This window comes from Plecotus auritus, assembly GCF_963455305.1.
Source record: "Plecotus auritus genome assembly, chromosome: 3".
NCBI classification, from domain to species: domain Eukaryota; kingdom Metazoa; phylum Chordata; class Mammalia; order Chiroptera; family Vespertilionidae; genus Plecotus; species Plecotus auritus.
Window position 1 is genome coordinate 195,420,067 of NC_137772.1, and position 72,089 is coordinate 195,492,155.

Here is a 72,089-nt window from a genome sequence, read left to right on the forward strand (position 1 = left end):
ATTTGCTTTATGTAAACACTACAGGCCCAATGCATGAAATTCGTGCAAGGGGCTTGGCCCTCACGGCCCTGCCAACTGGTCCTTCCGGAAGGTCGTTCCACCATCCAGTCTAATTAGCATATTAGCTCTTTATTATATAGGATAAAGTGGTATTCCTTCCAGACTTTGAGGTAGCAGGCTTGCATCTCTATGATTTTTGAATATACCATTTCTTCATTGTTCTAATGCTTTGTTTGCACAATTATTTTGTATTTATACACAAACAAAAGTAAGACCCACTGTCTATCTTCAAGGAGGAAATGGGAAGATAGACATAAATACAAGCATTGGCAAGTATACTCTGGGGTCTGTTACTCTGGAGGGACTTGAAAGGTGAGCAATTATTCCAGGGGAGTGGAGACTCAGAAGACAGTTTATAAAAGAGCAAGATGCGCTGAAACCGGTTTGGCTCAGTGGATAGAGCGTCGGCCTGCGGACTGAAGGGTCCCGGGTTCGATTCCGGTCAAGGGCATGTACCTTGGTTGCGGGCACATCCCCAGTAGGGGGTGTGCAGGAGGCAGCTAATCGATGTTTCTAACTCTCTATCCCTCTCCCTTCCTCTCTGTAAAGAATCAATAAAATATATTTAAAAAAAAAAAAGAGCAAGATGCATGTGCTTACAGGACTAATAGGAATTATATGTAGAAAGATTTTTGTATTTGTGATTTAGAGAAGGTGTTAGAAGTGAGTGGTAGCATAGAAGAGTATTTCAAGCTGAGGAAACAGCATACACAGTTCTCATATTGCTTCATGTTTCAAAATGTGATTTTTCCTCTATAATGAATTAACATCTTAAGTGTTTCAACAGGTTTCAATGGGTGCCAAGAGGTAAAACCAACTATTATAATAAAATTAATGCATTCATTGCCTTTATAACCTACTACTAATTTTCTAAATTCATTTCACCAAGAGGGCCATTTAATTAAAAATGAATTCTATTTTATTTTTATGTGAAGGCACTCACTGGATTGCAAAAGTCATTGAGAATATTCCCAATGCTGAAATTACTCTAACATCTCCAATTGAATTGGGAGACATTTCTAAATTTGAAGAGCTAAAAATATGTTGTAAGAGAAGAGTCATTCCCACACATTTGAGCTATAACATGCTACCAGTGGATATTAAACAAAAGCAATGCAAGGTAAGTTCAATGGTGAAGGGCGGGAGCTCGGGAATACCACAAAACTGAGCTTGGGTTCTTGCTCTGCCACTTTCAAGATGTGTGTCCTTGGAAAACTGCTGATGCTCTCTGAGCCTTAGTTTCTTCATTTGATACAGGAATAATGGTATCAATCTCACACAGTATGGTAAAAATTAAATAAGATAATGCATGTGTAGGTCTGACCACAGCATCTAATTTATACAAATTATTTTAATAATCTGTGGGTAATGAAAGAAATGTGAACTATAGTTACACTAGACAATGTCTTATTCCATTATGAATTTGGTTTTGATCTTTTTACTTTAAATATTGATGTCTAGGAAAAGAAAAATTGCCTTAATGTTATTTTAATTACTTTACCATTTGTGCAAGGGATTATATAGGAAGGGAATTAAAAAAATTTGTATATAAAGAATAGTTACCTCAAGCTATTTTTAAAATAAAGTTACCACATTGTTATTATTTTGAAAGTTAACTATAATTTAAAAGAATATTTTGTATTTTCATATATTTCATATTCAAATTTATGTTTCCATGGAGAAATGCTTATGGAATAAGATTAAGTATAAAGCATGTTTTAAATACATGTATATTGAATAATCTCAATTTAATTAAAATATGCATCTACACTAATAAAAGAGAAACATGCAAATTGACCATTACTTCACAATGCCCACCAGCCAATCAGGAGTGAGTATGCAAATTAACCTGACAAAGATGGCAGCATCCCCACCCCCCCAGCCACTCCAGGCCTCTGGACAGCACACATGCAGGCGAGGAGGGCAGGACAGGACGCCTGCTATGAGGGGATGGGCAGGGGGTGGAGGGAGCTACAGGAGCGGCGCTCCGGCCAGAGCGAAGGCCTGGGTCCTGGGTGCCGGAGGAAACCGGTGCCAGCAGCCAGGGGAAGGAAGGCCTATTGCACGAATCTTCGTGCAACGGGCCTCTAGTATACACATAAAAAAAGATCTAGATGTAAATATAACAACATGCCAAGTGGTTTTCTATGGTATGACATTAGAGTTGGATTTTATTTTCTTTACAAATGTCTACATAAGGAGCATTTTAAAAATTCCATTTTTATCAGAAAAATAAATTTGAAAAACAAAGACAAGATATATGTGTTTATTGTAACAAGGTCCCAGTACTGAAGCCTCTTTAGACAATGTCAAAATATATTGCAAAAATAGCAAAAATTACCTAGCAGTCAAATGAGCACAAACCAAATAAGCTCTTCCTATGATTATAACTCTATGACCACAATGCGACTATGCACACCATCTATTCTTCTGCCCAAAGAAAAGTAAATACAGTCAACCAGAGGCAAATGTGATAGTTTTGTCTGTATCCTCAGCACATCTATCAGAACAGGTGAAGGTGTACCTAACTTGATTACACTTTCACTCAACGGAGCATTTTCATTTCAGACCGTCTCTGAAACAGAGAGAGAGAGAGATCTGGGGGGATAAAGAGCCTGGTGAGCCCAATAACCCTTACTCAGGGCAATGCAATAACGCTGATAACAGATACTTACTAGAGATTGAGCTGTGTTTTGTAAACACATTACAAAAATGAGAGGAGTGGGTATTTTACTCTTCATAAGCGAAGAAACTGAAGCTCAGAAAGGTTAGGGTGCTTCTTTAAACAACCACACTAAAGGTACAGGCTTTAGGTACAACCCTTTTCTTTTGACCTCTACCGGGGACTGAGACTCTGGTTGCCCCTGGTCTCCCAGGAGAATGAGCTGCCTCTGTTGCTGATGGCCTAGCCCAGTGGTCTGCAAACTGCGGCTCGTGAGCCACATTTGCCGCTCTGTTGACTAATGAGTTTGCCGACCACTGGCCTAGCCCTAAGGGACCAGCTGGACAACCTTCACCTGGTTGATGAGTTGGCGGCATCCCCTGCTGGATCAGATGCACATTAAGGGTTGAGAAACACTGCCCTGAATCTGTGTTTAATAATTAGCTGAGGCTGCCAAAAAATCGTGCCTGTCACGGGTAAGTTTAGCTTCTACTTTCTTTCTTTCTTTTTTTTAACGTTTTTATTTAAACATTTTTTTCAAATACGGTTTACATTTAATATTATTTTGTATTAGTTTCAGATGCACAGCATAGTAGTTAGACAATCATATACTTCACAAAGTGTCCCTCTGATATTTCCAATACCGGCTCTTACTTTCTTTTAGGAAATGTTTTGTGGTGGGGCTATTTTCACCCAAAAAATAAATTGATTTTTTTTTAACAGATTATCTACATTGTTAGGAATCCAAAAGACACAGCTGTTTCTCTATTCCATTACTACAGAGATAACCCTAATCTCCCCGGCGTTGAAACCTGGGCTGCATTTTTAGAGCTATTCCTGAAAGGAAATGGTAAATATGACAATGGTTTTTCACTCATAATATACAGTGAACTTTTCTGCTCAGAATGAAAGCACTTTCTAAAAGTTTAAATGGATTCCAATGTCTACTTTCAGAAGTACTCTATGAATAGATGATTTGTTTGTTTCCAAGCAATTCTTTCTCATTGTGCTTCTTCACAGTCTTTTTTATCACCCATGGATAGTACATATTAGCAATTTCTTATTAGCCTTAATCCTGGTCAAGAATCTCTCTCTTTTTATTTTATTTTTTTTAAATATATTTTATTGATATTTTACAGAGAGGAAGGGAGAGGGATAGAGAGCTAGAAACATCGATGAGAGAGAAACATCGATCAGCTGCCTCCTGCACACCTCCCACTGGGGATGTGCCCGCAACCAAGGTACATGCCCTTGACCGGAATCGAACCCGGGACCCTTCAGTCTGCAAGCCGACGCTCTATCCATTGAGCCAAACCGGTTTCGGCCTCTCTCTTTTTAAAAAATATATATGCTTGGTCATTTCAGTGAAATAATATGCACTAATGGGGGTACAGCTGAGACCTAGACAGGTTGCCCAAAACATCCTTACTGGTATACAGTATATACCTGCTGAATAATAAAGCAACACAAACAACGCAACCCCGAAAAGAACCCTCAGATTCCCCAAATAAAACAAATGTGAAAGAATTAGCCATCCTGGCCTTTGGTTTTATAAAAAGTAACAGGAAGTAATTTGTCCTGAAAATACCACAATGATACATCATTTGATTGAGCTGCGTAACATATGTTGGTCCTGCTAACTTTTGGGCCTGCATGACCTTTGAATTTATTCACTTTTTCTTGTGAATAAATTCAGTGGTGTCTGGAGCACTTAAAAAACAAAAACAAAACCCCTTCTAAATTCCCAAGGTATATTTAGCAAAAATAATATACCAAGACAACACAGAATTTAAAAGAGACATGATTCAGAAATGGTGTGTGTCTGGAAGTTTTTCTCTCTTATTGGGCTTAGCATAGATCTTGTTAATTTCACTATTTTATAGGGTAATTGTTATGCTCTTGCTTGTTAATTTGAAAGAGGCCACAGCAAGTGTAACCTTAACATAAGGACATTGGGAAGTCATCAGCAATAAATATATACATATATTCCCTTGGGAAGAATATACTATTCTCATACTATTTCAACTCTATGTCCTCATTTAATGGCACGAATCTCTTAGAATCATAAAGTTTCAGGGATGATAGGTACACTAAAGGTCATCTGTTTAAAACACCCACCCAGTGTTTGAATCACCTTTACAACATCTCCAAGAATTGTAGAGGCTAAGCTTGAACCACTTAACCTTGACAACAGGTTCACACTCCACACTCCTGTTCCAAAGGAACACTGTCATCTTGGTACTTCGAAAATGTTGGGAAAAAATTCTTACCATGTGATACAGACACTGAGCTAAGTGCTATGCAAACATGATCTCTTTTCATCCTCACTAGACCACATGAGGTAAATGTTATTATCCTCATTTTACAGGTGAGGAAAATGCAGACCTCAGGAGGCCAAATAACATGCCCAGAGATGCGTAACTAATAAGGAGTAGGGCCAAGATTTAAATTCAGATGTCAGCTCTAAAATCTGTGCTCTTACCACTGTTCCATAACTCATCCAGCCAAAAAATTGTGCCCCAATCATTAATTCCTCTTCCACATGTTAGTCTTCTAAATATTTGAAGATACTTAACATGCCTCACTCTGCCTCTTTTCCATTTTTGGAATAAGCAGAGTTTAAATACATAAATTAGTTTTTTAAAACAGATCTTGAGCCTGCTTTGTCTCAAGAAGAAAAAAAGTTGTGTTTGTCTCCCATTATTACACACTGTGGCTCACTCTTCCTCCCGCACCACTGCATGAGCTCTGATTTGGCCTTCTCTGTAATTTTTCAGTGCCTCAGGGTATGGTCTAACTTAGTGGTCGGCAAACTCATTAGTCAACAGAGCCAAATATCAACAGTACAACGATTGAAATTTCTTTTGAGAGCCAAATTTTTTAAACTTAAACTTCTTCTAACGCCACTTCTTCAAAATAGACTCGCCCAGGCCGTGGTATTTTGTGGAAGAGCCACACTCAAGGGGCCAAAGAGCCGCATGTGGCTCACGAGCTGCAGTTTGCCGACCACAGGGTTAGAGCATAGGCCCAGGCACCGAAGGGTCTCAGGTTCGATTCTGAGTCAACGGCACATACCTAGATTGCAGGTTTGATCCTGGTCCCAGTTGGGGTACATGCAGGAGGCAACCAATCAATGTGTCTCTTTCACATCTATGTTTCTCTCTCTGTGTCTCTCCCCTGCCCTTCCACTCTCTCTAAAAGTCAATGGAAAAATATCCTCAGGTGAGAATTAACAAACAAAAAGATAAAGATAGTGACACAGTTATCTAATCATCTAATTTGTCTTTCACACAGTTTAAAAATACACTTTAGGTTTTCAAATTAAACGATAACTATAAATTATATCCTGGAGATATCCTGGCAGATTAATATTTCAATGAAACATGTATTAGCATTTGCTCTTTATTCCCGGTAGCCCCCTCTCCAGTTTTATATTAGAACTCTATGTTTCCTAGGCCACTTCATCCCAGTGAGTTTTGTTTTCTGCATGATTATCATCAGAATGCTTTCTAGAAACTAAACACTAAAGTGATCATTATAACTGGTTGTAAGAGTGGGGCAGAGGGTTTGCAGAAATTGATGGGAGTTTTGAAACAGCTGAAGAATAGGAGAATGTGTTAATGCAGGACAAATCGGTTTGCCAGGCAGCCTTGGGGCCCTTGAGACTGGAAAATGAATCTGCAGTGGTGTAAATACAGAATGGTATGAATTTCTTCAGCAGAACTCAGCAGTAGTAGGTGAGATGGAAAGGAGGTGAAGTGTTTTGATCCAATACTGAGTGCTTCTTGGATGATTAAATAAGCTATAAGGGGGCAAGGAAATGCAGGTATTGATGAGAAAATTGTTGAGGGGATGTACAAAGGGAAGAAAGTAAAGGGAGAAAAATAGTCAAAGAAGAGTATTGCAGCAACTATCTAATAAAGTTGCTACAGTTGGTAGTAAGATCTGAGATGCCACAGAAGACTGTATGCAAAACCCAGAGTCTTCCGTGGCTATAATGGAGAGATCAGGTCAATTTCCGGCTGAAACCAGGATGGAAAGGTGCTAGAATCAAAGGACATGTTAAAGGAGCCTGGATTGTCTAGGAGGGAGGAATTCTGGAAGTCCCTAGAAAACAGAGACTGCCGACTCGCTCTCCAGATCCTAAGATACATGAATTGTTTGAGAAAGAGCAACTTGTATTCAAGGCGATTGAAGAGGAACGAGTAATTTGTGGATAGCAGAAGGAAGACCATCCAGGCATATGTTAATTAAGGCCAGGAGGTGGTGGAATAATTTTGTAATTAAGTGAAGGGTAAGGAGAAAAGCATTTCCCATAAAAGCAAGATTTCAAATCTCAATTTTGGAAGCTATATTTTCTTTAAAGCTATAGGTCTACTCATGACCTGGTCAATGAGGGTTCTGATTTAAATATCAACACAAACTGTAATTTCCTCCACTCGTGAGAAAGGCCCAGGCAGACAATTTCTTTAGATTCTTTTGGCTAGTTTGAGTCCTTTTGGAATAAGGGAGAGTATAAATGAATTAGTTAATAATATAACAGCTGGCTCTCAAATTATGATCAGGCTAGGATCCAAAGGTTTCTTCTTAAATCTATTTTGGATATATTGGAATACATTTTCTACTGAATAACCATAATGGGCAGGTCAATTACACTGCACCCCCATCCCCACCCTGCCCAGCCCACCCAGTGTGATTCTTAGTCTCTATCCCTGCCTAGCATTCAGCCATAGAAGCATGGGCTCCCCCAGACCCTATTGAGGGCTCCACATTATCAACTCTAGGCAGTGATATTACCCACAAGGGCTGGGCTGTGGCTGCTGGTGGGAGTCAGAGAGGTCAGTTAAGACTGTGAGGTAGTCTGGCAAACTAGGGACTAGTTAACTTCCTAAATTTGTGTGAGAGAAAAATCAGTTTCCCTCCTAATGAACACTAAAGTGATGATTATAACTGGATGTAAAAGCACATGTGTAAGTAAAAAAAAAAAAAAAAAAAAAAGGAATTCCTACCATTTCTACCATTTGCAACAACATGGATGGAACTGGAGAGCATTATGCTAAGTGAAATAAGCCAGTCAGAGAAAGATAAATATCACATGATCTCACTCATTTGTGGACTATAATGAACAACATAAACTGATGAACAAAAACAGTACCAGAGACAGAAACATCGATCAGACCATCAAACCTCGGAGGGAAGGTAAGGGAGGGTGGGGATAAGGGGGAGAGATCAACCAAAGGACTTAGAGGTATCCATATGGGCCTAACCAATGGACACAGACAACAGGGGGGTGAGGGCATGAGTGGGGGGGATGGATGGGGTAATGGGGGAATAAGGACACATAAGTAACACTTTAATCAATAAAGAAATTAAAAAAAAAGAAAAATAGGCAAAGACATGAATAGCATCTCTCGAAAGACACTCATGGCCAATAAGTACATGGGGAAATGCTTACCTTCGTAAGTAATCAGTAAAATGCAAATTGAGACCAAAATGAGATTCCATCTTACATCCAACTGAATGGCAAAAATTAAGTCTGACAATACCAAGTGTTGTAGAGGATATAGAGTGACAGGATCTCTTTTACATTACTGGGGAAAGTACTTATTGGTTCAACCACTGGAAAAAGTTTAAAATTCTTCCGTTTGACGTTGGACATTCATATACCCAACAAACCAGCAATTTCATTCCTTAATATATATCTAAGAGAAACTCATTCAAGAATGCTCATAGCAACGTCGAACAGCACGTCATACCTCAGGGAAGGTAGGGGAGGGTGGGGGTAAGGTGGAGAGATCAACCAAGGGACTTGTGTGCATGCATATGAGCCTAATCAATGGACACAGACAACAAGGGGGTGGGGCATAAGTGGGGGGTGGGGGGTTATGGGGGAATAAGGACACATATGTAAAAAATAACAATTTAAAAAAAATTTTAAATTATAAAAAAATAAAATAAAATATTAAATCTAATCCAAAAAAACAAAACAAAAAAAGAATGCTCATAGCAACACTTGTTAGTAATATAAAAACTTGGTAATTTCCCAAATACTCATTGATAGGAAAATAGATAAATTGTGGTAGTCACATAATGCAATGCTATTCAGGAATGAAAATGTCTAATCACTATATTATACATATGAAACTAATATAATATTTTATAACATCTGTAATTGGAAAATAAATTGTTTTTATTGATAAAAAAAAGAGCACATGTGTTTGGGAAAATGTTGGTAATTCTTAGAAGATAAACCCTTATGACTGTTACAGTAATTTGGGAAATTCTAAGACAAAGTATTAGGTAAGGCACTGAAATAGCAGTGAGACTGCTGATAACCAAAAACTGTATCTGAGCAGCTCTCCTAAGAACCAGTTCTGATTATACAGCCCTAGGGTCCTAACTCTAATGATAGCACTGTAGTCCCTTGTTTCAAAAATCTGTTCTAGTTATTTTCTTTCCCTTTGTTTCCTCGGGAGCCGAAGCCATGAAAAATTGCTCTTAGTTTGGAGTTAATTTTACTTTTAATTATTCAAAGCTTTAATGTTCAAACTGTACTAGTATATAGCACACTGTCTGGCTTAATAAATGTTGTTTATTAAAATGAATCAATAGTCAGCAGATCTTCAAGGAAATCACTAGTAGAGGAGTTCTTGTATGACTGGGGCACTAGCTAGTATTAAATCTTTGTATGATAAGGATTCCTGGAAAGATGTATATTAAATTATTGTTTTATGCTTTAGATTGTCAAGCTAGTCATTTTGTGTGTGTGTGTGTGCTGATAAGTTGCTCACTGTTTGCTTTTAATCATCACAACTAAAGAGGTTACTTTGGATGACAGTATTTTACTTTTAAGCCCTGGAGATTTTTAAGTCTGTCAAATTAACAAAACATTAAAGAGACAATATAAACTACTTACAAATCCCTAAGTCTATAATTCTCAACCTTGAACTAAGATACCTGATAGAATTATATTTTTGGGTGTTGGTGGGGGGAGTTTATAACTTTTTCTGCTAAGAACTTACAATTATGAAAAGCATGTCACATTACAGAAAGAAAATTACAAATTCTCAATGTTTCTCTATATCTCCCAAGATTTAGAGTAGTTATCAGAACACAATTATTGGGAAAATGTGTATCTGTATTTCTGTTGTCACTTTTCCTGATGATAAAAAAAAGTTATTAAAAATAAGGAAAAACCCCACACAGCTTTATTAAAAGGTGTCCCTACCCTGCTTCATTTCACAATATTGTATTTAGTTGAAACAATGGTGCAACTGAGCTCTTCTAAGGAAAACTTTTTCATTCCCATGTCTAAGATGTATGAGCCTTGCTTTGACAACTTTGCAGAAGTGGGAAGACCTTAGGTACCCAAAGCCATAATGTTTAATATTAACACAGCAATTCACTTTTCTTCTAGTTGTGTATGGATCCTGGTTTGATCACATTTTAAGCTGGGAAGACCGCAAAAATGATAAAAACGTTCTATTTATCTTCTATGAAGAAATGAAGAAAGTAAGTCTTTCCTAACATTTCAACAATCAAAATATAAGTCAAATTCAGCTAATACAGGATATCAATCTATGAATTCTGTTTTCAGGTTTGAGAGAATGAATTTAGTGTTTTGATGAATAACACTTATTTTTTTTTTTTTTTTTTTTTTGCTTATTGCTCAGGATCTTTCTAAAAGCATAAAGAAAATAACGACTTTCCTCGGTTTCAATGTGAGTGAAAGCAAAATTAATCACATTGCTTGGAAATCATCATTCAAGGAAATGAAAAATAATGCAGCTAAAGAAAACTGTGATCCAAATAAGACCATCTGTGCCCTCACATCGAATAAGAACCTGGTATTTAGGAAAGGTAAGTCAGAAAGGGCGGTGGTGCTTTGCCTGGGGCTTATGTTTGGAAGTGAAGTAGTTCTATTTTACCTTTTCAGCCCCCATTTCACCATCGTGCATCCCATTGTTTGCACAACAGCTTACACATTGTCATCCATTAGGGATGAAATTCTTGAATTGCATTCTTTCCAGACTTTGAGATGTTCATGCCCAATCAGGACCCAATTGAGAGAAAAACACAGGTGGCAAACAGAAACGATACAGTTATTTGAAGAATGTGTCTTCAGACCAATAAGTTGCCCTGAATTTTATAAACATGCTACTAATCACAGTGAATCAAATGCAGTCCTGTCCCCCCAATTGGAACAGGTCACTTTGAGCACGGTACATGACATGTTTTCTTCAGGAGAGAGGAAGGAACGGATGAGTGTGGACAGTGTGTCTTCCCAAACTCACCAATCAAATAACTTACCCTGCAGAAGTAAGTAAGGGGTGGAGAGAGAGCTGGGATTGTTAATTAAGGATGTGCTTCTGAATGGAAACACAAAGAGAAGGAAATAAATCTCTGCTAAGTCCTAATGTGTAACCTAGAAGCAGGTTGGGTAGTAAAAGCTAACAGCAAGAAAAGAAGCTCAGAACTAGCAGCACTAAAATGGTGTATGATGTGTGAAGCAGAACGAGGAAGATGAAGGGATGGGGGCCAGAGAGCAAAAGCTTTGATGGATTTCAGTGGTCTTTTTCTTTTTATTTCCTGGCCTGTTTGTTCTTTTAAGAAGGGAACTGATATGATCAGACATGTGTGGAAAATTGATTAGAAGAGATTGAAAGCTGGGGCAGAAAGTCCAGTAAAGAGGTTGTTGTAATAGTCCAGGTCTGAAACGATGGTGGTAATCTGGGCACTGGCAGTGAGCCTGTTGAGGGGAGCTCAGCTTAGAAGTCAGTTTAGGAGCCACTAGCAGATTGTGGAATTTGGTAAAATTGTTCAGGGTGAGTGGGAAGGCCTAGTGGAGAAAGGGACAGAAGGGGAAGCTCTAGGAACCCTGACATAAATGGGAATGAAACAGCCCAAGACAAGCCGAGAAAGGAGATCAGCCAGAATTGAAAAGAAAGACAGGGTCAAACATGACCATTTATCATTCGTGAATTCTGAGAGTGGGGATGGAAGCCAGGTTGAGGGGTTTGAAGAAATGAGAAATAAAGAAAGGAATAGCAAATAAGGGCCACTCTTTTAAGAAGTTTGATAGTGGAGGATGGTGGCAAGATGATATGGGAGTTTGAGAGAGACTCAGGGTCAAAAAAAAGTTAGGAGGGGTAGGAGAGAGAAGATAAAGGGAAGACAAAGAATTTAGAAAAGAATGCACGAAGGAAGGTGAAATGAGCAAAGGGGAGAGAAACAGAAAGAGATTGGGAGGGACCAGGGTAAAGAGGATGATGAGAAATGAAGTTCTGATGGCTACTGGAGTCCAGTGCTACTGCTGACATCTTTCATCACTGCCCTTTCATCACTGATCTGATTAGCTAATTCTCAGTATTCACATATCTTATCATGCAAACTTGAGAACTTTTACTCTAATGGTATTAGAGTTAATCTCTGACCTGCCATACGTGTGATCCTAGCAGGTATTTCCAGGTGAAATCATATCAACAAAATTGTGGCTGACAACATTCATTGGAATGCATTTAAGTTCTATCTAAAAGTGGTTTCTTTATCTTATACCTAACAAAGCACAGAAGGTTGATAGTAGAAAATCCTCACTGATACTAGTCATCCTGAGCACCAGTTGGTAAATTTGGACTGTGTGAGGAACTAAACAAAAGATGTTTGCTGGCTGAGGTTGCGGGGTGGGGTGGGCAGGGGATCCATTCTCTGAAAATAAGAGTTTCAAAGAAACTACTGAAGTCATTGATTCAGAATTGGTGGCACAGAGAGATAATCCTCACTTTACAGAGGAGAATTCGTGCCTGCAGCTGTCTTTACTTTAAACTCAGAAATAGAGCTGATATTCTAGGAAATGACTATGGGGCCAGGATAAGGTGGTAAGCAAGGATAGTCCTCATAAGTGTCAGAAGTTTGAGGGCTCTGACATACTAAAATCTAGGGGGAGAATTATAGGTATGGAAAGGCGTATGGCCAGGATGTATGTAGCAATGTTGCTTATAACAATGAAAACCTAGAATGTACTTAAAAGGTCACTAATCAGAAACTGTTAAACATATTAAGTCACACAAAAAATAAAAGAGGAAAAAATAAAATAAACATATTAAGTCACATCCATATAGGGGTTTCCTATGGAGTCATGAAAACTATAGAGTGAAACTAACTAGTATTTGCTGAGTGCTTTGCTATGTGCCAGGCATACTACTTGGTTTGTCTGGATTTTGACAGCAGACTTTTGAAAGTGGTATTCATATTATGCACACTTTACTGAGACACCAAACACCTGAATAATTTGTCCAAAGACACACAACTAATAGCTGGTAGAGTCAAGACTTGAATCCAAACAGTCTTACCCTACTCTCCCTAACTTTCATTGTTGGCATATAAATACTAATATGGAAGATGATAAAGTATAATAAGTGGGGGAAACTTAGGTTATAATTGTGTGACTTAAAATGTGGTTTATATGCATTTATATATTTGCAAAGAAGAACATCTGGAAGAATGCATGTCAGCCAATTTGTTAGCCATGTTAGCTGAGTACATTTCCTTGACTTGTTATCTTCTTTTGCTTATATGTAATTCCTCTAACCTACATATATAGCTACGATTTTATTTTTAAAAAGAATTTTTAAAAAAAGTAAAAAAAAGTCAGAGTGAAAGAATAAATCAGAAACGAGGCAAACAAAAGTCAGGTCAAAAGAAAGAAGGCAGCAGTGGGGTGCTTTAGAAGCAGTGTCATGATGTCATTTCCTGACTCTGGGATCTTCTCTCTGATTTCTTTTCTTTTCTTTCCTTTTCTTTTGTTTTCCTTTCTTTTCTTTCTTTCTTTTTTCAAACAGAAGAGTTCCACTTTACTTCTTTTTAAACTCAGTCTTTTGGATGAGGAATCAACACCAAACATTTCTTAAGTTGTAATATAAATAAATTTCTTTGCAGTACATGACATTGTCTGGCATTCAATCAAACCACAGGTTTTACTGAGCATCTACTCTATAGTTAGCACTGGATTCAGTACTGCAGGAATACACATGAACAGTACATCACAGACCATAACTCAAAAGAGTTTATAAACTAGTTGGAAAACATATATAATAGAGAATGACTTATGACTGTCTGCAATGGGAGGCAGTGCTCCAGGGCACCCAGACCCAGGGATGAAGTTTAAGGCCAGAAGTAACAAAAGACCAGTGTGGGCATGATATAGGGGATGGGTTTGGCCAGTGTGCCTAATGGATGTGAGAAGGGCAGTTCTGATGCTATGCCAAGGCTGAGAGGGTGACTTGAAAGAACAGGAGAGGCCGATGGACTGCGTGAAGTACAGTTGTCCCTTGAATAACATGGGTTCAACTGCGCAGGTCCCCTTATACACAGATTTTTTTTTCAATAAATACTGTAAATGTATTTTCTCTTCCTTATGATTTTCTTAATAACATTTTCTTTTCTCTACCTTACTTTATTGAAATAATACAGTATATAATGTATATAATATACAAAATATGTGTTAATCAATTGTTTATGTTATGAGTAAGGCTTCATCAGTAGACTATTATTGGTAGTTAAGTTTTGGGGACCCAAAAGTTATACATGGATTTTTGACTGGGGAGAGGGTGGATGCGAGTGCCCCACGTTGGGCTGCCAGTTGTGAGTGTCTCCCCCAGGTCACGCGTGGTTCAGGGTTCAGGTTCAGGGTTCGGGCTCTGGAGGAGGCTGCACACAAATGAAAGAGACTAGAAAATATTAATTTGGAAATATTGGGGGCCAGGCGGGAGCCCAACTCAAGGGGAAGGACTTCACCCCGCTCTGGCCTTGCTATCCCTTTTATTAAGACTATGGGATACACAGTCTTTAGGCAGGCAATTCCAGTAATAGCCAATCAGCAAGAATTTACATAAAACTAGAAGGTGGAAGTTGCTTTAGCTACCATTGTCTCAACTAGACAGTGGGTGGTTGGCTCTGACCTTTCAGAGCTTCAAGGTTGACCAGTCTTCCGGGTTCCTTGTCCACACCTCTCTGCTAGTGAAGGCAATGGGTGGCTTCCAACAGGTGGATGCTTCTAATCCTTGCAGTGTTCAAGAACCAACTGTATTTATCTTATTTCAGTTCTCTGTTATCAATACTATAAGATAAATTTCCTCAAAATGAGACCAATTACCCACCCCTGTGATGTGTTATCAGCACAGCTATTGCTCTGGATGTGCATAGACAGGGAAATAAATGAAGCATCATTCTATTATTGTGAGATAATTTTTGTCTGCTATCATAAAACTTAGGACATTTGTGTATTTTTTTAAAAATATGTTTTTTTAATTAATTTCAGAGAAGAAAGGAGAGGGAGAGAGAGATAGAAACATCAGTGATGATAGATAATCATTGATTAGGTGCCTCTGGCATGCCCTCCCCACTGGGGATCAAGCCCTGACCAGGAATCGAACTGCTCAACCACTGAGCTACACTGGCTAGGCACGTTTGTGTACTTTTAATCTTCCTTTTTTTTAAGAAATAAACTTTTTAAACTCTACAAATTGACATTCAACTATTACTAAAGAAATTAGAAACAATAGATAAGCAAATGAAAAGAATAATTTCCCCATCATCTTATCACCAAGAGGTGAAATTGTCCACATTTTATTATAAATCTGACATTTTTCTTTTGTGACTACTATACATTTAAATTGGTTCTTGTCTGATACATTTCCAATTTTTCCAGGAGCTGTGGGTGATTGGATAAACTACTTTACTTCAAAGCAGAAGAGAGTATTTGATGAACTATTCACAGAGAAAATGAGACACAGCGAACTAGCAAGACACTTTGAAGATTACTCTTAATATAAATGGAAAATAAAACCAATTTCCATTTTATTCGATACAGTGCTGGTGGAATACATAAATATTATTTTACCAATGTGGAAAGCAGATATTTTCTTCAATGAGAAGCAAACACTTTATGAATGTGTCAAAAGTGCCATGTGTGAGAGACTATTATTATCATATTTTATAGTAGCAGAGAATTATTAATAAAGGGAAGTATATACTTTTTGAATAGCTAAATTATATGTCTGCTTTCAGTATATTTATACAGCAAGGAGATTACTGTTATCCAGAGAGCATATTACTGTGGGTGTCCTATAAACTACATTATTGTACAACAAAAGAGGTGAGGGATTATCTAAAATAACCAGTGTCTGAGAAGAATCTGTTTTCTGGCTGTTTGGACCATCATGACCTCTAGACACACATTTTTATTTCAACACTCCCTGATGCCCATGTGGAAATATTTTCTAGTGTCAGAGCAATGACAAACATCATCTACTAAAGTGAAAACACCTAATAGGTCAATTATATCAGATGATCACAATCTGATATTTTGGTAAAAGGAAGAATGAAAAGATACCCTTTTATACTAAACTAGTGACCTGGTGCACAAAATTTGTGCACATTAAAGGGGGATTAATTAGAGGAAATAATTTAATATTGCTATTTGCCCTTTCTCTATAATAGAAGTGTCAGGGATGAAAGAAAATTAGTAAAATGTATATGAAAACCTTCCTCCTGTCAGAGTCTGGGGCTCACCAAGGGACCCAGAATCAAGTCCCCGCCCACCCACATGCACCTCAAAATTGTGAGAGACCCATACCCGTCCCCCCCCACCCCCCGAATTGGGCTAGGTCCAAACCTGGCCAGTCCCACCCTTGTCAAACCCTGCCGGGCGGGGGGGGGGGGGGGGGCGTGCAGTCTGAGGTCCCCCAGCCTGGTCCAAAGGCAGGAGGCATGCATGGCCTGAGGTCCCCTGTCAAGCCCCATGGGGGCAGGGGAGGGCATAGCCTCAGGTTCCCACTGATTGCTCGTTAAGACTCCTTAAGGGAACTTTTCCTCAGCTATGGGTGCAGCCATCTTTGTGATGGAGTGATGGTCAATTAGCATATTCCCTCTTTATTAGATAGGATTAACACTGGTGTGGCTTTCCAGTATGTCCCTTATCTTAAGTAAAGTCATTCAAATTACAAAATTTCTTATTTTCCAGTTTTGAAAAGTATAATTTTCCTGAAGTTATTATCTTTTTTACAATATTTTGAATATGTATTCTTTCTCCTAGTAGCATTTCTAGCATTAATCAAAACTCTCCTGTCATGACTATTATTCTGTAGCTTTAGCCTAGAGGACATTGTAATGGCATTTCAGTGAACTTATTTTAGGATTATTGCCTTAATTATAATACATTGGTTATGAACATCTATGTCATATTGTTTACATCTGTGCCATAGTATCTAACTCAAGGCTAATGGGAAATCAAAATGTATATTGTATATGACTTTGAGCTATGAAACCAAAACAATGGTTGAGTTAATTCAGCCAAACACCAATGTATTGTGAATCTTATTTTTAGTAACACATCTGTTGGAGGTTTTTGTACCAAGTTTATCACAATTCAGCCAGTATTAGATCTTCATGAATCTTCTATATATACATATTTGTTACAAATAAAATGTATTCCTGTTAACTTAATGCAATTTGTGTGTTTTTCTTTTTCTATTTTTAATAAAATTAACATATACAGAGATTTACTAAGACACCTACCTTCCCCAAATACATGAGGTTAGTGAGTGAGAAAGGCAACCAGATGAGATCTTGGTCAAGTCCTCATCTTCATGTTCGAGCTAAAATCACACTTAACCTTTCCTGAGGTTGATGTGCAGAGAATGAGAAAGCAGTCAGAGTCAGGTGAAGGGGATCTGATGAGACTGGCAAGTGCAGACAATGACTGTTGTGCTAAAGGCACCAAATCTCATGAGGCTCTATCACCTTCTCACAAGATTAAAGTGATCATTGAGATCAAAAGAAGGGAAACAGGACTTTATTTGATGGTATCTTGTATTTTAGATCTGTAAGGTACCTTTGGGGTCATTGTAATCCAATGTTGATAGGAAATTGCTTAAGGTCAACAATCTAAAGGTATAACTAAGAGACTTAGTTTCCAGACTATTATCAGTCAGTCAAAAAATATTGTATCTATATTTATAGCAGCATTACTCACACAATCCAAGTGTCCATCAATAAATTAATGAATAAACAAAATGTGGTATATACAAACAATGGAATATTATTCAGCCTTAAAAAGGAAGGAAATTCTGACACATGCTACAACATCTATAAACGTTGAGGACATTATGCTTAGTGAAGCCAATTACTAAAGGAAAAATACTATATGATTCCACATATAAGAGGTATCTAGAGTAGTCAAATCCATTGAAACAGAAAGTAGAATGGGGCTGGGGAAAGGGGATATAGGGAGCTGGTTAATAAGACTGGCATTTCAGTTTTGCAAGATGAAGTTCTGGAGACTGGTTACACAACAATGAATGTACTTGATGCTACTGAACTGTACAATGAAAATGAAAGGTGGTAATAAATGCATATATATATTTTTTTCAGCCTCTTCTATGCCAGGCGTTAGTGTAGATGATAGGGACACATTAATTTGAGAGAATCCCTTTTCTCAAGAAGCTTCCATCCTAGTGAGGGTAAGTATATAATTTTAATAACAATTTTTAATAAAGAAAACATTTGCGATATGGCAGGCACCATATGTGCTATAAAAAAAAGATAATAAGCCCAGCTGAGTATGGCTCAGTGGTTGAGCATTGACCTAAGAACCAAGACATCAGCTGTTCGATTTCTGGTTAGGGCACATGTCCAGGTTGAGGGCTCAATCTCCAGTGTGGGGTGTGCAGGAGGCAGCCGATCGATGATTCTTTCTCATCATTGATGTTTCTATCTCTTTCTCCTTCTCCCTTCCTCTCTGAAATCAATGATATATATATTTTAAGAAGATAGCATAAGGTAATGTGGTAGGCAGTGACTAAAAAGCTGCCTTAGCTGGGCCATTGGGCCGAGGACTCTGAGGAGGTGACATAGGAGTTCCAATGCCATTGATGAATCGGGCTCCTGGACTTGGAGACGTAACAAGGAGTTTGGCTTCCAGGCTAGTGGGGGAGATTTCCAATGAGTGAGACATTCTGACAGACATTTTCATAAGATCACTCTGACCACTAGATGGAGAATGGGTCTAATGTAGGAGAGGGGCATGAGAACTATACAAATCAACTAAAGTCAAACAAAGTTAAGGCAGGGGCTTGCTACGTGCTGTCTGACAGAACTTGGCTGACCTCTGAGATGCAAGACCACGAAGAGCCTCCAGACAAAGAAAATTCCTGCAAAGGTTCATTAATAGCTACTCACCCATACCTTATCTTTTATTCATACCATAAAGGGAAAACAGACCACAAGATATACCTTGTAAAGGTTAAAGTTAATCCCAATGGTTTTTGTTTCCTCATTCTATTTTCTGTAGAAACTACAAACAGATATAAACTTGACCTCTAGAGGTTAGGGTCTCTTCTTTCTCTCATGAGGAGAGTCAGCTACTCTGTCTATGGAGTGGCTTTTCCTGCTTGTCCTCTCTGCTTGATAAAACATGCTTTCCACTTTAACCTTTTGTCTTGAATTCTGTCCTGCGTGAAGCCAAGAGCCCTAGGCTTGAATGATCTTCCCCTAGGACTTGTCCCTCTGGCATCAGACCTAGGGATCATGGGAGAAGGAAGGGCTAAATGGCTGTTACAGTGTTGTAGGTGAGAGATGAGGGGCACGTGGACAGTGGTTGTAGCAGTGGAAATTCTGAGACATGGCCAATTTCAGGATATAATATGAATCTTGAGCCAGCTAACCTATCAGTACAGGAGTGAGAGACAGAAAGGAACAAATGAAACCTAGATTTTTGGCTAATCAATTGAACATCTGAAGGTACCATTTATTTAGATGTGAAGCTTGATAGAACGATTTTGGTGGTGGTGATGGGCAGGGGGCGGGGGCTATGGATCAAGACTTCTGCTATGGCCATGCTGTTTGAAATGTCTACCTAGACACTGGGTAATTGGTTGGATAGAAGAATCTCTCTGATGACTGCTGTGTTGTTCCCTGGGACCCCCTGAGAGGGTTCAAGAAGGTCGGGGTTCCCCGGTGAATGGGAGGTTGAGGCAGTTTGGATTTATAGAGCACTATGGAAATGAATATCCCCATGATGATGGGAATTGCTGAGGATGTGTTGCAGACTAATTGCCTGGATATCCATACTCAGCTGGGTTTTCCCCTTTCCAAAGGTAAGTTCTGTCTCTTACCTTAACTCTGACCTACCACATTGCTTTTGCACTTCCTTGAAGGTGCAAAACCACTGGCATGCATTTTCTCACCCAAATTGCCTCCCACTATTCCCCTGATGAGTTTTCTGTTTCTTATTTTTCACTCTTCTTCCTCTTTCATTTCTCTGGCCTAACCGGCCTCTCTATAGTCAATAAGTAACTGCTAAATCCTAATGATTCTTTTAAGGTTTGTGCCTTAAAAGCAATTCACCCTATAAGCAGTTTCGCTCCAGCTCAATGAAAACCTGCTCTGATGCTCCCATCTCTTGCCCCCATTATTTTTATTCCCACCCCCCCATTGACTATTCACTGACTCTTCACTTGTATTTTACTTCCCACACTTAACCATTAGAACCTTGTATTTCTATATAAATGCCTGTCTCCTATTCCAGTGTGTAAGGTATCCTTCACCACGTCTAGCCCGGGACAGCACTCATAACACTAGATGCTTTACAAATCCTGGGCGTGAATTGAGTTCATGGATCAGTTTAATTTCATGTCTTCCAGAAAACTCAGGTCTAATACTAATAACCCACCACCACCATGATCTTATTTTCGTATTCTCCTATTGTTTCATGTCTGCATTAATCAGTTATTTCTTAACCTAATCACTTACTCCCTCTATTATTACTCAACTGGTTCACATTACGCAAGTCTTTCCTTCCAATTTTATTGTAGACTTAAATGGAGAGCTTGTAGAAAGCTTCTTCAGTGACTGAGGCCGTGCATTGCCCTCAGAAATTGTTCCATGCGGGTGTGTTAAATGGATTAATGAATTAGTGAATCAATGATTTAAAGAATGAATGAACAGTCCTGGCAGGTGTGGCTCAGTTAGTTGAGGTTGATCCCATGTACAGAGAGGTTGTATGTGTGATTCCTGGTCAGGGAACATGCCCAGGTTTCAGTCTCGATCCTCAGTAGACGGATTGCAGGAAGCAGCTGATCGATGTTTCTCTATCTCTCTCTTCCTTCTTCTCTCTCTAAAATCAATAAAAAATTTTTTTGCACACCTTCCTATCTATCTACTAGCTCAGTTTTCTGGGCCTGTAGGCATAAATGCGTAGTTATGTTTAATTGTTTGTCCCCCGCCCCACTTTTCAAATCCAACCAGAGACAAAATACTATTGATTCTTACATTTCAATAACTTTTAATCCATTCTGTGTATAATGAAAGATGTTATCAATCTTCTTTCAGACATAAAGATATAAAAATCAATTATAACTAATAAGAATTGTCTGTAGCTACCACCTCTAGGGTAAATAATGTGGGTGTTCATCTTCTTTCAGACATAAAGATAAACAAAGATGAATTATAAATGATAAGAATAGCTTGTAGCTACCACCTGTAGGGTAAATAATGTAGTTCATCATATAATATGTATGTGCTTTTAACCTTTCCTTTTTAAAAATGTCTCCTTGTATTATATAAGACTATAAAATAGAAATACTTTTTGTCTTCAGCAGCATCAATGTAATAAACATTCAAACTGTAAAGAATTTTTGTGAGTCTATTTGAGCCAAACTGTTGACAATTGCCGGGAAAAAAATCTCAACAGATTGAGATAATGCTCCTGAGAATGGCAGTTTTGCACCTTATTTTATACATTACAATCAAAAGAGGAGATGTATGTGGGTTGCATGAAATCCATTGCTGATAGATTAGGGAGGCAGGAGAAAGCCAAGCGGGGAAACCTCTGGGATTGGATAAAAAGTAAAGTGATAGTCACACACTTCTTTTACTTAGGCGGTATAGGATAGTTAACTGTCAACAGTAAACTCAATGACAATGAGGGGATTTGTGGTCTCTGCAGAAAGGTGCTTTTTTCAGGGGTCTGGAAAAAGGAAAATTACTTTGACATTCCAATGATATGTTATCATAGATGCAACAGACAATAGACAGGCTCAATTAAGGTAAAGATTGACTTTTGTCAGGGAAGATACTGGCCTAGGATATGACTACCCACCATAAACTGCTTTTAGTTAAAAAAAGTTTTCATTTCAGACCATCCTTTGTGGTTACTTTAGGTCCTGAGTTTGCAAGGCCTCCATGCAGGCCTTCCCTGAGCTTGTCAGGTTAGCACGTGGCCCCTTTTCATCCACACAAGCTCATTCACACATTTATAAAACATTAATTAATGTTAGGTAATTGAAAATCAGTGTCAAAGAAGAATAATACAGCATTTCAATGACATTCACATTGTTTTATTTATTTATACATTAGTATGATAAAAGAATTGTTGATCTAAGTGCAGAGGTACAGACCTATATGGAATTTTGTACAGAGTTAGCAAATGAAGAAGTAGGAAAAGACCCTGTGACTACTCTGCAGGAGAAGCTCTTGAACAAAGTAAATAAGGAGTCATCAATCCACCCACCCCTTCCCCCACACCCAGTGCCAAATAGGAAAACTAATTACAGGTACACACTGTGGGTACCTCATTTAGACAGTCTGAATTATTACCCTCACGAAGTGTGAGGAGCATAATCTTAAGCTCTTACTACACAGATCTGGGCAAGTAAATTTGGGCCATTTTTTGTTTTGTTTATTTGCAATATAACCATTCATAATTTAAAGTCTTTGTGACTATTGGTATACAGCTATGAGGATTTACTAATCCTTAACTGTTCATTAGCTGGGTTGTCATTATACCTTGGATAAAAAGGGAAATCTCAAACCATAAGTGATAATAAGAGCACAAATCTGGGTCAATCTATGTCTGTGATGTACTAGTATATGTATAAATGTTTATTTTTCAAATTAAATTATCAAAAATGTGTGCCCATTTTATTTTATTTTTTTATTGAATTTATTGGGTGACATTGGTTTACCTGATGATTTTAAATATTAAAATTATATAGGTTTCAGCCCTGCCAGGGTGGCTCAGGAGGTCATGGGTCGATTCCCAGTCAGGGCACTGCCTGGGTTTCAGGCTCAATCCCCCGTGTGGGGTGTGCAGGAGGCAACTACTGTAATAAATGATTCTCTCTCATCATTGATGTTTCTATCTCTCTTTCCCTACCCCTTCCTCTCTGAAATAAGTAAAAATATATTTTAAAAAATTATATGGGTTTCAGGTGTACATTCTATAATACATCATCTGTATATTGTGTGTTCACCACCCCAAGTTGTATATTTCTAAAAATATGATTTTGTTCAATTCAAATGTGCTATTTATTTCAATGATTTATATTAATTTATGGTATCAAATTTGCTCTAGTAAAGATGAGAAAATATAGTTGTTGTTTTTTTTAAATGTATTTTATTGATTTTTTTTACAGAGAGAAAGGGAGAGGGATAGAGAGTTAGAAACATCGATGAGAGAGAAACATCGATTCAGCTGCCTCCTGCACATCCCCCACTGGGGATGTGCCTGCAACCAAGGTACATGCCCCTGACTGGAATCGAACCTGGGACCCTTGAGTCTACAGGCTGACACTCTATCCACTGAGCCAAACTGGTTAAGGCAAAAGATGAGAAAATATAGGTCTTTAGGTGTTCTCTATTACTTCAATTGTGCCTTCACTTTGTGAAAGTTTCATAGTACCAGGATCTGTATGAATAATACCTGAAGGGAGATACAGGCAGGCAAGGCAGGCAAAATGCTCTTGTGATAATTAGATAGATTTTAGGGCGAGAGGGTATGTTTCTGAGTAATAGGCCCAAGGAGAATTTTAATTAAAATAAATTAGTGTGATCAGCTAAATTTCCTGCTAGGTGCATACATAGAGTTGAGCTGGAAAATGATCTAGAGAAGTGTATTCCCTCCAGACAGAAATATTTAAAATCATCAGGTAAACAGGCAAATTAATCATATTAATATTAATTTTGTTCCCGGAGGCAGTTTCTATAGCCATTCCAATCAATATCTCATTTCATTCTTCTCCTCCTTGCATAATGAAGGTCAAGGATAGCTTTGAGAGAGCTCAGCTTCTGATTCTAACTGAGGTTATGAGGCTTCGGTAGCCAGCGGGGTGAAGTAGAGTTTCTCCCCTGAGATTCATGAAACCTCAGTATGAGTTCCTTGAGGCGGGAGGGTGACAAGGCGGCAGTGACAGGCGTGTCACAGTGTTTCTTCTAGGGTGTCAATTAAGCAAAGGGCCCCCTGTTCCAGGAAGGGCAATTCACAAGTGCACTCGTGGGGCCTCTTTGTTATCTATGCTGCCAAGGACAGCAGTCTGCTGGCTCCAGGAAGCTCCTGGCTTCCATCAGACGTGTTGGCTTTCTAATGTGAGGCCAAGGCTTGAGTCTCAGCTGTGAAAGGAAAATGCTGAAGTTCAAAGAAAGAGAACCTGGGTAGTAGTAATGTTTATTTCCATAAAAAGAGGAGTGTGTAAAAAAAGACCCCTGAGGGCCCATCCAGGTTTGCACCTTTCCATGCCTCCCTGGGGGATAATCTCCCTGAGAAATGGGAAGATGAGGAGTGTGGGTGTGGGAGAGCACATAAGGAGCTAGGCATAGAAATGGCATGTCCCCAGCCACACCGGGTTCTGTCTTTACCCCCATTCGCTTCACTGTTGCTCAGTACTCCAGGCTTTCTGCTAAGCAAGCACCGAAAGTTTTCACTGAGGAGAATTAGTTCACTATTTTTGCAGCAAGAGCATTGGGAACCCCATAGAATAGACTTCAGGTACTGAACCAGACCCTGAAAACACGGATGAATAAACCAAAGGTGTTGCCTCTTCAGAGTTTACGTTCATAAGTGGGGGGTGATCATTAAACAAGTGCAGTGACAGAGCTCTATAGGTCTGAATCTCAGTGTGCGGGATGGGGAATGGGCTCCATAAAGGAGCCGCAGGGATTGCAATTGGGAGGCAGGGGTCTCTCACCAAGGATGAAGATGCCTAATGTGCAGTTGTTCTGGTGGAAGGGTACCCAGAGTGCCCACAGAGCCAATCAGGTCTCATGTTTTGCAAAACACAATTCTCTGGCCAAGTGGGCCAGGTCTGAGGAGAAAGAAACTTAGGCTGAGTGAACTCTCTGGCCTGGCCCCCTGACAGAGCCCTTTCCTCAATCTCTGACATGGGCTTCAAGACTGCCTGGTCTCCGGGCCTGGAAAATCAGCCATCTACAATAATAAAAGCGTAATATGTTAATTAGACCAGACGTCTTTTCAGGCAACCTTCCAGACAAAGCCGGGGCTGCGAGGGAAGCCAGGGTCCCAGGTGCCAGAGGGAAGCGAGTGCCAACAGCCAGGGGAAGGCCTACTCTTGCATGAATTTTGTGCATCGGGCCTCTAGTACTTTAATAGGGTCTTAATCTAACCTTTATTTCCTTCTCATTATCTTGGCATTCTTTTCCCTGCTCTGCCTTTTTATTTTTTAAAACAGTTTCTCAAAGTGTACTTTGCATAACTGCATGCAAATCACCTCTAAGTTACTTATTAAAGATTCCATGTGAGAAATATTGCTCAGAAACAGAAGGTCCTGACTCTGGCTGAATCACTTGAAAACAGCACCTTTGTAAAAACACCAATTCTCTGGGCCCTATATCCAGATCTTCTGATTTGATTGGTCTGGGTTGGTTCCAGGCACCTGCATGATTTTAAAGCTCCCCCGTAGTGACCCGAGTATGCAGTTGGGGTTGAGAGCCCCTGAGTTAGAGGAAGCTTCCACAGATGAACAGGTGTGTGTCCAGAGGAATGAGGGCTGGGAGGGGACTAGACCACTGAGGCCTGCTGGTGATCAGGAAGGTCTCCAATGCACAGGTAGTGTCTACTAAGTGGGTATGGGGTGCTTCCTGAACCTCCATTCCATTCCTGTTATACTTCACGAGGCCCATCCTCCTTCCCTGGGTCTCCCCACTTCTCTCCACCTACTAAAGGATTCTCAAAATTTAGTGTGCATAAAAGTCAAAATTTTCCTCAACTCTACTACTATACAGATTCCCAGAGGTTCTGATTCAGTGTTTCTGGGATGCGACTGGACTCTATATATTAAACAAGTATTATATTTAAGGATGATTCTACACCATTCTGATGAAGGTGATCGAAGGACCACCATACTCTGAAAACACTGCCTAGGCTTTCACCAAAGGTATAATCAGCTCCCCCTGGGAATGTTCTCTGTTTCGAATTCTGGCTCTGCCATCTCGTATCTGATCTTGAGGATACTAACCTCTCTGTACCTCAATTTCTCCATTTGTAAAATAGAGGACAAGTACTTACTTTATATAGGTCCTAAGGATTAAAATAAGTTAAGACAGGTCGTTTCTATGGCCTGCAGTAACCAGGGGACAGAGCTGGGTAGCTTTGGGAAGATAGCTCTCTATTTAGTTGGATTTGTCCTCTAATAAGGCAGTAGTGCAACTGTTTCCCTGGTGTCATTCAGCCTTAGTCTCCAGCCCCATCTCCCCACCCACTCAAGGGCCACCACAATCACTGTTAGAAGAAACTTTATTTCTATGTGATTTATTGTGGAAAAACAAAACAAAACAAAACTGAATTTGTGTTTTACACATAATTTCTTCTAGTGGATATTAATGTTTAGTGCATAAAGGCTGGACAATAAAAATATGTTTTTAAATTTTATTAGACTCTTAGTTATTTCCAATCAGCAGGCTTAAAACTCCATCTTTCTAAAAACTAGATCCGTGATGACACCCAGTGGCCAAAATGTTAACCACTGAGATTTAAAAAATATGTGTTTTCCCAAGCATACAAATACTTAACATTGCATCAACTTTATCTTTACAATTTGAGAACAATTCAATAATAAAGCATGAAATAGTCCTGCATGAGGAATTTCATCAACAAAATGTGGACAAACCAAAATCCTTTAGTACTGTTTTTAGGAGTACAACTTCCACAACCAGTTCAGGCAGAGAAGAGTACCAGGTTATCAAAGGTGACATTCTAACAAAAACTTTTAAATTTGGAGAAAGCGATTTGTAACAACATGTGGTAAATAAACACAGAGACTGTTAAGATTTCACAATAGTCACACTTGGTCCTTTAAACAATCTATACTATACTAATAAAAGGGTAATATGCTAATTAGACCGGACATCTTCCGGGCGACCTTCTGGATGTCCTTCCGAACAAAGCCACAGTGGTGGGGCCGAGGCAGAGGCAGTTAGAGGTGATCAGGCTGGCAGGGGAAAGCAGTTAGGGGGATCAGGCCGGCAGGCAGAGGCAGTTAAGGGCAATCAAGCTGGCAGGCAGAGGCGGTTAGGGGCGATCAGGCAGGCAGGCAGAAGAGTGGTTAGGAGCCAGCAGTCCCAGATTGCGAGAGGGATGTCTGACTGCCAATTTGGATTGGGCCTAAACCGGCAGTCGGACTTCCCCAGGGGGTCCCAAATTGGAGAGGGTGCAGGCTGGGCTAAGGGACCCCCATCCCCCCATGCACAAATTTTGTGCACAGGGCTTCTAGTTAGGAAACAATAAACAATTCAGGTAATGATCAAAGCAGAAATAGAATGTTGGGGAACCAGCTAGAATTTTAAGAAATATTAATCATGCTCTGTTAACCATGCTTGTTTTATTCTGATTAAAGAAGGTACATTCTAATCCGGCTGGCAGCCTCACTCAGGACCTGGGAGCTCACCTGGAAGTTTAGCCCTTCCTTCCCATTTGGAGCTGCCTATTATCATGGAAAGATTAACAACTTTGTTGCAGAAACCAGAATTGCCAGCCCTTTGAAGACCCCAGACCTTGCATATCACTAAGCCCTTTGAAGATCCCCAGCTCTCTGCTTACCTGTTAACTGCCCATTTGGCATACCCTTTGGCTATTTCCCTTTGTAACCCCAGCCCTTGCTTATCTCTAAGCCCTTTGAAGACCCCAGCTCTTTTGCGTATCTGTACACTGCTCATTTGCCCTTTTGCCTATTTTCCCATGTAATCTTTGTTCTTCTACCAATATAAGCAGCCGGCTTATGGTTGGGTGCAGAGCAGATTTTTGTGGATGACCTGCTGCTCTCCCATACTGCCAGCAATATTTGAAAAACGCTCATATATGATTCAACCCTGTCTCTGCTGAATTGGCTCAAGTAGTGACAGGCAGCACGGACCCATTGTTTGTCCAGTTACAGTAACAGTCATTACTTTATCAGATGGGCACAGGATCTATTCTTTTGTAGATTCATTCATTTACTCAAGAAATATTTCCTTGTTTCCCAGATTACAAAGTAAACTCTGAGAGAGAGATTAGTGCCCAATGGAGTTCATGTAACCGACTTATGTCTTCTCCTTTGATGGTAATTTATAAAAATAGGTGAAAAACCGCCATTCTCCAGAGCATTACCTCAATGTTTGAGAGTTTGGCTCAAATAAACACAAAAATTCTTCATGGGTTTGAATGTTTCTTACGTTAACAATCTGGATCTGATGACTGCTCTTTTTCAATTTTTATTATTTTTAAAAAATATATTTTTATTGATTTCAGAGAGGAAGAGGGGAGTGAGAGATAGAAACATCAATGATGGGAATCATTGATCAGCTGCCTCTTGCACGCTCCCTACTAGGGATCGAGCCCGCAATTTGGGCATGTGCCCTTGACTGGAATCGAATCCAGGACACTTCAGTTTGCAGGCCAACACTCTATTCACTGAGCCAAACCAGCTAGGCCTGCTCTCTCTCTTTAGACTGATTTCTCTTGCCTTTTGATGTGCTTTATAACTTTTTTATTGTTGTTGAAAGTCAAATATGTTGTTGGGTAGTAGGTACAAAGACAAAATTGTCTTTAGTGTTAATTCACTAATGTTACTGGGAGTTGGGCTATATTTAATGTTTCTTCTACCAGAGACTTCAAATTCCCTGAGTCCTTATTTTTTACTCTGGGACTCTCGTTTGTATTGCCTCTCAGTAAAAGTTTGTGCTCTGTAGCCTTTTCAGCTGTATACCACCGTTATTGTACTGGCAACATATTGGTGTGGTGCAGGGTGTGAAAGAGAAGACACCTAAGTCTTGGTCCTTTACTAGGCTTGTCCCTGGGAGTATGGCCTTCACTAGAGTTTCTTGGGGGACAGCTTTCTACCCCCTGCTCCTACTTTCTTTTCTGCCTGCAGTGTTCCCAATCTGTTTCCTTGGTGTCCTCTCCTTTCTGTCGACTAGGGAGTTTTTCCCTCCTTTAGGTGAGAGGAAGGCTGGAGTGGTTAGAATAGAGCAGAGTTCCCTTCTCCCAATTGGGTAAGTTTTTAGTATTGCCTGCTGGAGAGACGTCCTTCTTATTGGAGAGTAGGCCTCTGTTAGAAGAATCTGAGAGAGTTTCACAATGGCTATTCTCTTCCTGTCAGGACCACAGGGGAAATTTCCTCAGATCCATCTTGAGAGAACCTGCTGACATTTCTGGAGGGAAGTCTCCCCGGCCCCCCATGACTGTGGCCTTCAGGAGTTTCTTGCTCTCATATTAGTTCACACTCAACCTCTAGCAGTTCAGCAAAATTATTAGTTAAGTGTTGATTAGCTATGCCACCTAGCAGCTTTTGCTCCAGGTAAACAAGTGTCAGGTGTGGTATCTCTCTGGATGTACCTGTCTCTTCCGATTTGGAGTGGTTGTTTGCCCTCTGACTTCAGTTCAGAAAAGTTATTAAGTTTTAGTTTTTCCAGTTTTTCTTGTTTTGAGGAAGGGATTGGCAACTTCTAAATTCTTTACATTTCAGAGCTGATACTAAGATGCAATACTATTAGTAATACAGGAAATAGGAGTCACAATGAGGACTTAACTCTCTTCTTGTACTTGGCTTTGGGTCACTGAAATGAAACAAGGACTCCAGTATAATCTATATTATGCACAGTATTTATTTTGGGAGGTATTTTGGCAGGAGCTTTTTGAGGAACGAGTGATTTATGTATTGGTTAAAGGTAGGACTCGAGAAGAATAGAAAGCATTGTAGGAGAATTATACAGAATAACTCAAGTGATCCTCAGGATCAGTAGGAGCCAAGCTGGAAATATTAGGTTGTGGCCAGAGTACGTTTGGGCTGAGGAGTGTTTTACCACATTCTGTGGTCAGCCTGGAGTCACTAAAAGATTTTGTATGGATAGCAGCAAATGTGGACAATTAAACCTAATGATAACATTGGATAAACTGAATGGACACTGAGTAGTAAGTTAAAGCATGCTCAAGATTTGGTGTCTGACTAGAGATGAAAAGGAAAAATAGTGAAAGACTGTGATGTCTCAATGATAAAATCAGACATTTGAGAGTGAAGTCCAGGAGTCTGGTTCATAAAGAGTTTGAAATGCAACCAGAACTCACAGCAGAGATTAGATTTTGGAGTCATCTGCATGGAGGCTACAGCTGAAACTGAATAGAGATGTGGCCTCTGGGAAGAACTGGGGTTAGAACCTTTGCGATATGTACATTTAAGGGATAGGAGAAAATAGTCAGCAGTGGAAAGATGGGAGTAAAACCAGGACAAGATGTTAAAAAGATTGATAAAAGATAATCCTTTTTTTTCCAATGTCTGTCTGGCTTATAGGAGCAGACTCTGAACTGTATAAATCTAAATAGGTGTGACAAAGAAAAACAGCTTCCAGTATAGCTTGGCCTGAACAAATTGCTTCTTGCCAGAGTTTTACATGAATTGTTTTTTACTTGAAATAGATGCAAATGTCCCACAGAAAATGGTTAGTGTTTATTAGGTAAATGTCCATATTTATGAGATAATGTCCAATTCTTAGAATCTAACTAGGTAGGAGAGTAATTTGTGGTGGCTATAAAATTGTGGTGAGAGCCAAATTTTGTATACATAATTACCATGACCTCAAGGTAACTACAAACCATCTTCACAACATTTCAGATTATCTGCACTATGTATATGTGCTATAATCAGAAGTTTTACACCTAGTATTTAGTGGTTTGTTTCTCACACTCATTGCCTGGGCAGTGTTTAAAGGAAACCAGAGCATGTTCGGTAAAATTTTTTCTAGAGCAACAAGGCAGTTTTCATCAAGTCTGTGAAATGTATTTTTTTAATTAATAGAAGAACATGTCTTACCAGATACACTGTCCCCAAATAAGTAAAATAGCATCAAAAGCACACAAACACAGAGTTTTACAGGGAACAATACAAAGTCAATTTCGATCATGTTCTTACTTGCATTTACTAAAAAGGTGAGACTGTAAATCAATCTCTAAATAATTATCTTGCATAAAGAGAAAAGTACAGCACAATTATTTCACAGGTTTTGGAGAGACAATTTGAGAAGACTTTGCTTTAAAAGATATGAAGATATATCACAAATCAAGTCACATGTCTATAACATTAAAACATGGAATTGTACTTAATCAAAAATAAAAGTAAAATAGCTGAAGAAGGCGGTATACTTTCCCCCCCACATTATACTAACTTCTATTTTTGGCAGGAGTTAACAACCTTTTCCATTAGTAGGAAAATGTGCTCTGCAAACTCTCGGAGGGCACCACGGCCACCATTACACTTGCAAATATACCCGACAGCCTTCTGGGCCGTGGAACAGGCATCAGCAGGAACAGCACTTAGGCCCACTTTCTTCAGGCACTCCTCATCAGACACTTCATTTCCTATCGCAGAAAAGAAACACTGGTTGACCATTTAAAGAGACAAAGAATATTCTTTCCAAATGATGCAAACAGCAAATAATAAGTAATTCTAGTAAGTTTAGTGACCTAAAGCGCTGCATATACTACAGCTTAGATGGAACAAAAATATGTTAAAGTACTTAAAAGTATAATTGAGCTGTAGGGCTTTCCCTAAGCAATTCAAATAAACTCTTTATCAGTCAAAGGAGGAAAATGGAGTATACTTTCTGCTTGCCATGTACATTACAATTACTATGAATTATTTAAAAGTTCAAATATATGCAACAACCCCAAGTTCTTATGGAATAATTATCAATGTTTTGGATCATTTATCAACATTTTTTCTCTATTTCCTGCCACCTTGCTTTTTGGAGGGGAGAAAGAAATCCCAGATATATTTTACCCCCAAAACTTTTTAGCATTTATCTCTGATACATACATTTTTTTTTAAAAAAGTGACATAATATCATCAAACTAACAAAATCAACAATTCCTTAATGTCACCTAATAATTCAAATATCCTCAGTTGTCTCAAAATTGTTTTAGTTGATTTATGTGAATCAGAAACCAAAAAGGCTCCACATATTACATTTTGTTGATATGTATCTTTTTCTTTTATTGATATGTATCTTTTTTTAAAAATGTTTTTATTGATTTTTTAGAAAGAGAAGAAGGGAGAGGGATAGAGTAATAGAAACATTGATGAGAGAGGAACATTATTGATTGGCTGCCTCCTGCAAGGCCCCTATTGGGAATCGAGCCTGCAACCTGGGCATGGGCCGTAACTGGTAATCAAACTCTTGGGTCAGTGCTCAACCACTGAGCCATATCCATGGGCTGTTGTTGATATATATCGTAAATCTCTTTTAATTCGTAATAGTTTCGATTTGAATAACACTTATTTGTTGAAAAATCACCCACCATTACAACTAACATAACTACATCCCTTCTTCCCTTGCCTTGCTTCTTCTTCAACTCCCCGTTTTTTGACAGAATGAACTTCAGAAGCTCCCAGTACCTTAGATTCACCATTCTGAGTATAACTACTACTATATTACAGAGCAAAAGCAAACAATAAAATGCTGTTTAAGAGTCTGTTTTATATTTTTCTACATTTATCTACTGAAAATTTTCTCCTATTGGTAAATGTACTGAAATTTAAATTGTTTTCACTGAAAGATGATTAAAATTAGGATATTTCTTCGTTATTACCCATCCCTCAAATTAAGCTTTACTTACTAAATTTTACTTATAAAAGTGTCAATATTTTTTTTAAAATATATTTTATTGATTTTTTACAGAGAGGAAGGGAGAGGGATAGAGAGTTAGAAACATCGATGAGAGAGAAACATCGATCAGCTGCCTCCTGCACACCCCCTACTGGGGATGTGCCCGCAACCAAGGTACATGCCCTTGACCGGAATCGAACCCGGGACCCTTCAGTCCGCAGGCCGACGCTCTATCCACTGAGCCAAACCGGTTTTGGCATAAAAGTGTCAATATTTTAAGGGACATATTGTTATATATTGATGTGGTCCATACAAAACTGCTCTTTTTAAATAAAAATTTGGAGTTCATTCTCTATTTTCCCAATTTTCTAACTACTACTTTTTACAGTTTTTTCTTATGTTGTATAAATAATGCATTATCTTGGTGGAAACATTTTTTAAGTAAAGGCAAACATATTCAAAATCATCCTAATTACCACCATTTATGAATAGTCACTACATTTTGGTATATATTATAAATAGGAAAACTAAGATTTAGAGAAGCTTGCTTAGGGTCACACAGATAATAAATAAGTATAGCTGGGATTTTGGATCATTTTCTATCAAAGGTTCTATAGTATTTTTCTCCATACAATCTGTACCTGCAGTTCAAAGGCTATCCCTGAGTCCCCATATCATATGCTTCCAAAGCATTCTGTGATGCTTTTGAGGCCCATATTAGCCCTGTAAATATTTCTTTCATATATGGCTTATAGCTATTTATATAATAACTTGCCATTGTTAGCCATTATTATTTAAAATATTGACATCATTAGACTGTAAGCTCTGTAAATATTAAGTCCCAGGAACCAGTTCAAATTCTGCATACAGTAAACATCTAATAAATACATTTGCTTAATACTAACATGAAAAACTTTTGAGATCTGACCATTGTTTTTAATGGTTGCATAGTATTCAATTTTATAGATATTCTATTTTTGTAGAATATTTAGGTCATTTCTTTTTCCTCTATTATTGCCATATTTGTCCAATTTCTTTCCTGGAATTGGAATTTTGGGGTCAAAACTATGTACATTTAAAACAAACAAACAAAAAAAAAGATGTACATTTAATAATAGCTAAAAATATTCAGAGTGTTCTATTTATAATTAGGAATCTGCTAAATGCTTTACCCACATTATATCACTGGTAATAGACCAATGACAATAGGTACTTTTAACAGTTCCAATTTACAGATGAGGAAACCTAGGCTTTCCTTACCAAAATTGGCATCAAGGTTGTGGTCTGACTCCACAGCATGTGTTGGTAATCATTTCTCTGGCTACACTTGATAAATATTATTAAAGTGATCTCCAGAAGGGCTATCTGAATTTAATACTTTTTGTTGGTAGTGTAAGAGAGTTTCTATTTCTTTATAATCATGCTAATCGTGGGAATTTTCTTTCTTATTTATTTCTTTTAAAAAAATCCTGATTTGTTTTATTATGGCTGAATAAAAAGATACCAACCAAGATATGCCACTTCTTTCCAGGACAGGCCCATTTCTTTTCTCCATTCATCTACAATTGCTAGCTTGTCTGGTACATTGACTTCCATTTTGCAATCCAGTTTTAAGGAAGAGAGTGTCTGCTTTGAACAGGCCCTTTCTGAGATTAATCTCACCTTTAAAAAAAAAGGACAAAAGGAGAAAATAAGAGAAACAGAAATCTTTCAGAATAAGATAATGCCTTAGTAAACAATACAAGTCACAACTGAGTAGTCCTTTGACCTTTTGAAGGACAAATTCTACTATGTCTAAGTAGACCTGTAAAGGTGAAAGAATTTTCTATGATGGAAAGGATTCTACCTACAGGTAAAAAGTGCAGCATACACTGTCTGAAGCTAATTTAAGATTCTCCTATAATTCAATTTACCCAAAGAAAAGTCTATAATATGTCCCTTGTGCTGCTTAGAAACACATATGTAAGAGTTCTAATCAATTATGAGAAATCATCTTAAAATACACATAAATATTAAGCTATTGTGAATTAAAATTTTTAATCATAAGAATAAGCTACATTTTAAAGTCTATAAGATATTTGCTTTATTTTTAAACACTGACACTTATTTTTTATTAAATCTTTCTTGTTGCAAGATCCTTTGGCAACTAGAAAGCACCTATATGAAAATAATATGTTCATACTTATTAAATAAACATTCACTTGTTGGTTGACATTTTGCTCATCTAAAATTAAATAGTATGATAATTTTCTAGGCACATGAAGGCTAAATTTCAGATATTTTAATAGATGATATAAAAAATGTGTATCTCATTTCCCTTACATATTCCTTGACCCTGAATCATAATCTTGAAAAACAATGCTGTATTCAGGGGCACATACCTCAATACCACTTTTCTTTAATAAACTTATGCCAATAGCATCTTTTACATCATAAGATATTATTTCTTTTTGGTCTCCTGATACATAAATGTGGCCATTGGTGAGACATCCATCAATACTGCAAACCAAAAGTTTTATCTCCTTAAACTTCTCTTTGCCAAAATAGCCATATCTAAAAGAAACCAAATAGACCTTTGAATATAAGTGCAATACTAGTCACTGTCTCTCATCTGGCTAATGCCAGGAAACTTAACCCATTCCCATCCAATTATTCAGAAGTACCCTTCATATTCACTTCACAAATACACTTAAACTTATAGTGGAGAATAAGTAGTGTGGTCTAAGTGGACTATGTGTTTCTCAATGTATTGAAAGTGTCATCTAAAAGAATAGTTTATATATATGTCTTCCTCACATGAGCAAACGAATTACACAGATCCTTAGATGGTTGGAGTATCACAAATCAGTGTTCATAAGTACAATAAATGTATCTACTAACAATAATGTTAGAGTCTTGTGCAAAGGCTATATAAGTCTTGTTTTTACCTTAATACTCGTTGTTCCGCAATAGGCCAATCAATATCCACGTCTATGTCCACACTGTGCTCAGCGCGCATTTCATAGTAGGCCATTTTTCCACCCTAAACATAGTACAAATGCCATGAGTGCTGGTTTTTACATGCATTCACATATATCGAAAAGTTTCTAATACAGAACAATGAATTCTTTTCTACAGTATTGAGAAAAACGATAACCCAATAATATTAATGACATATAACAAATCCCTTTTTTTGAGGGAAAAGCTTATCTTTTTGTTTCCTATATATTCAAACTACATAAAACAAATAACTTTTACATTTTTCTTTTATTTTCTTTTAACTTGAACATTTTTCAACTTTTATCTACACAGTGCAAGTTCTCATTTTCCTTTGGATAGATTACTTTAAGATTGCAAAAATCGAAAATAATACCCATCCTCCAGTTTTCTGACCACAGGAATTTTCTGTTCTGGCAATCTCTCTCATCATTCAAAGGTAATAGAAATGTTTTCGGAATTTGTTCCTATTTGAAACTAAGGGGCAAGATAGGAAAGGAAAAAATAACTAGAGTATCTAGTGTACAGAATTATCTTAGATCCCTGTGCTCCAGATGGGAGTGAGCAATACTGTCTGATTCATATGTGGGCAAAGACAGGAATAGTTTCCTGATCCCGAGATATGGGGGCAAGGATTGCTAGTCTCTTCACAAATTATGATGAAATACTTTTTTTTCTTCACACTTTAGGAAAGGGTCAAACCAGTTCGGGACGGTGGTATCTCTGTCTGTCAAATCACATTTTCCTTAACACTCAAACTTGACACTCAAACAGCCTACAGTTGGCCTAAACACTGACCAGAAGACTGGAAAAACACTTTTCCCTCAGAGCATGAGTCACATTAGAATTTCTACTATAGAGAGTGGAGTTTTAAGGTTTTATTAAATGCTATTTTTGAGTAATGTAAGGATCTGAATCCAAATCCCGACAATACCATTTACTACTTGTTTTTGCCTTGAGCCAATTACTTCATTTTTCAAATCTGCCATTTCTTCCTCTGAAAAACTGGGCTTGGAATATCCACTTTATTCTGTTGCTATGCAGATTACAAGAGATATCCTATGTAGTGTTTCATATAGTCCTTGGTAAGTGCTGAATAAGTAATAGCTATAAAGAAAATGAAAAAATAGCATGTGATGTAACCATGTAGGCTCTAAAGATGAGAGAAACACCCAACCTCCTTATTTTAAAATAGGGCAAGAACAGATAAAACAATATATTTAAGATTACATAAGGATAGAGACAGAACTATAAATCCATTTTCCTGATGCCCAGGTTGGTGCTGTTTCACTTTTACTATACTTTTTTTGTTTCTTTTTAAAGCAACAGAAATTATTCAACTGTTCAACTAGAACCTGACAGTAACACAACCATAAATTAAAGTTTTGAATGGAATAATATGAATACCAGGACATGCATAGAACATTCAATATTTGATTCATTTCTTATTATGTTTTAGTTGTAGCAGAATTCCTTGCATATTTACTGGATGCATTCCAAAGATCAGTTTGGGGTAAGCCTGCAGGATAAATGCTGATATAATAAATCTTGAGTTATGCCTTTCCTCTAGGAGTTGATATTTTTCACTATGAACTGTGCCATACCTCTTTCCTGAAACTCAAAAGTATACCACAAAAGGCTTTAAAAGGTTTTGTAAAATGAAGGCACAAACCTGTAAGTAACCCATCTCTATCAAATGTCTCTTAGCAAAATAAAATGAGCCATTTTCATATAACTCTCCATCCCAATCTTGTCGACGAGGTCGTTTAGCTGGATTCAAATTCAGAGGTTCAGTCACTTCACGAACTAAAAGCAAAAAGCTATATTAAGTCCACATTGCTTTGAATCCTAAAAGTGTTCATTTAGTAATTTTTTAAAAAGCATAAAAATGAACTCAGAATGTAGAATATTTCTGTATCTAGATAAATATTTAAAATGATTTAAATAAAATCTGAAATAATTCTGATGACTTATCTTTGTTTTCTAATAATAGCAATAATAATAAAGATAAAGTATTTCACAGTGGAATTCTGCATAATTAATATTTTAAAGCATTTATATAAATATAATACTTTGGGAGGACATCAGGGAAACCTTAAAGTTGTCAAAAAACGGATTTGCCATAAAATACCCGTATTCAGTAACTGACCCCTTTAAAATATTTATCATTATTTGTTTCAATAGAAATACAATGTATGCATTATTCATCTAATGTGGTTGAGAAATGACAGTCATGGAATTATTATAGAAAAGTGAAGATTTCCCTATTAAATTACTGAAACTTTTATAGTGACAAAAATGTTTATATAATGTACTATGAATTCTTACCAGTGGTTAAAAAAGAAACTAACCATAATAATAAATGGCATTTATTATTATTCTTGGTAATGAAGGCTCAGCAATTCAACATTAATTATCATAACACAATATAATAAATGACACCCTCAATACTAGTATATAGGAATTCCTTTGCCTTTTCACTTAGTTTTTCCTAAATTGTGTTTGTGGATGTGTACAGGTATGTATACACTTGTGCTGTGTGTGTGCTTAATAACTGGTGATTCTTCAGAATCTTTCTTCACTTTTTGTTGTCACTTCTGTATATAAAGGCTTCTAGGAATAACCTCTACATACTGCCCTAACGAAACCATCCTCTGCTCAACCCCACCCCAATGTTTGGTATAATTAGGAAAAATACTCAGCAAACATATATTGAGTATGTGGTATAGTTTTATAGGCACTGGATACACAACAGTGAAATAACTCCTACTCTCATGGAGTGTGCAATCTAGTGGTGGAGATAGGCAATCTATACTAATAAAAGGGTAATATGCTAATTAGACCGGGTCAACCAGCCATTTACCAGATGTCCAACTTCCTTCCAGACAAAGCCATGGTCGTGGGGGCCGAAGCAGAGGCAGTTAGGGGCAATCAGGCCGGCAGGGGAGGGGCAGTTGGGGGCGAGATCAGGCCGGCAGGGGAGGGCAGTTGGGGGCAACCAGGTTGGCAGGGGAGGGCAGTTAGGGGCGATCAGGCAGGCAGGCAGAGGCAGTTAGGGGCAATTAGGCAGGCAGGCAGGCAGAGAGGTTAGGGGTGATCAGGCTGGCAGGGGGACAAGGTAGGGGCAACCAGGCCAGCAGGGGGACAAGGTAGGGGAGATTAGGCTGGCAGGGAGGCAAGGTAGGGGCAATCAGGCCGGCAGGGGGGCAAGGTTGGGGCGATCGGGCTGGCAGGCAGAGGGGTTAGGGGCGATCAGGCAGGCAGGCAGGCGAGTGGTTAGGAGCTAGTTGTCCCAAATTGCGAGAGGGATGTCTGACTGCTGCTTTAGGCCCGATACCGGGATCGGGTCTAAACCAGCTGTCGGACATCCTCCAAGGAGTCCCAGATTGGAGAGGATGCAGGCCAGGCTGAGGAACCGCCCTCTGTGCATGTATTTTGTGCACTCGGCCTCTAGTAAGCAAATAAACAAGATAATTCAAGTGGTACTTTGAAGAAAAGAGAGGGACAAGTCTTTCCTATGTGAACAAGGATCAGTGGCTGAATTCCACTGGAGTTATTTGCTCAGTCTGAGAAAGAGGTAAGAGAAAGATCAAGCTTGGCATAAGCAGAGGAACTTTGCTGGAATAAGGAGAAACCAGAAGAAATTTTATAGTTGCAACACTGCCCAACTCCTAATTAGAGCAAAGTGATTAGCCCCTTATCCTATCAGCCTGATAGAAGAAAAGGTTTGTCCTCCCTGGAGGAAAATAATATATATTCCAGTGTGTATGTCTGGCACATGATAAAATATGACATATAAAGAAGCAGAAATATATGACCCCTAATCAGAAAAAAGTCACAGGAACAGAACTATAAATGACCTAGATGTTGCAATCAAGGATTTTCAGATAACAATCATGAACATCTTAAAGAAATTAGAAAAAAAGATTTTTTAAAAAAAGAATGAGGTGCTCTCCCTCCCTGAGCATACCAGTGTCTCCCCTGATGGTCCCCCAAGTCTGGTCACTTTTACCTTCTCACTTCTAAGCTCCAAGGGCCCTTCCTTTGCCTCTACTAGCATAACTTGTTTCTTAAGCCCATTTCTTCTACAAATCACTTTTACCTCTGTGATTTCCTAAATAAACTAGAGGCCGGTGCATGAAATTTGTGCACAGGTAGGGTCCCTAGGCCTGGCCGGTGATCAGGGCTGATTTGGGCCATCCTTCCCCTGGCTGTCAGCCGGGGCCTTCCTTAGTTTCACACCACCCCCTGGTGGTCAGCACACGCCATAGCAAGCGGTTGAACTCCCGGTCGGTCGAACTCCTGGTCAGTTGAACTCCCAAGGGGACAATTTGGATATTAGCCTTTTATTATATAGGATGTTCTCTTATAGTTTAAAAAAAAAGAATAAGGATAAAAAGATGGAACATCTCAACAGAGAATGGAGTCTCTAAAAAATAACTTAAAGGTACATTCCATAATAGGAAAACACACAGTTCCTGAAATAATTCACTGGACAGAATTTAAAGTGCACTAGACAAGTTAGAAGAAATGATACATGAGCTCAAATATAAGTCAATCGAAATTACTCAAAATAAAGCACAAAGAGAAAAATAAACAATATAGAACAGACTATGAGAGACATGTGAACGCTATAAAATTGTTTAAAATCCATTTAAATTGGAGTCCCAGAAAAAAAGGAGAGAGGAAATGTGGCCAAAGAAATATTTGAAGAGAATTTTTGAAAACTGATGACATATATCAATCCATAGATTTGAAAAGTTCAGGGAACTCGAAACAGGGTGAACACAAAGAAAACCACAGCAATACATATTAGAGTTAAACTACAGACACTAAAGATAAACAGGAAATCTTAAAAGTAGCCTGAAGAAAATCATATTCAGAGAAACAATGGTCAGATTTACAGCTGATTTCTTATAAGAAACAATGGATGGTAGAAGATAATGCAATAACATGCTAAAGATACATCTTCAAAAGAATAACATCTTAAGTTACACATATGTTAGAGACAATTAGGCCAGCTTTTTTACACTCAACAAAAGGCACATAACAGAAATCACAATGCCTTTCCTCAAGTATGTTATATTTACCTATTTGTTGGTGATTCTATTCTTTATTACATATTTGGCTAGTTTATCTGGCTAGAAATCAGGCTCTACCTAAACACTATGGAACTCTTCTTACATAAAGGAGTAACATATTTTGGGAAATTACACAATTCATTCTTCAGTTCCTCCAAAACTCTTTGGTGGATGCTTTCTATTCCCACAATTCTATATGATTTATATAGAGTTTATCAAACATGTCTAGAACAAAAATAAAAGTACTTGATCTAGAAAAATTATATGTCAATCTGAAAAGGCAAATAAAGGGTTAAAATGTTCCTTTGTAAAAATAAAGCAAAGAATTAATTTTGGCTCACTGTCTTCCCTCAGTAATCACAAGATTGAGAACTGATTAGAAATGTTATTACCTACTAGGGTTAAGAATCATGTTTTCTTTTACTGTTCCTTTTTACTCTCCTCACTCCTAAAGAATATTTGCATATGAAAAACTGATTCTCCATAAAATGAGCTAAAATAAAGAGTGACATAACAAATTACCTCCTTTCTGAATTTCACTCCATCGAAATTGATGGCGCCTCACAACAGAGAAAACAGAATCATATCCTTCTTCTCGAATCATTTCTGCAACTTTTTGAAGGTCAGTAGGATGTAAACATGGAGAAGTAGCTTGAATATTACCTACAATGTCAACCTCTTTAAAAAGACAAAACAAAAGGACATCAGAATAAAGTTCTTTGCAAGACAGTAATCTTAAATGCAAATGTTAAAACAAGTCTTGTGAACTGATAAGCAAGTTATAAATTACATAAAATTTTGAATATACTATTAAACTCATACCATTGTGATAACTAAGAAATTCTACGATGGCATCTAATGAGGTAGAGCTGTCTTTTGAAACTTCAGAACTTCTTCGATGAACTTGTGCACCAAATTGTTTGGCCACATTCTCAATTTCATCATGGTCCGTTGAAACCCACACACTGTATAGATATTAAAAAGAACAAATAAATAAAGCCAAATCACTAAAAGAAATCATTTCAGATAAAAAGGAGCTCTAAAACCCTAAAATACAGCTTACATAATGTTAGAATAGTTTTTGTATCATGAAAATAATGTTACAGATCCAAAGTACTATAAAATTTAAATAATACAATATTTAAATTATAAACAGTACTTTTATTTATCTATTTATTTATTTATATTTTAAACAGTAATTTTAAATGCCTAAGTAAATGTCCTAGATATGTTTATATTTATACATAGAAATATTTATACTACATACAACATATATTGTTATTTATATAAACTAGAGGCCTGGTGCATGAAATTCGTGCACGGGGGTGGGGGGTATCCCTCAGCCCAGCCTGCACCCTCTCCAATCTGAAATGCTTAAAAGAAAAATTTTAAAAAATAGAGATTCTGGAAGAGGTTTGTTTGCTTGTTATTCTTCTTTAAACCCTTTATCTTTCATTCATTACTTCATTCATGAAATGTTTACTTAGTCATAGTTTGTTTCAGGCACTAGGCACTTGTCTGAACACGGGATACACAGACCATTTTCTTGAGAAACTCTGGGCCTATCATAGAGACAGAGTCCAACACAGTACTATAATTCCCTTTAAGCCATTAAGGAAAGAGAGGTAAGGAAGCAATAATTACTCTTTCTATAATGCTTTATCTTCTACAAAATATTTTTACAGTGCTTGCTATATAACAGGCGCTAATATCTATTTGTTGAATGAAACAGTAAATGGTTGAGAGCATGGGCTCTAAAGGAAGGGGTTCAAATCCTGGCTCCACCATATGCTAGCTATATGACCCTATGCAACATCCATAATCTACCAAAGACTCAATTTTCAGTAAAATAGAGGTGATAATAATTACCTCAAATGGTTCTTATAAGGATTAACTATAAACCAAACTCAGAATGAACATTAAATAAATGTTTTCTATTCAAAATAATAAAATAGAAATGGTAATTTAAAAAAATTTACAGTCTCATTTAATCTTTACACTGACTCTGTTGGAAGGAAAACTGGTTTCAGACCATCAAAGGTCCATGTCTAATTTGTATGTATAATATAAGGCAATGGCACCGGGGATATGAAAATAGCATCCAATACATACACTTAAAATCTAAGGATCATCATCTATGGTTAAAGGATCTAAGTAAGTAGATAATTCCCTTTGATATAGAGGAATCAGATGAGGAAGGGCAAAGGAGAAAGAATGAGCAAGTGAACAAAGAGGCCTAACAAAATTTAAAATCAAATTTAGAGTAAATGTCAAAGTCTAAATGCCAATGGCTTTATTCTCACATGATATCATATTACATCTAACAGGATAAACAGGAATATCAATAATGGTGCCTATTAAAGTTATTTCGAATCATACACTGCCATTTTAAAGAGAACACAAGATAGGCCTTTCATTAGTCATAAGTCTACAACCTAGAAATGCTTATTTTTCACCAGTATGCTAGGCAATATTTTAAAAAATCAATTTGTTCTGAGGTTTACTTATACTTTTGAAAATCAAGCTTTTGCAAACTCAGCTCTAACGGTAACTTTTTATTAAATGCAAATAAAATTATCTCAGTATTTATCTTGACTGCTTACTACCCAAGTTAGTAGCTTTTAAAATATTACTAGCTTAGCCTGACTGGTGTGGCTCAGTGGCCGAGCACTGACCCAACCTATTAAACAGGAGGTCAAGGTTCAATTCCCAGTCAGGGTTGTGGGCTCTGATCCCCCATGTGGGGCGTGCAGGAGGCACATGATCAATGATTCTCTCATCATTGATGTTTCTCACTCTCTCCCTCTCCCTTCCTCTCTGAAATAAATAAAATAAAATAAAATACTGCTAGCTTTGATTCTGAGCAGGCCAGGAAAATATGCCTCAACTGAGTCAAATCATTATTTTGAACAAAAAACTCTTGAAAAACACAGATCAGGCAGATTTCCTTCCTGGGGTAAATATTTGTTGAAGAAAGACAGTAGAAGGAGGCTGCTCCAAATTCCAACTGCAGCTTCAGAATAAGCCCATTAAATTAAAACGAGCACATTTTAATTGAGGTTCTGATCTATAAAGCATACCAGAGTGAGAAAGGTAGTACCTGCTCACAAGAAGCTTTTCACTTAGGAGAGCAGGGGTCATTCCAGGACAAATTTGGCTCAAAAGAACATTAGAATTAAAAAAATAACAACTTTGAAGATGATAACTTTCCAATTTTACCAGTAAGGAAACTGGCCGATGGAAGAGATGAAGATTGTAGAAACCTTCAATACAAGAGGGAAATGTCAAGGATAGATCACACACTATATGCCAGGCACTATTCTTTTATCTCAATTCCCTCAGCAAGCCCAGGAGATACACTTAAGTCCATTCTGAAGATGATGACACAGAGGCACAGAGACAATATTAGATGACTTACCCAAATTTGCAATTAATACACCCTTACACTTTGACTCCAGGGTAGATCAGCAAAAACAAACAAACCAACAATCAGGAAAGAAACTAGAATAGGTGTTTACTAGCTAGGGGGGGGATCAATGAGGTTGACCTCCAGGTTTTTGCCCCTAGGTGGCTGGTGATGTTCATAGAAAATGCAGAGGTAGAAACAGTGTGAGCTGCCACCTGGGCATGTGCCCTGACAGGGAACTAGCAACCTTTCAGTGCACAGGGAGGATGCCCAACAAACTGAGGCCCCTGGCCAGGGCTCAATCTGTAATTTTGATTTCTAGTTCATTTCACAAAAATAGGACTTTACTACATACATCACTGCTGCCTGAATGCACTTTATCTCAGCCCTTATTTTTCAGTGTATACCCTTTGTAAGGAGGTAAAAATTTTCAAACGTGGGCTTGTGGACTTCACAAAGAAAGAACCATGTCACATTCACCCTGGTATTATTCTCTTGGATGTATAGAGCAGAAATTAGGGCTCACTCAGTAAATGTTTGCTGAATTGAACTAAACCCCACGTCTTTCCCTATCTCTCCTTTGCACACTTCCTGTTACATTACTGTTATCTTCTGGGTGCCAGCTCTCTCCACCCAGGCTTCCTTCGGATTAAAAGATTAAAGAAATTAGTAAGTTGATACCTGTATATAAATGTGGGTAATTAATTCGCTTCAAAGACAGCCATCTCTTTAAAAACCAAGACCCAAACATCAAAAGGTCAAAATAATTTACTCTCCTCAATAACACACTCAAATATAATTAGGTTGAAGTTGCTATGTGCAAATGTATTCTTGGCACAGACTTCTATCTCCCATCTTTTATGAATGACATCAGCTTGTAACTCCTATGGCATATGGCAACGTCTCAATGTGATGAACAATAAAACTGTCCTCAGGGCAGCCCAGGTTTCAAAGGTATGATAAAACCATTTACGAGCATATAAAACAGCCAGCTGTACGCTTTCCCACTGTCTCTCCCCTACCAACAAATGTAGGGAGCCCTAGATTGTGCTGACTCACAGGCAGATAGCTTTGAGCATTTTTCAAAGGTCAGGGAAGGTTCTCCAATTTCAGCTGAAAATGAGAAAGCCTTTACACCCGCCCCCCTCCATTCAGGAACCTGACGCCTCCCTAATCGATCAGCAGCACCAAGTGGCTATCAGACGCGAGCAACAGTGGCACCCCGTGGCCTCTAAGAGTTCACCGGTTATCGCAGACATTTCACAGGAGTGGCCTCCTTTCCCCAGTGAGGTCAGCAAGAGCGGAGGAAGACGGTTAAGAGAAAATGTCCCCATTTAGGGGTGGCATTCTCAAGGGCGGGGTCAGGATCTGTCCCAGGTCATGACTATTATCAGCTACAGAACAAGGAATAAGCTGGAGCCCGTTCTCCCTGGGCTCTCAGCCGGGGCCCAGACACCCCAGATGCCGCACATCCCTTCCAGGAGCGAGCGCCCCCAAACCCCCGCTGCTCCGCCGCCCCTGCTGCTCCGCTGCCCCCGCTGCTCCGCCGCCCGCGCCGCGCTGCCCGCCTTTCCGTGCGTACCTCTGGAAGACTCCCGAGTCCAGGGCCGCACGCAGGACCCAGCCGATGAGCGGGACCCCCGCCAGATGCTTAATGTTCTTCAAAGGGATGCCCTTGCTGCCGCCCCGAGCCAGAATTAAGGCCGCCAGGTGTGGGGGCTTCTCCACATTCCGGCCCTGGCCGCCGCGGGAGTTGCGCTGCAGCTTCGGCGGCCGACCCCGGGACGGCCGCCCCCGTGGGTTGGAGACGGAGGTGGCGGCCCCCTTCTCCACCGAGTCCATCTTCCTCCCACGCCTCCTCCCCAGCTTCTCCACATCCGGGAGCTCTTCTCTCACCACCTCAGCTTGGCACCGCCGGATCTCCCCGCCTCCACGCTCTCTGGGTGGCTGTTCCTGACCCCGCCCCCGGACACGCCCCGCCCATTTGCGGAGCACCCTGGGAATTGTAGTCCGTCTCTCTGGGGTCTCTTAGAGCCAAGTAGCCTGGACTCCAAACTCAAGTCTAGCAGTGAAAGTCCAGAGATGACCGGAAGGAAGTGCAGCTTCTGGTGGGGGTAGGGGCCTGGGGTGGGGGGCTTAATATTGTAAGGAGATTTCTAAAATAGCAACATAGATTGTTGATCTAAAGAACTTACCCACTTAAGAATTACCTAGCTGGTTTGAAGGGTTCCAGTTTTGATTCTTATCAAGGGCACATGCTGGGGTTGCAGGCTTGATCCCCATAGGGGGCATGCCTGAGGCAGCCAACCAATGATTCTCTCTCATCATTGATGCTTCTATCTCTCTTTTCCTCTCTGAAATCAATAAAAATGTATTAAAAAAAAAAAAAGAATTGTCATGGCTTTCCACTGCATACCCTGATGCACCCTAACACGAATCAATTTTATATTTAAAATTATATTTTTAAACGTATCTTTCTGCTATGCTCCTGTGACTCATTGCTTCCAAGATATTATCTCATTCAAATGTCACCCTCAATTCAACATTTTAACAACTCAACTCTCAATATGGGCTCAAACTGCTTCTACCTCTGCATTTTCTATTAACATCACCAGTCACCTAGCAGCAAAAACCTGGAGGTCAACCTGACTATTCTCCCCTAGCTGGTAAACACCTATTCTAGTTTTTTTCATGTTTGTTTGGTTTGGGATTTTTGGTGTTTTTTGTTTGTTTGTTAATGTTTTGTCTGCTAAAAATCTTTCCTTTTAGGAGTTGTTTCTTACCTTACCTGGTAGGGCTTTTACTCACATCCTCTGCATTGTAACAGAAGGTGTGTAACCCAAGCTGGTCAATCTAAGTACCTCATCTTCCTGAACACAGCTGTGGTCTAGGGACAGGCATATGATCAAGCAGAGCCCATTGGAGTCCTTCCCAGAGATCCTTGGAAAGAAAGGATCTTTCTCTTGCTGAGCTTTTGGGTACTTGGGGCCTTATAAACCTGAATCCTCAGAGCAGGATAAGGAAGAGGGGTTGGGGATTTGCTGTTCTGAAACAGGCTGGCAGACTGATGTCCACACAGAAGAAAGCAAGACCACGATATACAGAGAGAAAAGAGAAGGAGCCCCAGTGGCATCATTCAAACATCTTGATTACTGACCTAACAATCATTTTGTCTTTCACCACCTCTGCAAACCTGTATCTGGAAGTAGAGAATTTTCTTCTCTGCCCTATGTAGAGACTAATACATCCAGAAGCAACGGAAACTAGTGGTATTGCTTTCCCTTCTCAAGGTGAGTAAAAAGACCTTTGTGCTTCTCAGGTCTTGACCCTTTCTGAAAGAGACAGAATAAGCCTTTACTGTTTGGGTCCCAGGACCAGCACTGGAAACTTTCAATCTCTTTGCTTGTGAAGTAGCGAATGGCTCAGCCCTTCCTGGGACTGCTTTTAGGAGAAAAAGCTGTGCTCCTTTTGGATATGGGAAAAGATGGCTATAAACAAATATCAATGCAGTGCCCAGAGAAGGGGGCCAGACTTCAAGAGCCATCCCAAAACTACAGGTCTAGTGGTCAGTTTGCCCACGCACTAGCTCTTTGCATAGGACCTTTGCAGCTACTGTGCTTCAGAAACACCAACACTGGGTTTTTTTTGTTTTTTGTTTTTTGTTTTTTTAAAAAATATATTTTATTGATATTTCACAGAGAGGAAGGGAGAGGGATAGAGAGCTAGAAACATCGATGAGAGAGAAACATCGATCAGCTGCCTCCTGCACACCTCCTACTGAGGATGTGCCCGCAACCAAGGTACATGCCCTTGACCGGAATCGAACCCGGGACCTTTCAGTCCGCAGGCCGACGCTCTATCCACTGAGCCAAACCGGTTTCGGCCCAACCCTGGTTTTTTGTTAACCGTGTGAGAAGGACATCTGCTTCTTACATCCCAAAAACTTTCATCTCCTTCCCACCCCAATAACAATCTTAGTTCCCACTAATAATAAAGTTGACAAACAGTAATTCCCTAGAAGCTCATAAACACTAATGGGCCATAGAAACCCCAGAAGTTTGACTCTTGGTGCATACTGGTGTCCTCCAAGTTGGGGAGAGCAAGTGGCACCACATTTTCTTATCAAAGGAGATTATAGCAATCTGAGTAAATGCTATGAGACTGGACTCCTCCAAGAAAGGGACTGTTCCTTCTTTTTAATCACATCCAGAACAGTGTGTAGGTCACTGTATGTGCTCAGTAAATGTCAGTGAATTGCATTTCATATTACTTTTCTAGTCTCTGCCCACACATACTTTTGTACATAATAGTTGCAACGTTATGATAATAAAGCATTTTGTATTCTTTGTATTGTTACAGTACAATTTTGGTTAGAGCTGACAACTGGCTGTCTCAAGTTTGAGAAAGGGGAGGCGGGAAGAGACAGAGAGAGAGAGAGAAAGAGAGAGAGAGAGAGAGAGAGAGAGAGAGAGAATGGTAGTAAAAGTGGAAGGTGATTCTTTTAATTCAATATATGGCACAGAAATTTTGAAAAATATTTTTTTCAATAAAATTAGAACATACTCATTTAATATATTTTCTTCTTTCTAATCAATGGTTATAAAGTTTAAGTTAAGCAAGATGAATGAACTTTACAGATTTGCTATACAACATTGTACCTATAACTGACACTAGTGTATTATACACTTTAACATTTAAGACAGTAGATCTCATGTTGCGTTCTTTCAAAATAAAATAAAGATTAAAGAGAAAGAGATAAAGAATTACTGTGCAGGAAGAGGAAATGTTTGCTTGTCTTTGGATTACTTTGGAGGGATAAAAATAAACCACTCTTAAAGCAAATATTCAACTCATTCTTCCTATAAAGATGTGTTAAGTCTTGCTACCAAAGAATCATTCATTCATATTTATAGTAAAAAATACCTTTATATTACATCTTGTTTTATGATTCCATATACGAACAAATGCAATACCCAGAGGAATCCTTTTATTCATTCATTTGCACACATTTATTGCATTCCACATGCCAGGCCCGGTGCTACACTTTAGGAATTCCAAAGCAAGATGAGCAAGACAGAGCTCAGAGTTCTGAAGGGAGACAGGCAAAGCTCAGCAGAGTGTGGGTTGTGATGTGATAGAATTTATGTGTGCTGAGGTAAGCAAGCACCAGGGGAGAAGTATTTAGGCTAGAATAAGATTTTTGTTGGCTGACATGACTCTTGAAATACTGTTAACGTGCAGGAATGTTCTAGGCTGAGAGAACACTATTGAGGAATGCACAATGGAATGATACAACATAATAAATATGAAGCAGATCACTACACTTGGAGCATATGATTCTTGTTGGTTAGTGGCAAAATATGAGAATAGAGAGGAACACATGGGCCAGATGATATCAAATTGACATAATATGGGCCAACCATTGTCAAGGAAATTATAGAGTAGATATAAGACATAATTCATTCATTCTTTCAACAAATTATTATTGCATGCCTACTGTGTGTCATGTATGTTTTTGGACACTGGAAATACACCAAACATGATGAAAAGTGCTCAATTTCTGGATGTATCTTAAAAGTATAGCTAATAGGATTTGCTGGCCGACTAGATGAGGGGAGTAAAAAAAAAAAAAAAAAGAGATGAGTGACAGTAGGATCTTTGACCTGACCATTAGTAGGAGGGAGCTGCTATTAACTGAGATAGAAAAGAGTATAAAAGCACCAGTTTGGGGGCAGAATTTGGAATTCTGTTTTATACACAATGTCATATATGAAACACCTATTAAACATCAAAAGAGATATAAAAGTGGGCTATTAAATACATTGGTCTGGATTTCATGGGAGAGTTTTGAATAGAAATATAACTTTGGAATCATCAGCATATAGATAGTATTGAAAGTCATAATACTAGATGACATGTAGTCAGGGAAGGTATATAGAAAAGAGAAAATACTGTATATTAGCTACAATGAAAACGTTGATGGGAAAGTCCACAATCTGAGTCCTGGGCCCACTACCATATACACTGAGAGGCCAGATTATTATGATCTCTGAACGCATAATAATCTGGCCACTTAGTGTATATCTTATATAATTCCTATATAATAAAAGGCTAATATGCAAATTGTCCCCTCGACCAGGAGTTCCACCAGCAGGCAGGCTGGCCAACAGCCCATGTCCCCTCCCAGATCATAATAATCTGGCCACTCAGTGTAGAGGTTAAGGCAATGAAAAGGACACAGCAAAAGATACTGAGATAGAATGTAGCCTGTGTGGTAGCTACCATTCTATCTCATGAAAGTGTGGAAGGAGGAAAAAGTGATCAATTATATCAAATGCTATGATAATAATATAAAAAGAAACGATGGTGTTTAGCAATGTCAAGTCACTAGTGATCTTAAAGAAAGCAGGTCCATTGGTTGGTGATGACAAAACCCTGACTGGAGTGGATTAAGGAGGGAATGGGACAAGGGAATGTGGAGATTGTGAATATAGGCAACTAAATAAAGAGTTGTGTAAGGAACCAAAAGGAAAGAGGCAATAGTTGAAGGGTTAAATGGGGTCAGAAGATGTTTTTATTTTATTTTTAAATTAAGAGATGGGAAATAATAGCATCTCTATGTGGTAGCAATGGAAAGTAGAAAGGGAAAAAATAATGATGTAGAGGAAAGAATTGCTGAAGAAATTTCCTTGAGTAGACTACAGGGGGGCAGTCTAATCTTAGATGAAAGAACTGGCTTTGGCTAGGAACAGAAGAGAATATAAATTTTATGGGCACAAGTTCAGGTATGTGGGTTTTATGGCCAGTATTATCCTGGTACCAAAATCAGACAAAGATACCTCAAGAAAATGACAAATCAATATGCCCTATGAAGACATAAAATCCTCAAGAAAATGTTAGTGTGTTAGTTTCATATGAATGCTATAACAAATTATCACTAACTTGGTGGCTTAAAACAACAGAGATGTATTCTGTCACAGTTCCAGAGGCCAGAGGTCCAAAATCAGTATCACTGGGCTAAAATCAGCCACCTCCCTCTGAAGGCTCTATGGGAGAATTTATTCCTTGCTTCTTCTAGCTTCTGGTGGCAGCTGGCATTCTTGGCTTGTGGTTGGATTACTCCAATCTCTGCCTCTGTGGTCACATTGGCTTCTAGAATTCTTCCTTCTGCTAATTTGTAGATTAGTTTAATATGAATAGAAACAGTGGAAGGGGTATCATGTTGAGGAGGAAACTGGTCTTGCAAGGCATGTCAGGCCATAAAAACTGTAAACAATACACTGCCCTGGCAAGGGGGTGTGGGTCGTTATCACTGCCCCCAGGACAGATCATTGGATATGGCCTGGGGACCCCCAACACCTGGGGGCCTTCCTGTAAGCCCATAAAGGGGGTGGAACCATATCTGTAAGACAAAGACCCCAGAAGGTTATAAAAGTGAAGCCCATGTTTCTTCATTCTGATTTGGAAATTATTTCCGGAGTCCACTAGTGTTAATAAACGGGGTCCCTCCCTTTCTCTAGGAAGCATGCTTGGTATTCTTTAGTCTTCTGAAACATTTGGTGCATTGGCCAGGAAGCTAACCGCGTTTGGCTCTTGCCTCTGGTGAGTGGATGGGGTTTGGCCTCCGGAAGGCGAGCGCTGCTGATTTTAGCAGAATTGAACCGGGGGGCGGGGGGATGTCCAGGCGCTCCCGGACCTCAGCCCAGGACCCGGCCGGCATCTGGAGAAAGTGGACGGACACCCCTGGACCTGTTGACAGAATCAGTAAGGTTGGGGCCCCAGTCAGACAGGCCCACTCCAAGTGAGTGGAAAGGGGAGCTTGATCACCTCCCCAGAAGTCATAGGACTTTGTCAGGTAAATCAGGAATCAGGACTCCGGAGGTGAGTGAATTCAGATTCGATTAAGGAATTATGGGTTCACTCTTCTATTTGTGTGTGGGACTAGCCAATTTGCTACCAAGAGGGGGTGCTGGACGCAGTCTTAACTCCTCCGGTAGGTTCTCACTGAGACGTTAGTCGAGAATTCTGTTCTGGGGCGTGGGTGCTGGGAGTGCCCCCATGCCCATCTGGGGAGTTGGGCATTATCTGCTCAGTCCAGTCTGGGCTAGTCTAGAGTGTGAGTATGGATGTTTGTCTGTCTTGGCATAATTATCTGCTCATTAACTGGTCTGTGTGAAAGCGAAAGCTACTTTGATTTTCTGTTTGCTCATCTGGTTAAAACATTTGATTTACTGAAGACTGAACCCATGATGGTCTGCAAAAGTCTCAAGCAGCACTGTTGAGTTAGTTTTCTCAGAGACATTTGCTCTCTATCACAGAGGGATAGTTGATAAAAATTTCTGTCTATGTTTGTGTACTAGGGGCTTTGGTTTGCTCTGTGATTTTGCTGTGTTAGGTTGAAATTTTGGAATTCTGGGGTAGATTTAAAGGTATTTGCGGCTTTTCTTGTCTCTTTTGGCTGGCTGATCATTCTCCCGTGCATTCTGCCACAACATTTGGTGTGTGGTCTGAGAAACATCAGTTGAGCTGGCTCTTAGGCCCCTGCTGATGAGAGAAGACTTCAGGGCACTTGCTTCGGACTCTGGGACCCAAGGATGATGTGCCACCGGCACATTTGCTGGTTCCTGAACTCTGGTGGACCTTTCTGGGACTTCCCAGGAGGGAAGTCAAAATCAGATGTCTTAAACTGTAAGTTTTTCCCCGGGGAAATGGGTCTGATTTCTGGTCTGTCCTGTGGGACAGAGAGGTATCTAGCCCCTACCTAGGTAATTATTTACCTCAGGATAGCTCAGATCATCTGGAGGAATGGCTTCTAGATGGTATTCACTGTCTCTGGGACTTCTGGGGAGGGAAGTCAAAAGTCAGACTGGCTAAGGGTCTGAGTATGGCCTGCCTTTTAAAAAGGTAGAAGAGAAGTATTCCCAGGCAGTTTTCTACTGCCTCAGTTCAGGGACTTGTTCTGTATCTCTGTGCAATTGAAACTGATTTTGTGAGTGAAGGGTATTCTGTGGTATAAATGTAGCACATGCTGGTGTAAAAGTGTTTTTAATGTTTGTTTGTTTCTGTTTTATTTTTTTAAACTCTTCTATACCTCTCCCACATTTCTGAGGTGATTCAGTTTTTAGTGGGCAATGTTATCTGTGTTTATTGTTTAAATATGTCTCTTTGTTGTTTGTTTAAATTGTTTAGCTGGTGAAATTTCTGTTTGTGTCTCTTAAAAAATATGAATGTATTGCTAATCTGAGGAATGTTAATTATTTAATCCTGTCTTAAATCCTGTTTTAAGGCGTCTTGTAAATCCTGTCTTAATCCTGTATATCCTGTCTTCCCTAAACCAAGGACACTTGGGAGTAAATGATTTGCACTTTGCCTCCCTAAACAGAGGTTAAATAGCTTATGTCAATATACTCAGGAAGACTGATAGCAGAAATCTGATTAGTGTCATTTGTGGTCCACACCCAAGGACAAATGAAGTTAGAAAAATAAGGCTTATTTTGATTAGTTCTTTTATTCAGGTATTTTTTTAAAGAGAGGAAACCTGGTCCCTCCCTGCAACATGGGTAATAGCTCTTCCACAAACTCTGTCTTAGAATGTATGTTAAGGAATTTTAAAAAGGGGTTTATTGGGGATTATGGGGTAAAACTAGTCCCCTGGGAGTTAAAAAAAAAAAAAAAAAAAAGATGTGTGAAATAGACTGGCCATCTTTTGGAGTAGGATGGCCAGCAGAGGGCACATTAGATGTCTCCACGATCAGAAATGTTCACAGAATTATCATGGGAGACCCAGGTCATCCCGACCAGTTCCCTTATATTAACCAGTGGCTAAAAATAGCAGAGCTTAAGCCACTTTGGATCCAGTTTTGTGTATATAAATAAAAAGGGCAGGCCCCTCAGAAGGAGAATAAGCCTCCTATTCTGCAGGAATCCCTTGAGGAAGCCCTGCCAGTTCTACCACCTCCATACATGCCTCAAGCAGTATCCAGTGCCCCTTGCCTAGCCAGAGAAGTTATACACACCACCTCCTTCCATCTCCCTCCAAAGGACTCTCCAGAACCAGTTGGACGACATTTGTGCTCAGCTGATCGGTGACCCAAGCCACTCCTGGCTTTCCAGATGCCTTTCTGAGAAATGTGGGTCCTCATATAATTGGAGAAAAATGGGACCCCACAAGAGGGGGATCGGTCTTTTATTACCAGCCTTTCACTATGACGAATCTCTTAAATTGAAAGCATCACACTCCCGCTTATTCCAAAAAACCTCAAGCCACAGTTGACCTTCTGGCATCAATTTTTCAGACCCATAAGCCCACCTGGGTCGACTGCAAACAACTCCTTCTCATGCTTTTTAACACTGAGGAGCGCATGAGAATAATAACAAGCTCGGAAATGGCTCCAGACCCAGGCCCCAACAGGGACACAGACAGATGGGCGGGCCAGGTTAGAGAGATGTTGGCTGGCCTTCCTCCAGGGGCTCCAGGCTGGGGCCAATAAGCTCACTAATATGGCCAAGGCCTCTGAGGTTTTCCAGAGGCCTCATGAAAATCCAGCAGCCTTTTATGAGAGACTCTGAAGCATACTGAGTTTACACTCCTTTTGACCCAGAGGCCTCACAGAATCAAACTATGATCAATACAGCCTTCATTAGTCAGGCTCAGCCAGACATAAGGAGAAAGCTACAGAAACTGGAAGGGTTTGCAGTAAAGAATGCTCCTGAACTGGTAGCGATAGCTAACAAGGTTTTCATTAATTGGAAAAATGTGGCTAAAAAGAAGGCTGAGGAGAAACTGCAAAGGAAAATGAATCTGATTTCATGTGGCTGTTATAGAAGCTAGCTCCCAGAAAAGGAAATGGAGACAGCAAGGAGCCAAGTCAGGAAAAGGAAGGATGGATCTTAAATGGGACCAGTGTGCCTATTGCAAAGAATTAGGACACTGGGAGAATGAATGTCTGAGCAGCCAGAAGGAGCAGGCAAGGCCATCCAAACCACCCAGCCGCTATCGGCCAGAGCCACCTGAGGCAGATCACATTGGACTGGCAGCAGCTGACTCCAACTAGGACAGACCAGGCTCTTTCCAACTGGGCCCATGGTAAAAAAGGAAATTGGGGGCCAGGCTGTGAACTTTATGGTTGATACAGGGGCAGAGCACTCGGTAGTTACTCAGAAAGTAGCTCCCCTCTCAGGATGGGAAGTCACCATTATCAGAGCTATCGGGACTACACCCTCAGACCATTCTGCCGCCCTCGCCGATGTCAGTTAGGTGGCCACCAGGTGGTTCATGAATTACTGTACTTGCCAGATTGCCCAGTCCCTCTAATGGGCAGAGACCTTTTAGCCAAAATGGGAGCAGATATCACCTTTGCCCCGGATGGTTCAGCACAACTGCGCTTAGGTAAGGAGACCTCTCCAATGATCCTGTCTTTAGCAGTGCCTAGGGAGGAAGAATGGAGACTTTATACCTCCCAGTCAAAGGACTCACCATTAGAGCCTAAACTATAGAAGGAATTCCCACTGGTCTGGGCAGAAGGAAATCCCTAGGACCTGGCTAAGAACCACACCCCAGTGCAATTGGCTTGAAGCCTGGGGCACAGCCTGTAAAACTTTGCCAGTATCCAATTCCAAGAACACGAACACTTCTAAGACTCTTAACTGAAACAGGTTACTGGGTGTCCAAAAAGAAGGCTCAAATCTGTCAGAGGGAAGTCAAATACCTAGGTTTCCAAATTATCCAAGGGACGTGGGGCACTCGCAACTGGCGCCTTCAACGTGGGACCTCTGGAGGGGACTGTTTCGCCTAGAGCGAAGAAGGGAAGATTTCACCAAACAGGTGAGGAAAATTCACCGCATGCAAAGCTCATGATCAGCTGCAGAAGTCTCAATCTGTAAGTAGGGTGGGAACGTCTTTTTCAGCCAGGCTAATGGGGCAGAATTCGATTATAAAGTAAACTTTATTATAGACTTTTGGTTTGCATGCTTAAGGAATTAAAGTTTCAGAAGGTATTCTCTTACAGTTTTTACTTGATGTTATAGAACATAACCCTTGGTTTCCTGCAGAAGGTACATTAGAACTTGAATGTTTGGCAAAAAGTTCGTCAAAACTTGAAAAAAGCTCAGTAGCAGGGAAAAAACTTGCCTCCAAACTGTTTCTCCTTGTGGAAGAAATGGTATTTCATTTGCTAGAGCCTTTTTGAGAGGCTAAAGAGAATAAATCTCCTCCTCTTGCACCCTTCACTACTAAAGAGGAGCAAAAAGAAAAAAAAACAAACAAAAATATTGGAGGAATGGCCTTCATGGCCCCCTCCACCTCCATGTCCTAATCCTGAAATGTTTAATTCGCCGTTAATAGAATCACATGTGCAAAGAGCTATCCAAGAAGGATTACAGGAGGAATTATGAATAATATGTCTTAGCTCCTTATGATTGGTATTCTCTGGCTCGTGCAACTCTGGATGGAGGAGATTATTAACTATGGAAGGGAGAATTTTTGGAGAAATGATTCGACCATGTGAGAATGTGGGGTCAGGCACTTTTCAAGCAAATTTACTCGCTGCCACTGTAACAGTGCGGAATAAAAGGTGTTATTGTGAAAAAAAAAAACAGGACAAAAAAATTACTAGGTCTTTTGGCGATCCTGTAAAATAGGCGCCAACTCTCGAGTTTTATTAAGTCTCATTTTTGCCATGTTTTTATTTTGCAATCCATCATTTAAAATTTAGACAAATGAAACATTTCCCAGAATTTAGGGATGCATCTGGGATTTCTGTACCCGTGAATAGAAAAGCAAGCTTAAGAAAATGTGCTCTGCCCGAATTTGGGTGACTTCTTGAGCCCCAATCTTTTCTCGGATGCTACAGAATAAACCAGACTGTTTTTTCTTTAAAAAGATGGCAAAAATGACACAAGGAAAATATACAGGCTGTATTTAGGCAATAGGATTAATGCTTCCATAATAATGATAGTTCTTGAATAATAATGTATTGCATTACAAGGTTGCCTCCCAAATCTTGGAGGCACTCCAGTTTTTATAAAATAAAATAATACTTTAGCATTGAAGCCACTAAAAGTCAATAAGTTATCTCCATTACAAAAATTTGCCAAAGAAAATGCCTTAAGATAATTATAATTGGATTTAAATCTCAAAAAATTGTTGAGACATAGATAAATAATATGTTAATTATAAAGGTCCAATAGCCCAGGGGGAAGGCTAGCTGTGCCTCTAATGGAGGAAGGGGGTAGTCGCCCTTCCCCCAGCAGAAAAAAAGGGCTTTTTAAAATCAAGCAGCTAGGCCCTCGCCAGCCAAAAACATAAGTTTTCTGCCAGTAGCAACTTCTGAAGACAAGCTTGCTTCCCATCTTCCCCTCCTTGGGGCTGGTCACATTTCCAATAAAAAGAATGTAATTAATTTGCATTTGTGTGGCTACCGAACTTAGCAGCTTAATCTAAGAAATGCTAAATATTTGACTTGCCAGCTCTAAAAGTTCAAGGTTCAAATTAAATTGGGAGAAATTATGTAGTTGTGGTAACTAAATGCCCAAAGTATATATATTTGATGGTCTTTCCAAGTTAAATTTCAAAGCTATAACCAAGGGATAATTTTGGAGCATTTCACAGGCCCTGAAATTATTCAAAGAATTTGTTCTCCTTAAAGGAAATATTTTAAATTTGGCCAATCTAATATACTTGAAATCGCGTGGAAAGCTTTATCAAATGAAAATTGATAGCTATATTTTACTTATATACATATATTTTAAATGTTATGAGGGTTTTGGCCTCTAAGAAGGGCAAAATAAAGTAACAATATATTTCTTAAATACACCCAAATTTTTCAACAGCAGAATTTTAAGACAGAATTTTAAAGACAAAAAGCCCATAGCTGCCTGCATTTTAATTAGGTTGGAGTGGGGCAATGTTTGTGCCTTGTGAATCAGACGTGTAAGTTTACTAAAGTTTACTTGCTTTGCCTTTTTAATAAAGATACCTACTTTAATTACTTTATAAATTAGCCTTTTAAATGATAATCAATGTTTCATATAATTTCAGCTAAATGAAAAGCCAATATTTTTATAAACAATTAAATTCTAATAAAGCCACCAGAAACAGCTAGTGAAATTTCTGCCTGTTTGTCCGCAATATAATTTTGACTCTCTATCTTTTAGGGATTTTGGTTTGCTCCTCCCTTGTTTATTGTGAAAATAAACAAATCATCATTTCTGTAAGAACAGGTTAGACAGCCGCCATTTTAGACTATGTGACTTGGCAGCCGCCATGTTGGCCATATGGCTTGCCACTTCCCCGGGGGCTGCCATCTTGAAACAGCAAAGGCCAACCCCTTCTTTTGAATTAGCCAATCAGGTAAGACCATGTGCCTGAGCTCCAATCAAGAGCAAGGGACAGTTCACGTGCATTGTTAAGGCACTGTGCTTCAGAAAGGAACTTGCAAAGATTCAGAGCCAAGTTCAAACAGGAAACTTTCAGGGGGATAGCATGTGTCCAGTCAGGGACACCGGGCAAGCCAAGAGTCCTGATTCCCTGTGGGGGCATCTGCCAGTGATAGTCTGGGTATTTGCATTTCATAGATTGGGAGTTTATGAATTATTTTCAATGCTCAATGCACTGCTTGCAATAAGCCATGTGCCTCATTTTAAAATCTTACATATTATTTATTCTTTATATACCGAAATTATAACTGAATCTAAGTAAAGTCTAGGAAAATTACTGAAACCTCCCATAACCCCTCTGTATATGCAAATAAGCCAAAGGGGATACTCTTTAAAAATATAATTCTAAACTTAATAAAAAGGAGAAATTTTAAAATTTTGAAATCTCTTCCACTAACATTTACAGGGTAAACTGAAAATTATTCAAGCCTTAAATCTGATCATAACTAGTCAACACAGGGATGAAAACCAAGTTGGCGGCATAGGTAAACACCTAAACTGCTGCCTCACATAACAATTTCAAAACTACAACTAAAAGACAAAACGTCTATCACCCAGAACCACAGGAAAGCTGGCTGAGTGGAAGTTCTACAAATAGAAGGAAAGAGAAAAGAGCAGTGAGACGTGCACAAGCGCTGAAAAGCTGAGGTATGGTGATGCACGAATCCGGCTGGCGGCGGGCGACTGGGTGCGCTGCTTTTTTCAACCCGAAGGGAGACAAGCTCCTGATTACTCTGAACTCCAGTTTCTGGGGAGACGCTGGGGACCCAAACTCCTACGAGGAGAAGCTGGACTGTCTGCCATCAGGTCAGAAAGTGAGGGTGGCTTTCTTGCAGAGGTGCGTGCAGCAATCTTTGTTTACTGCACTGGGGCATGGGACACGGGGACTTGGAAACGCGGAGACACAGAGACGGCTGACTGGCAGCCATCGCTGTTTGCCACGCCCTAGGCTGGTGACTCTCTGAGACCCCGCCCCGCACAATCTACAAACCCAAGCTCCACCCAGCGGCTTTTGCATATAAATGGCCTGCCCTATCGCAGCTTAACCTAACAAACTGCAGCTCTGGTCAGACAGCTCCAAAACCTCCAAACCCCAAGCAAAGAGGAGAAAACTGTAGTTCTCCCTGTAGCTCCTGCTGGGTGGCCTCAGACAGTAGCTGACCTGCACCCCATTAGAGATCCAGAAGCCAGTGTATCTAGTGGTCAGTGTGAGACGACACCAGATTTCAACTCCCACATCCACAGTGACACATTCAAGAGGCAGACTCAGTGAGCACCAAAGCCCCACTGAAGCAAGTCCTGCCCCATAAGCATGTCTCCAGTGCAGCAGTTCTTCCATTATAGACACAGCGGGTCCTCACAGCCAATTGGCCTGGAGGTCAATTCCTCCCAGTGTACCAACAGCAATCAAGGCTTAACTACACCGAGACTTTGCACTCAGCCCACAAAGGGGTGCACCAAGACTGTTCACCTCAGTTGATAGGCTGAACCACTGGTCACCTACCACAGAAAACCACTCCATCAACACAGGGAAGCAGCAAAATGTGGAGACAAAGAAACATGTCACTAATGAAAGAAATGGAGGAAAGCAAACAACTGGACATAGAGTTCAAAACCACATTTATAAGGTTACTCAAGAATCTTCTAAAAATCTCTGAGGAACTTAGTGAGACCTTTAAGGATCTTAATGAGAATGCCCCAAAAATGGAAAAGGACCAGTCAGAAATTAAGCATACACTGTCTGAAATAAAGAATATACAGAAATTCAACTGTAGATCAAAGGACGCCAAGAATCAAACCAAAGATCTGAAATATGAGGAAACAAAAAACACCCAAGCAGAAAAACAAAAAGGTGAAAGAATCCAAAAATATAAAGATAGTGTAAGGAGCCTCTGGGACAACTTTAAGTGTACCAAATTCGAATTATTGGGGTGCCAGAAGAAGAGAGAGAGCAAGATACTAAAAACATATTTGAAGAAATAATGACAGAAAACTTTCCCTACCTGGTGAAAGAAATAGACTTACAAGTCCAGGAAGCACAGAGAACCCCAAACAAGAGGAATCCAAAGAGGACCACACCAAGACACATCATAATTAAAATGCTAAGGGCAAAAGACACAGAGAGAGTCTTGAAAGCAGCAAGAGAAAAACAGTTAGTTACCTACAAGGGAGTACCCATATGACTGTCAGCTGATTTCTCAACAGAAACTATGCAGGCCAGAAGGGAGTGGCAAGAAATATTCAAAGTGATGAAGAGCAAGAACCTACAACCAAGATTACTCTACCCAGCAAAGCTATCATTCAGAATTGAAGGTCAGATAAAGAGCTTCCCAGATAAGAAAAAGCTAAAGGAGTTCATCACCACCTAACCAGGATTATATGAAATGCTGAAGGGTATTCTTTAAGAAGAGGAAGAAGAAGAAAAAGGTAAAGATAAAAATTATGAACAACAAAATGACATCAAATACATACCTACCAACAAGTGAATCTAAAAATCAAGTGAATGGAAAATCTGAGGAACAGAATGGACTGATGAATATAATAGAATCAGGGACATAGAAAGGGAGTGGATTGACAATTCTCATGGGGAGGGGGTGTGAGGGGTATGGGAAGAGATTGGACACAAATCTTACACCTATGGATGAAGACAGTGGTGGGGGGGGGGAGGTAAGGGCATGGGGTGGGGTGGGAAATCTGGTGGAGGGGAGCTATGGGGGAAAAAAAAGAGGAACACTTGTAAAATCTGAACAATAAAGATTTATTTAAAATAAATAGTCAACGTAATGTAAAGAGAGTCATTGTACTGTAGCTATTCGGCTGCATGACTCAGTATCCAAGCAGCAGCCCTGTAGGTTGCTTGGTGTAAAAAAAAGAAAAAAAAAAAAAAGAAAGACAAAAACTTTTAAGAGAAACTCTAAAAGCTGGCCTGGAAATTATTCTGTAAGGAAATAAAGAGATTTCCTTCAAATGTCTGGGAAACAGTAATTAAAAAGTCAATGTATTAGGCTATGTCATTTACTGTCCATAACCTAGGACAAGTAAAGTTAAAAAATAAATCTTATTTCAGGTTGATTTAAGTTGGGTAATTAAAATAAATGAATATTCATAAAAACTTTGTTGTACTGGGCAGGAAACTGTTCCTGAAGCATTAACTAATTTTTTAGTAATGGTTTATCACATAGTTCAAAAACTGCTTAACATGCAACGAATCCAAAGCAGTCATATTTCTGTACAGAAAATTAAAATTAAAAAGTTATCAAGACTGCATTGCAAAATTTCCAAAAGCCTCTTAATATTATTTAAATCAAAAAAGGAAGGGGGATAGTGGAATAATCCCCTGTGAGTAAATCACATCAAGATAATTTTTTACTTTAAAAATTATTTTTCACTTGTAATGCTGAAGACAAGACACCCATGAAAACACACATGGTGTCAAAATAAGCCAAAGGAAAATGGTTTGGGCAAAATGAAAAGGAAGGATCCCAAGTTTAGTTTATAGAAAAGATTCCTTTATTAACCTTTGGTAGAGAATATGTTTGAATATGTTTGTATGTTTCCAGAAAACTCCTCCAAGCCTGGGTGGATTCCTGCAACAACGGATCCCAGAGAGAAACTGACCAGATTGCTCCAGCCAAGAAGACAAGAGGAGAAACAGTCCAGAGATGGAAGATGGTGAAGACGCCTTGCCATACTAGCAGTCAGCAGCGTCGCTGCAGGTTACCCAGGACCAAAACCAGAGAAGGTCGGACCTGCATTGCCACCATTTGCCCACCATCCAGAACTAGCATATCATTGCTGGCATGTACACATAAGGAACTGTTGGACATTGAAACTGGGACTCAAAAAACTATTGGCCCAGAAAGAAACTTATTACAGACTGATTCATTTATGAGAAGCTCAGCAAAACCATTATTGCTTGTCTCATTTTTGTTCTCATATGTTTATTTCTAGTCTGCAGATGCAGAATGAAGAGTCTTAAAAGGATTCACACCCTTCAGGCGGCATTCACTTTAAAAGATTTTTTAAGGAAAAGGAACGGGGGAGATGCGGGAAGCCGCCCATTGCCTTCACTAGCAGAGAGGTGTGGACAAGGAACCTGGAAGGCTGGAGACCTTGAGCTCTGGCAAAGGTCAGAGCCATACACCCACTGTCTAGCTGAGACAAAGGTAGCTGAAGCAACTTCCACCTTTTAGTCCAGCTGTGGGCAAACTACGGCCTGCGGGCCGGATCTGGCCCATTCGGCTGTTCTATCCGGCCCGTGGAGCCGAAAGAGCGGAGGGTTCTCTTGCTCTCCCCTCCGCTCCTTTACTTTGAATTTATATTAGTTCACACAAACACTCCATCCATGCTTTTGTTCCGGCCCTCTGGTCCAGTTTAAGAACCCATTGTGGCCCTTGAGTAAAAAAGTTTGCCCACCCCTGTTTTAGTCTATGTAAATCCTTGCTGATAGGCTATTACCGAGCTATTACTGGAATTGCCTGCCTAAGGCCTATGGGTGTGTCCCAAACCTGAATAAAAGGGATGGCAAGGCCAGAGCAAAGTGGAGTCCTTCCTTGAGCTTCCGCCTGGCCCCCAATTTCCAAATTATTATTTCTTATCTTGTCTCTTTCATTTGCGTGCAGCCTCCTCCAGAGCCCGAACCCGAACCCTGAACCTGAACCCTGAACCATGCGGGACGTGGGACACTCACAACAGACACTAAAGGCATCACTTCTATCCCTTGAGTTAAGCTAAGACTTTCTTACTAGTTTCTAATGAATAGATTTTTAGAATTGTATGTGCATTATATTTGCAATTTTATATTCTGTTGTCATTGTTTGTATCATTTCAAAGTCTTTCAACTTATTGTTAAAAGTTGTTTAAAATTACTTGAACTTGACAGACCATATTTATTTGCTGAACATTTTAATGCAGGTAATAATCCCTGATAACTTCGTGTATAAATTCGTAATGACATAGGGGAAAGCTCCTGGAACAGATTTCTATAAATGAAATTGCTATATTGAAATGTAGTAGTTATCTTCCTTTGACTCCAAATTAAGATTCAATGCCATCTGAATGTGTTGGCACCTGTTACTAGTCATGTATAAGTTATCTCTTGCTACATAATACATTACCCTAAAATGTAGCAGCTTCAAACAACAAACATATACGTATATGTCACAGTTCTAAGGGTCAGAGAGTAACTTAGATGGATGATTCTGGCTAGGGTTTCTCATGAGGTTTCATTCCTGCTCTCAACTGGGACCCCAATTATCTCAGGGCTTGATTGGAGCTGGAGAATCTGATTCCAAGACGGCTCACCCACATGGCTGTTAGCAGTCTGTTCCTTGCTGGCCATTGGCCAGAGGCCTCCTCAGCTCTTTACCCCATGGATCTCTCTATTGGGCAGCTCACAGTATAGCAGCTGGTGTCCCCAAAACAAGTGATTCAATAAAAAGTGAAAAACAAAACAACCAAGATGAAAGCTCAGTACCTTTTAAAGACACAGTCTCTGAAGTCACATACTGTCACTTTCATTTTTTTAAAAAAATTTGTATCAGAATACATGATTTTAAAAAACATGGATATGTTTAATGCTAGGAAACTTATTCCAAAAAAAGCAGGTTGGAAAGAAGCTGTAGAAAAGAAAGTTGCATGGAGCAAGTAAGAGAAGAATTACTCTGCAGGGAACTGCTCCAGTGGAAGCTCAGATCATCTGCAAGATTTGAAGGACTCACTGGATCCTTATCTGCCTCTCCCTACCAAACTCTTGCTGATAAGGATTTTAGAAGGAGGAAAAAAGAGAGGTGCCTCAGAACTACTTAGCTCAGAGCCAGCAGAGCTTTCAACTATCTCAGTCTTTGAACTCCAGGGGGGAGTTGGTAAGGTGAGGTCTGAAGGTGGCAGAGCTCTCATGGTATTAAAAACATCTGATAAAGATCTGTCCACAGTGAAAGAATTCCTGAGCCAAATATCAGGTCTTTAGAGGCACACACAACCATTGTTCTGTGACTGGCATGAGACACGAGAGAAGAAAAGTTGGAGGGAAGCAGGAATACTGTAACTGCCAAGGGAGCCATCCTCTGTTACTGAGCATGCCAAGGTGGGTCAGGAAGCACTCAGGACTTGGTGCTCCCTAAAACTATGGAACAGGTCCCTCAAAGACTAGATTTAAGGCCAACAAAACCAAGGAAGGTTTTGCCTGGTCCTGAAAGGAAAATGCTTCTGGAACAATACTCTGCTAAGCAGTAAATTGAAAATGCCCATTTTGATGATGTTAACAGAGAGGGGTGTATTCATAATTATATTTAACATTGATTGAGAACTTGTGTGTCTTGCACACTGCTGAATCTTTACAGGCATTCTTGTTTCATTCTCATGACAACCCAAACCACTTAACATCATCCCCAATTGCAGATAAGATACCTTAGCTCTCCAAGTAACTTGAACTCCTGTTCAAAGTCCCACCGCTGGCAAGTGGTCAAGGTGAGATTTGAATGCAGAGTCTCAAGCTCTATAAACTGGATTCTAAACTCCTATTTCTCTGAGGGTTGAATGATTTTGTAGTTAAAGGCTGACTTGATTGGGAGGAGAAAGAACAAAGAGCGCCCGATTCAGAATGGGTAGGATCTAGTACCAGATGTTTTTGTAGCATGTTCACAGGTCTCATATAGATGGAGTTCCTGGGCAAGGTGGTGGAACAGCTATGGAAACGATGAAACCTTAAGAGTGAGCTAGTGCTGATCACATCAGGTGCCCTCATAAACCACTTCCCAATAGGGGGCTGATAGAGAATTCCCTGCACTTGCTGTAGAGGCACTAAGGCTGGTTAGGGTGGAAAGCAGGTATTCCAAAAGGAGCCATCTAGCAAGGCCACACAGGAGTGTGATCCTGACAAGAGGATGAAGAGGGTGGGTCATCTGATCAGATTTTTGTCCCCAGATGATTCTCGAGCAGAACACAGCTGCTGGTCCCAGGTCACAAAGGTCCGGCCACAAAGGTCCAGCCCCATTGCTGCAGGAGTCTGTAATGGGGGAAGGAGGCTGTAGACAGAGGTGAATAAGCTATAAAGATGTCACAAAGTTGCCCAGTGCCCTGGTCATGTGCACTCCTGCTCTGTGTGGGCACGGCAGCATTGCTCCTTTCAATTGTATGGGAGTCCGTGACCCTGGGCGGAGGGAAGACCAGAAATACCAGAGCACCCCAGTGAATGCATTGTGCATTTCTCCAACTGCAACAATGATGTGTGGATGGGGTGCAGAAGATCTTTGCCTGGGATTGAAACATTCTAGAAGACAGTCTCCTGCACATGCTTTGTGCTCAATGGTCTATGTATTCAGATCTTCCCTTTCTCACTTATTTTTTGTTTGACCTTGAGAAATTACTTAGCCTCTATGAGTCTAAATTTTCTCATCTATGCCATAGATATAATGATTCCCACATTATAAGATTGTTTTGAGAATAGGTGACCATGTATTAAAAGCATTTAACAGAGAGCATAACATAGAAGGGTCTGATAATGGAGTGATTGAAATATTTATGTATTAGAGAAGAAAATGCTAATTTATGAGCTGGCACAAGGTTTCATATTTCATAGGAAGATATCTGAGCCTTCTTTTTAAAGCACAATGCCCTGAGAGGCTCTGGGTAGAAAAGTTGAAATTTTGGATAGAAAAGGTGAGGAGCATGGCCTGGATGAACTGGAGTTAGAGCGTTTTTAAGATGTTTGTTGTGCTTTGCTGTACTGTAAACACCTGCTGTGTCTTCAGCTAGAGTCAGCTACCCTCACAGCCTTTATTAGGGCTCCAGGTATGGGTTAGGGAACTTAATCACAAGGAACAACAACAGCCTGTAATTATTGGAATCGAGAGTCTAGGTCAGTGGTCGGCAAACTCATTAGTCAACAGAGCGACAAACCGCGGCTTGCAAGCCGCATGTGGCTCGCGAGCCGCAGTTTGCCGACCACTGGGTTAGGGACATGCAGGCTTCAGGACCTGTCTAGCATGTGGGAAAGAGCGGTACAGAGAGATAGAATGCACAAGATATGAGATGCAGTGTGGGATTGGGAATGCGGCCAAAACAAGAAATCAGAAGTAGGAATGAGCAGGAGAAATGGGAGCCTTCCAAGATTCTTTGGAGTAACTACATCACAGCTAGATGTAGTAAGGGAGTTTGAGCAAATATTCTCCAAATCTTGAAGTACAAGATAAGAAAGAAGGTTCAAGGACTTTGAGGACTTATTTTTTTTTTTTTATTTTGAAATAAATATTTATTGTTCAGATTATTACAGTTGTTCCTCTCCGCCCCCCCCCCCCCCCATAGCTCCCCTCCACCCAGTACCCACCCCACCCCCTGCCCTTGCGGAGGAAACTGGTCTTGGAAGGCATATCAAGCCATAAAAACTGAACAATGCACTGCCCTGGGGTGGGGGGGGGGGGAGGTCATTATCGCTGGCCCCAGGACAGATCATTGGATATGGCCTGGGGGTCTTCCTGTAAGCCCACGAAAGGGGGCGGAACCATATCTGCAAGACAAAGACCCCGGAAGGTTATAAAAAGTGAAGCCCTCTGCCTGTTTCTTCACTCTGATTTGGAAATTATTCCTGGATTCCACTAGTGTTAATAAATGGGGTCCCTTCCTTTCTCTAGGAAGCATGCTTGGTGTTTCTTTGGTCTTCTGCAACACCCTTACCCTGCCACAGTCCTCATCCATAGGTATATGATTTTTGTCCAGTCTCTTCCTGCACCCCCACAACTCCTTCCTCCTGAGAATTGTCAGCCCACTCCCTTTCTATGCCCCTGATTCTATTATATTCACCAGTTTATTCTGTTCATCAGATTTTTTAGTCACTTGATTTTTAGATTCACTTGTAGATAGATATGTATTTGTTGTTGCTTTGTTGTTCATAATTTTTATCTTTACCTTTTCTTCTTCCTCTTCTTAAAAAATACCCTTCAGCATTTCATATAATACTGGTTTGGTGGTGATGAACTCCTTTAGATTTTCCTGATCTGTGAAGCTCTTTATCTGACCTTCAATTCTAAATGATGGCTTTGCTGGGTAGAGTAATCTTGATTGTAGGTTCTTGCTATTCATCACCACTCCATATTTCTTGCTACTCCCTTCTGGCCTGCATAGTTTCTGTTGAGAAATCAGCTGACAATCATATGGGTGCTCCCTTGTAGGTAACTAACTGTTTTTCTCTTGCTGCTTTTAAGATTCTCTCTTTGTCTTTTGCCCTTGGCATTTTAATTATGATGTGTCTTAGTGTGGTCCTCTTTGGATTCCTTTTGTTTGGGGTTCTGTGCACTTCCTGGACTTGTAAGTCTATTTCTTTCACCAGGTAGGGAAAGTTTTCTGTCATTATTTCTTCAAATAGGCTTTCAGTATCTTGCTCTCTCTCTTCTTCTGGCACCCCCATAATTCGGATGTTGGTATGCTTGAAGTTGTCCCAGAGGCTCCTTATACTATCTTCATATTTTTGGATTCTTTTTTCTTTTGCTTTTCTGGTTGGGTGTTTTTTGTTTCTTTGCATTTCAAATCATTGACTTGATTCTTGCGATCCTCTAGTCTGCTGTTAGAGCTCTGTATTTTATTCTTCATTTCAGTCAGTGTATGCTTAATTTCTAGTTGGTCCTTTTTCATATCCTTGAGGGTCTCACTAAATTTCTCAGAGGTTTCTAGAAGATTCTTGAGTAACCTTATAACCGTGGTTTTGAACTCTATATCCAGTTGTTTGCTTTCCTCCATTTCTTTCATTTTTGACCTGTTTCTTTGTCTCCACATTTTGGCTGCTTCCCTGTGGTGATAGAGTGGCTTTGTGTACTAGGTGTCCCATAGGGCCCAGTGGCTCAGCCTCCCTAATTACCTGAGGTGGACACTCTTGGTGCACCCCTTTGTGCGCTGTGTGCACAGTGTTGTTGTAGTTAAGCCTTGATTGCTGTTTGTATCACTGAGAGGAATTGACCTCCAGGCCAACTGGCTGTGATGATCAGTTGTGTCTACAATGGGAGAACTTCTGTGTTGGAGACACCCTTATGGGTAAGACTTGCTTCAGTGGGGCTTTGGCGCTCACTGAGTCTGTCCCCTGAGTGTGTCTCTTATGGATCTGAAGAGTTGTAATCTGGATGGTCTCACTCTGACCACTGGGTACACTGGCTCTTGGATCTCCAAGGAGGTGCAAAGTCAGCCACTGCCTGAGGCCACCCAGCAGGAGTTACAGAGAAATCTGCAGATTCCTCCTCTTTGTATTGTGTTTGGAAGTGCCCAGATGAGGCACAGCTATGAAGCAAGGTAGGTTAGTGCTGGTACTGGATCTTGGGCCTTTTATTGATATGTTTGTGGCTCCCTGACCTGGCTGCAGCCTGTTTGAGAGATTTTAGCCTGAGCCAGGACAGGCCATTCATTTGCAAAAGCTGCTGCACTCAGCTTGCGTGGGGTTATAAATTGGGTGATGCGGGGTCTTAGGGAATCACCAGGGTGGAGCAAACAGAAATGGCTGCTAGTCAGCCCTGTGACCAGGGAGGTCCCAGCATAGGAACAATGATCCCTGTAAGCACCTCCATCTGGGAGAAAGCTTCCCTTGAGTTCCTGCCCCGATGCCAGACAATCAGTTCTCCAAAGCCTCCCCTTGGTGCCAGAGCTCAGCGGAAGCAGGACCTTGTAAGTTCAGTTTGTGGTGCTGGACTTTTAAGTGGAACATCTGGGTCTTCAGCAACCTCTGTGTCACTGAGCCCCAATCCGCACTGGATTTTACAGCCCTTGGTTCTTACTGCCCCAAGGGACTTCTTTTCCCAGTTCTGGGACCCTGGGTTGGGCCTCTGGTGTGGGTTGGGACCCCTTGCTCCTCCAGGTGGCCTCTGCAGAGACAATCTCCCTTCTGATTAAAAAAGTGGTACATGCGGTGCCAGACCAGCCAGTTCCTTGCCTCTGTACCTCCTACCAATCTCAGTGTGCTTTCTTCTTTACTTCTCTAATTGTAGGATTTCCATTCAGCCAGCTTTCCAGCTGTTCTGGATGATAGTTATTCTGTATTTTAGTTGTAATTTTGATGTGGTTGTAGAAGGCGGCAAGTACAGGCGTTTACCTATGCTGCCATCTTCAAATCTTCCTGGCATTTGTGTTTTGCTGATGGAGGATACAGAGCAGGCTGAATAGCAGCTCCCCAAAGATGTCCAAATCCTAATCCCTCGAACCCGTGAATATGTTATGTGGTAAAAGGAGCTTTACAGCTGAAATTAAGTGTCTTGAGATGAGATTGCCCTGATTATTCAGGTGGCGCCAATATAACCATTAAGAGTCCTTATCAGAGGAAGGCAGTTGTTTCAGAATCAGAAAGAGAAGCGGTAAGAATAGAAGCAGAGGTCAGAGGAGAGAGAAGATACTGAACTGCTGTCTTTGAAGACAGAGGAAGGGGCCACAAGCCAAGGGAAGCAGGCAGCCTCCAGAACCTGGAAAAGGCAAGGAAACCATTCTTTCCTAGAGCCTCCAGAAGGAACCAGGACTGCAGAAGCCTTGATGTATCCCAGTGAAACTAATTTTGGACTTCTGACCTCAAGAACTTTAAGGTAATTCGAGCTGTTTCAAGCCACCATATCTGAAGTATTTTGTTTCAGCAGTAATGGAAACTAACACATAGGGTGAGTTTCGAGTATTTGGGTAAGAACGGGAAGGCAGAGTGACAGTGTGGTGTCTGTCCTCTGCCAGGCACTATGAGTTGGCTTCTGGTCATCTGAAAAGAAGAGGGTAGATGGCAGGGGAAGAAGAGTTTGAGGGATAAGGGAAGAGGTAGCAATGCTTAGGGCTCTGGATGAGACAGTATGACACACCGCAGGAAACAGGAGAGCTAGCGCTGCTCTTAGTCTAAGAGGTTGCTGCTGGATTTGTTAGTAGCCATTCTGGGCAGAGCAGAGGGAAGCTTCAGAGTCTATGATGGGTTAGGGATTGGAGGAGACAGGGCCAGGAGAACCAGCAGTGTCACTGGTGGGATAGGACTTGTTTGTAGAAATATTAGACATCCCGAAATTGAAAGGCACTGATGGAAGGATAAGTTGTTATATATGCAGGGAAAGCCAGACCATTTGAACTATTATCGTTTCTGTTCTTTCATGTATAAGGCCTGGAGAAACTTGGGTAACAGCAGTTTTAAGAATCTTGATCCATATAGTCAAACTTCTTTCTAGGATTTAATTACACTGCTTCCAGGGAAGGATGCAAGGCACTGCAGAGGTCTTTTAAATGTGAAATGTATTGAAACTACAAATTTAAAGGGTGCTAGTATATTCTGATCACTAGATGGCCCCATTTCTATGGCCTGGAGAATTGTTTAATGTCTCTCAAGGGATTGAAACACATCAAAATATTTGTTTGTTTTTAGTTCAGTAACCTCAGTACTTGTGTGCTCTGGGTATAATTTTAAAAAAGTTTATAAAGTTATATTAATACAGGAGCTTTTTTTTCACTCCTGTTTATGTACAAGTGTTTGGTCACCTGCACCATGAGCAGGGTCTTCTTATCTATGCAGTCAAATGGTTCTGTGATCCCTAGTACCACAGATGTGGAGGAGAAAAGGAGAATGGCATTGAAATTCTCCTTTTTCAAAGATCTAATTTCTTCTTCCTTTTGCTAACGAGGGGATGACAGACAGAATATGCAAGGACTTAACTCTATTTTTCACTTTATACATTACTGGCCACAATATATAGAGTCAAAAAATGTATGCGCATACTTTGAGTGAAGGCAGTGTTTATTACTAGTAAAATATATTTCATTTTCAAAATTGAGCTATCAGCTGTTAAAGTGTGTATACATTTTTTGAGGATACCCTGTATTCATATAGCTATTTACCTTGTCATCCAAGAAACATTTATTGAAGGCCTATTCTGAGCAGAATAAATTTCCTAAGCATTATGGTGGGTGATATAAATAATAATTTAAAAAAAAACCCACAAAAACCACACAGCTCCAAGAACCTTAACATTTAATGGAGAAGAACAGATATTTAAATTATTGACTATGACATGTGGGGAATAAAATGTGCAATGTAAACTTTCTTCAATCTTTATGCATTCAGTCTTTTCATGAGTTTATTTTCACACGTGATACATTGTCACTTCCTTTTACTAAGGTAGTGAAAGGAATAATATTATTATACTAGAAAAATGTGCTTGAGTTCTAACAACTGACACAAAATTAAATCTTGAAACACATCCATTTTAAACTCACCATCCATATCTTTAAACATAAAATGACAAATATCTATAAAATTGATCTGAAATACATTAGAAAGTTCAGAAAACAGGGAAAATGGAGCATTTTATAGTACCCAAAGAAAAATAATTGGAAATAAATAAATGAAAACTATTGTAGTGCGATACTATTTTGAAAATACTGGTAATGTTTGAAAAATACTGACCTATTCTCCCTATTACTTGATTGTCTTTACCATGGGTTTGGCAAAAGATTTTTTTATCCTAAGTTCAGGTGCTGCTGATATTTGAGATAACAGTCTACTGTTCATTGTTATTTTCATTATTATCAGTGATGATTTTTGTTTAAACTTTAG

At 39.7% G+C, this 72,089-nt stretch overlaps 2 protein-coding genes across 2 annotated transcripts in view; one reads left to right on the top strand and one right to left on the bottom strand.

Moving 5' to 3' along the window:
* LOC308244284 (sulfotransferase 6B1-like) overlaps positions 1 to 17,222 on the top strand; it is a gene marked incomplete at its 5' end in the record, with an annotated part of 21,095 nt that extends 3,873 nt beyond the window's left edge. The window contains 5 exons of the mRNA XM_080660236.1: positions 996 to 1,180; positions 3,446 to 3,572; positions 10,140 to 10,234; positions 10,396 to 10,582; positions 15,429 to 17,222. Of these exons, the coding sequence (XP_080516362.1) occupies positions 996 to 1,180; positions 3,446 to 3,572; positions 10,140 to 10,234; positions 10,396 to 10,582; positions 15,429 to 15,547 (713 nt within the window). The 3' untranslated portion in view covers positions 15,548 to 17,222. The remainder of the gene's footprint in view (positions 1 to 995; positions 1,181 to 3,445; positions 3,573 to 10,139; positions 10,235 to 10,395; positions 10,583 to 15,428) is intronic.
* A 9,211-nt stretch (positions 17,223 to 26,433) lies between these two features.
* Positions 26,434 to 46,029, bottom strand: CMAS (cytidine monophosphate N-acetylneuraminic acid synthetase). Its single transcript, XM_080662497.1, has 8 exons — positions 45,690 to 46,029; positions 41,524 to 41,666; positions 41,224 to 41,379; positions 37,293 to 37,426; positions 35,572 to 35,666; positions 35,026 to 35,197; positions 34,153 to 34,306; positions 26,434 to 31,397 (listed from the first exon to the last, which is right to left on the bottom strand). Exons 1-8 carry the CDS (start codon positions 45,947 to 45,949, stop codon positions 31,207 to 31,209), a joined length of 1,305 nt encoding a protein of 434 aa, XP_080518623.1. The 5' UTR covers positions 45,950 to 46,029; the 3' UTR covers positions 26,434 to 31,206.
* Between the last annotated feature and the right edge of the window lie 26,060 nt (positions 46,030 to 72,089).

Coding starts and splice junctions, on each gene's coding strand:
- CMAS (XM_080662497.1), bottom strand. CDS start 45,949: ATGGACTCGGTGGAGAAGGGGGCCGCCACCTCCGTCTCCAACCCACGG. Junction 35,198..35,571: donor GCGGAACAACGAGTATTAAG/GTAAAAACAAGA, acceptor GGTTTCTTTTAG/ATATGGCTATTTTGGCAAAG. Junction 34,307..35,025: donor TAAAGAAAAGTGGTATTGAG/GTATGTGCCCCT, acceptor TTTTTTTTAAAG/GTGAGATTAATCTCAGAAAG.